Below are 69,474 nucleotides of genomic sequence, written 5' to 3' on the forward strand. Positions count from 1 at the left end.
AAAAATGTCTAGAAATGTCCCACAAGTTTTCATGGGGAAAAATACAAAACATGGGAGAAAAAACCTCCAGATATGGCTGAGCCCGGGGACCCACTCTAAAGCCCACACCCTGAGTGCTGAAAATGCCTAGAAATGTTCCACTCTTTGTGTTAGGTAAAAATACAATACATGGGACATTTGTAGGCACTTTACATTACAGCAAAATGCCTAGAAATGTCCCATACTAGGGTTTACGGAAGTACAATATTTGGGTCTCTGTCTGAGTAATTCTAAAGGAAACATTCCTTTGATCCTCTCCAAAGGAAACACTCCTATGCTTATCTCGAAAGTATCCTTGGATCCCGTTCTAACCCATGTTTCCTATGGTTATCTCCAAAGGAATCAAAGGAAACATATGTATATCAGTTTCCTGTGTTTAGATCTCTTTCTTAGTCACATTTCACTGAACCGGGCCACCAAGGAGAGACCAAGCACCAGCACCGGCCGTGCCCGGAGACCCACACTTAAGCCCCCGTCCTGAGTGTTATCACCCATGGGCCTGGGTTAAAGAGCCTCGCGCTCTTGGTTATCCATTACACACTTAGTCAGATTTCGCTGACCCGGGCCACCAAGGAGAGACCAAGCACCAGCACCGGCCGTGCCCGGAGACCCACACTTAAGCCCCCGTCCTGAGTGTTATCACCCATGGGCCTGGGTTAAAGAGCCTCGCGCTCTTGGTTCTCCATTCCACACTTAGTCAGATTTCGCTGTCCCGGGCCTCCAAGGAGAGACCAAGCACCAGCACCGGCCGTGCCCGAGGAACAACACTTAAGCCCCCGTCCTGAGTGCTGAAAATGCCTCACTCTTTGTGTTAGGGAAAGATACAATACTTGGGACACTTCTAGGCACTTTACATTATAGCAAAAATGCCTAGAAATGTCCCACAAGTTTTCATGGGGAAAAATACAAAACATGGGAGAAAAAACCTCCAGATATGGCTGAGCCCGGGGACCCACTCTAAAGCCCACACCATGAGTGCTGAAAATGCCTAGAGATGTTCCACTCTTTGTGTTAGGTAAAAATACAATACATGGGACATTTGTAGGCACTTTACATTGCAGCAAAATGCCTAGAAATGTCCCATACTAGAGTTTACGGAAGTACAATATTTTGGTCTCTGTCTGAGTAATTCTAAAGGAAACATTCCTATGATCCTCTCCAAAGGAAACACTCCTATGCTTATCTCGAAAGTATCCTTGGATCCCGTTCTAACCCATGTTTCCTATGGTTATCTCCAAAGGAATCAAAGGAAACATATGTATATCAGTTTCCTGTGTTTAGATCTCTTTCTTAGTCACATTTCACTGAACCGGACTTACACGGAGAGACCAAGCACCAGCACCGGCCGTGCCCGGAGACCCACACTTAAGCCCCCCCCCCGTCCTGAGTGTTATCACCCATGGGCCTGGGTTAAAGAGCCTCGAGCTCTTGGTTCTCCATTCCACACTTAGTCAGATTTCGCTGACCCGGGCCACCAAGGAGATACCAAGCACCAGCACTGGCCGTGCCCGGAGACCCACACTTAAGCCCCCGTCCTGAGTTTTATCACCCATGAGCCTGGGTTAAAGAGCCTCGCGCTCTTGGTTCTCCATTCCACACTTGGTCAGATTTCGCTGACCCTGGCCTCCAAGGAGAGACCAAGCACCAGCACCGGCCGTGCCCGAGGACCCACACTTAAGCCCCCGTCCTGAGTGCTGAAAATGCCTAGAAATGTCTCACTCTTTGTGTTAGGGAAAGATACAATACTTGGGACACTTCTAGGCACTTTACATTATAGCAAAAATGCCTAGAAATGTCCCACAAGTTTTCATGGGGAAAAATACAAAATATGGGAGAAAAAACCTCCAGATATTGCTGAGCCCGGGGACCCACTCTAAAGCCCACGCCCTGAGTGCTGAAAATGCCTAGAAATGTTCCACTCTTTGTGTTAGGTAAAAATACAATACATGGGACATTTGTAGGCACTTTACATTACAGCAAAATGCCTAGAAATGTCCCATACTAGGGTTTACGGAAGTACAATATTTGGGTCTCTGTCTGAGTAATTCTAAAGGAAACATTCCTATGATCCTCTCCAAAGGAAACACTCCTATGCTTATCTCGAAAGTATCCTTGGATCCCGTTCTAACCCATGTTTCCTGTGGGTGTCTCCAAAGGAATCAAAGGAAACATATGTATATCAGTTTCCTGTGTTTAGATCTCTTTCTTAGTCACATTTCACTGAACCGGGCCTACACGGAGAGACCAAGCACCAGCACCGGCCGTGCCCGGTGACCCACACTTAAGCCCCCCCCGTCCTGAGTATTATCACCCATGGGCCTGGGTTAAAGAGCCTCGAGCTCTTGGTTCTCCATTCCACAGTTAGTCAGATTTCGCTGACCCGGGCCACCAAGGACAGACCAAGCACCAGCACCGGCCGTGCCTGGAGACCCACACTTAAGCCCCCGTCCTGACTGTTATCACCCATGGGCCTGGGTTAAAGAGCCTCGCGCTCTTGGATCTCCATTCCACACTTATTTAGATTTCGCTGACCCGGGCCTCCAAGGAGAGACCAAGCACCAGCACCGGCCGTGCCCGAGGACCCACACTTAAGCCCCCGTCCTGAGTGTTATCACCCATGGGCCTGGGTTAACCCTCGTGTTGTCCCTGCTTACCCATGCTGTTGGGTCTGAGCGTTTGGATACCCTGCTTCAAACACACAGACGCACGCGCACAGCCCACCACACATCAGCACGCGCACGAAGGGCAATAGAAAAGCGAACAGCCCTTGCAGATGTATTTGTCACACCCGCTCCAAGTTGCGTGCCGGTGTGACGTAGGACCCCTGGGATGCCCGCGTTGGCGAGTCTCATCGACCTGGGTCTCTGAGACCCGAAGGCTCGCGCTGAGGGGCATGCGCGGCCGCTCGCGTTGAGGACCGTCTCTCCCATCGGCGTCCCCGTGACCCTGAGACTCGCGGAGCCGGGCCTGTCCGGTTTCCCGCGTCGTGTCCTCGAGCCTGTTCTTGCTCGGTGATGAGAAGGAGAAGAAGGAGAAGGAGAAGGAGAAGGAGAAGGAGAAGGAGAAGAAAAAGAGGACTCGTGCGCAGTAATAATAATAAAAAAGAAACACATTTTTATTATTTCTCTTATAGCTGCAAGACCCACGCAAAGACGTAGGGCCGGTGTGACATGAGGCCGGTCGCTTATCGGGCGGGGTCCCTGTGACCCTTAGACTCGCGACGCTGGACCGACCCGGCTGTCAGTGTCGCGTACTAAAGCCTGTTCTTGCTCGGTGATGAGAAGGATAAGAAGGAGAAGGAGAAGGAGAAGGAGAAGGAGAAGAAAAAGAAGACTCTTGCGCAGTAATAATAATAAAAAATAAACAAATTTTTATTATTTCTCTTATAGCAAGACACACGCAAAGACGTAGGGCCGGTGTGAAATGAGGCCGGTCGCTTATCGGGCGGGGTCCCTGTGACCCTTAGACTCGCGACACTGGACCGACCCGGCTGTCAGTGTCGCGTACTAAAGCCTGTTCTTGCTCGGTGATGAGAAGGATAAGAAGGAGAAGGAGAAGGAGAAGGAGAAGGAGAAGAAAAAGAAGACTCTTGCGCAGTAATAATAATAAAAAATAAACAAATTTTTATTATTTCTCTTATAGCAAGACACACGCAAAGACGTAGGGCCGGTGTGACGTGAGGCCCGGTCGCTTGCCGGTCGGGGTCCCCGTGCGTGACCCTTACACTCGCGACGTTGGACCGACCCGGCTCCCTCCGTTGCGTAATGGAACCTGTCCCTGCTTTCAAACGCACACGCACAGCCCACCACACATCAGCACGCGCAAGAAGGGCAATAGAAAAGGGAACAGCCCTTGCAGATGTATTTGTCACACCCGCGGCACTTTGTGTGAGTTTTACAGTCCTTGTTCCTGGGGCATATCTGACACCTCTTCCTCTTGCTCGCGGCGAGCGGGGCCGCCACGGAGGCCGTGGCGGCGGCCACAACGGCCGCGACGGCCATGGCTAGACAGGAGGCCGGACCCTGGGGTTGTTGCTGTTGCTGTTGCTGTCGTTGTTGCTGTCTTTGTTCTTGTCGCTGCAGGGTTAGGGCCGGAGGGGTGGCCGGACGCTCGGGCCGAGCGTCGTCTCGGTCGCTGTCATCGTCTCTCGGTTCGGCTGCGGCCGCGGCCACTTTCACGGCCTTCACGACCGCGGCGGACGCCTCGGTGCGTGGAACGCGCTCCCGCTGTGCGATGTAAGGCGCCACAAGAGCCTTTCCTAGCCGCTCGAGGAACACCCTGCGCTTGTTCCGCTTGCCCAGCATCCAGTCGGGGTTGACCTCTCGCCATATCACAAAGGCGTTGTAGGAAGAGACGTCGAGGATGTTGTGGAAGACGACCAGGGGCCAGCGCGCGGTCATCCTCCTGCAGCTGTACGTTCCGATCACCTTGTCCAGGTTGTCCACGCCTCCTTTGTTGCAGTTGTAGTCCAGGACGACGACCGGTTTGCCGTCCGCGCGGTCGCTGACGTCGGCCTCCGAGTGCCGCGTGCTCAGGAGCACCACGTTCCTGTTTTTCTTCCTCGGGACGTACGACACCAGAGTGGCGGCGGGCGTGAAGGCGAACACGGAGGAGAACGCCGCTCGTCCCTTGACCGCGAGCAGCCGGGGCGGGAGCTCGGGCTTGTTCTTCCAAACCGTGCCGACCACGGTGACGTTCCTCTCCAGGAGCTGCCGCGCGAGTTCGTAGGAGGTGAAGTAATTGTCGCACGTGACGTTGCGCCCGCTCAGTCCCTCCGTGAGGTCGAGCACGACCCGCAGCACCAGCTTCCTCTCCGGACGCCCACCGCTCGGCTTTCCGGTGTAGACTTGCATCTTCCAAGCGTAGCTGGATCTGGCGTCGCACGCCACCCACGACTTGATCCCGTATTTCGCCGGCTTGCTGGGCATGTACTGTCGGAAAGGACACCGGCCTGGCGCGAGTGAGTGCGTGTGAGGCGTGTCTCTCGCGTCTCGCGGTTGTCGAATCGCAGCAGTCTGGAGTACGTGTGAAAGACCTTCAGGGGCATCGTGGCGCGGCATATCGCTCGGCCGCTCTCGGCGTCCCACAGGCTGGAGGCTGCCTCGCCCCGGGACCTGTACACGCCCGCCAAGATCAGCAGCCCCACGTAGGCGCGCAGGTCGGTCGCGTCCATCCCTTTCCAGCCGTCGCCGTATTTCCGACGACCCTCCAGATTAGTCATCTCCAGGACGATGTTCTCTACCGTCGGCGTGACGAACAGGCCGAACGTCGAGACCTGGGACAACAGGGTCTGGTTAAAGCAGCAGCTTGATTAAAGTGAGTCTGATGTTTGAGTGCGAACATGTCAAAATGAGTAAATCATCACATGTGACTGCAGGGGGCGCTGTTCTTAAGTAACAGGTACATAGTGTTGCTTTAAAGAGATCTCTACTGAACTGTGTAGACTGCTGCAATGAGTTCAAACCAGGACTTTTCATATATGTATATAAATATCTTTATAGATATAAAGATATATATCTATGGAGAAAGTTCCTTTTATATCATGCTGTTAGTCTTCACACTGATGGTTTTATCTTCTTTGCACATTTGTATTTCCAGCCACTGGAGGGCGCTCTGTTGGTTTCCTCTCTGTTGATGTGTGAGGCAGCTCAATGTGCTTCAGTGGCTGTTTGCATCTGAGTGCAAGTGATGCATGTTTATTAACACTGGAGGATGTTGAAGTGGTTTCTCCTTCCTTTTGGAAGAAGCTCCATGTTTCTCCCACTCAGTTCTTAGATCATTCAACGTCTGTGTGTTGTCTTTTGTTTCTTTGTATTTTAATTACAGACAAATGTAAATTGAAAACTTGAAACCTGATTGCTAGAAATATTGTGGTGAAATAAACACAGTTACAGTGTTGAGCTCTTCTGGTTATTGCTCCACACACGTCTCTTAAACGTGTCGTCTCTGTCGTGGTTCTGTCGACTCACGAGATGAAGACATCGGACTTTGAGTGCAGGACGAGCTTCATCTGGAAAGAACTGAAAAGTGCAAACATCTGTTTAAGGATCTCCATCCTGAAGCTGTGTGATGCTGGGAGATACCAGAGCAAGAGGCTTTGGAGGAGCGGCTACGGTGGCCTTGAGAACTCAACTAACAGCAACTTAAGAAAACACATGCAAGTTGACAAAACACAAGCAAAGTAAGAAAACATCTTCATCAACTTCACGACACAACACAACACATTACAGAAACGCGCTGCAAATAGACAAACGCGCTATCTGTGCTCGAACTGAATGAAAATCCTCACACAGCGTCACAGCGCTCCTCCCCTTCACACACCGCTCTGCTCACTCACTCACAGAACAGCTCTCTGTCTCTCAGTCACTCAGGTTCGCGGGACTTTTCCGTTAACGTTTAGGGTTTCTTCAGCTTGAAGTTTGTTTTTATTTCAGTTTGTACTTACTTATTAACCAGTAGAGTTCTGTTAACGTGGGTTCGTTCAGACGTGGTGCTGGTAGAAAGCGACTCGCGTTGCGTCTCTGCCTGTCAGCTGGCTCTAACCAGTTTTATTTTACTTCACGCACTGAGTGTCTGACACTTTCTAGGTAGTAGTGGTATAAAAAATATTACAAATTAAGCTACACACACACACACACACACTCCCCCTCTCTCTCTCTCTCATGATCAGTGATACAGAATAATGAGTGATACAGAGAGTATTTCAGCTGACACTGAACCACCAGTCAGAGTTTGCTTAACCTTGCAGGACAGTGAGGGTGGCAGTAGCAACCACCTTTCCCCCACTGAGACCAATATTGCATCTGGTGATGGAGGTCCTCCTCCCCCAAAGACCAAGAGGACTTCTGCAGTATGGGACTCTTTCACTGTGTCTGAAAATGATCCCTCCAAAGCCATTTGCAAGCTTTGCAAGTCCAAGCTAAGCAGAGGTAGAGATGCAAAACACAACATCTCTACATAACCATCTGCTATATGCCCATCACATTAGAAAGCCCACTGTATCAGCCACCTCCTCCTCCTCTCCTCTTCCTTCTCGGGTCACTGGTGTTCAGCTGGGTGCTACTAAGGGCTCACATTCATCTTCCTCTTCACCAATACTCACTGCATTTGCAGTGAGTATTAAGCAGCCATTCTCAGCAAACCATCCCCGGTCAAAACAAATTACAGAGATGATTGGTAAAATGATCTGCACTGATCTTTAACCTTTCTCTGTGGTGGAGAGGAGAGGCTTCAAGACACTTGTTGTCTTTTTAGAGCCCAAGTATAAGATCCCATCGAGGCACTATTTCAGTCGAACTGTAGTGCCTGAGCTGTATGGGGCAATGAGAGGGGAGTTGGTCCAGTCACTTAAGGCAGCTGAAGGAGGTGTCATCAACCTCTCTACAGATCTCTGGACCAGCAATCACAACGCACATGCATATCTCTGTCTAACTGGGCACTGGTGTGAACGTGTAGGGGAAGCTTCAGTACAGAGGAAAGCAGGGCTGCTAAATGTTGGTGTGCTGGACATTGAGCACACATCAAACAACATTCTGTGCTGCCTTAAGGAAAAGATGAGAGAGTGGGAAGAGTCTGTTGGTCAGTCTGTCACAATACGGTTTGTTGTTTCAGATAATGCAGCCAACATGGTGAAAGCTTTGACTGAATATGGGCACATCCGTTGCATGTCCCATACGCTTCACTTGGTGGTGATCAAAGCACTGGAGAAGGACAGGGTTGTGACATCCCTTCTCTCCAAAGCCAGGATCATATCTGGCCATGTTCATCGCTCAAGCAAAGCCAGCAACAGACTGCATGAGCTGCAAACACAGTTGAACCTCCCCCAGCACACGCTCATAACAGATATAAAAACAAGGTGGAACTATACGTTCTACATGCTCCAGCGGCTGCTGGAACAGCGCAGGGCTGTGCAGATTATGACACAGGAGTCGAACATGGGTAGAGCTTGTGATGGCAATTTTACAAGATTCAATAAAGAGTGAATCAAACAAACAGTTTGTTTGTCTTTTATTACGAAGCTTCGGACACAAGTCAAACACAGAGCAAGGCTGTCTGCTTGAGAGTGCAAAGAGCCTCTCAGAACTCGCAGTTTAAGAAGCCCCTCCGAGTTCCGCAAAACAGTAGCAGGAACTTTCAAAAACACATGTACTGCACACATGGAACGGGCAGATCATCTGATCAACACAATAACGGTATATAAAAAACAGAGGTTCAACCTTTAAGAAACAGCATTGAAACAGGAACTTTGTCTAGACACAGTCTGGCACAGTATCCAACAATAGATTTTTAGAGAAAGTTTCAGAACACACACACATTCAATGACTCATCTGAAACTACTGGTGACAAACATTATTTCAAACAATGTTTTAATGTTAGCCTGGTCACTGATGCAGATGTATCAGATTACAAATTCTGATTAGGTAAATATGTACCTGTGTTGTGTTTACAGGCACTAAAGGAACAGTAGAATTTTCTATTACATTTCCTCCCTTTTGATCATACTTTAGTATTGATCAACACCCGAAAATTTGAGGTTACACACATTGATACATACTGTAGGCTTGAGGAGAAAACATCCGCGACATTACTCTAAAAGGTTTAAAATGCTCTTTCATAAACATCGAGGTAGAAAATTAGGCTATTTTATGAGTTTGATGATCCCTGAGCATCTGGGACAGCAGTATTGTTGTTGGTTAACATGAGTCGTGGCGAGGATGATGGTCTTGGTCAGCATGAGTAGTAGCATGTTGAGGCAGTTGGCGGTGGTTCTGAAACGGTTGGCCATGTTGGGAATCAGGGAGAGGTTACTAGCACTTCACCTGATTATTTGTTTTAGGGGCTGTCGTGTTGTTGTTGGGGGTCCGGTGTTGAGGAGATGACTGGAGGGACGTCGTCAGGTGCGGGAACTCTCCTGCAGTGGCTGGCATGTATCCAGGTGGGACGTTCTGCGACCTTTACTGCTGTGTGGGTTACCAGTTGGATCTGGAAGGGTCCTATCCAGCGTTTATCCGTCCACCGTTTCCGTCTGGTGTTCCGGACTAGGATGTGTGTCCCAGGGGTCAGGTCGTGCAGTGGTGTTGTCGCCGACAGGGGCAGCGCCGCCTGTACTCGTGCTCTGGTGGAGGACAAAACTCGTGACAGATTAATGCAGTAAGACACAAGGGCGCTATCATGCAGGCATGTTTGCAGGTCAGTAACGGCGTGGGGCTCCAACCCTGTTCTGGGTGGGACCCCGAAAAGAATCTCGTAGGGGGACAGGTTGTTCTTTGGTCGGGTTCGGAAACGCATTTGCATCAATACCAGTGGTAAACATTTTATCCAGTTTAGGCCGGTCTCTGCCATGCACTTAGTGAGTTTTGTTTTTAGAGTGCCATTCTCTCGCTCTACAGCGCCCCCTGATTGTGGGTGATAACTGCAATGTTTTCGTAAGTCAATGTCAAGTCTTTTGCTCAGTTCTGTGATTACTTCATTTGCAAAGTGAGAGCCGTTGTCTGAGGACAGACGTTCAGGCACGCCCCAGCGGGGAACAATTTCTGTCAACAGGGCTTTCGCGACGGCTTTCGCGACGGCATTCGCAGAGGCGTGTTTGGTGGGGAATGCTTCGACCCATTTGGAGAACATGTTCACCACTACCAGGCAATATTTCTTCCCCTCGCAGGGTGTTAGTTCAATGAAGTCCATCATGAGATGTTCGAAGGGACAAGAGGCTGGAGGTTGTGCAGCAGGATATGTCAGTGGTTTTGAGCGCCCTGGATTGTTTTGGAGGCAGATTAGACAACGTTCGCAAAATTTAGATGCGAATGAGCTGAAACCTTTAGTGAACCACTGTGACGTGACCTGTGTGCACATCCCCTCTTTTGACACATGGTCCAGCCCATGAGTCAATTTAGAATAAGTTGGAAAGAGAGCGCGGGGAAGACAAGGGAGACCTACAGTGGAGAAGTCGGAGGAGGGGCCATACCACACCCTGTTTAGGCAGGAGGCCCCAGAGACCCTCCAGAGACGGATATCAGCAGGGGTGTCTGGGGAAGAGAGGTCGGTGAGAGAGGCAACTGGGGAAGTGGGGGAAGAGAGTAGGGATAAAGAAGGAGCTTCACGGGCAGCCCGTTTGGCTGCGTGGTCAGCAAAGGCGTTGCCTTTGGAGATTGTGTCTGTCGGGGTCGTATGAGCGGCACATTTGCAGACAGAAATAGAGGAGGGAAGAAGGATGGCTTCTAGGAGAGAGGCCACAAGAGGACCGTGGGAGATTGGAGACCCATCGGATTTGAGAAAACCTCTGTGTCGCCATAGGCACCTAAAGTCATGGACGACGCCAAATGCATAGCGAGAGTCCGTATGGATGGTGACAGATCGTGAGGTGGCAAGACGGCAGGCCTCCGTAAGGGCGACGAGTTCAGCTGCCTGTGCGGAGAGGTGGCCAGGCAGGGAACCCATCTGGAGAACAGAATCATCAGAGACGACGGCAAAGCCGACAAGTGCTCGTCCAGAGTCGGGATCACGAGAGGCGGAACCATCGACATACAGGACGGTCAGAATTAGGTAAGGTAGTAGACAAGAGGTCTGGTCGTGGCGTTAAGACCTGTTGGAGGGCCGCCACACAAGAGTGGGGCTCACCATCGGAGGGAAGAGGGAAAAGGGTGGCTGGGTTAAGTGTAGAACAACGACGGATAGTAACATCTGGGAGTCCTAAAAGTGTGGTGTTGTATTTGGTCCAGCGGGCGGCTGACATGTGGGAGGTTCGCTGATCATGTAGGATGGAAGCAACACAATGTGGTACATGAACAGTAAGAGCTTGTGATGGCAATTTTACGTCGTCGTCAGGAATAAAGAGTGAATCAAACAAACAGTTTGTTTGTCTTTTATTACGAAGCTTCGGACACAAGTCAAACACAGAGCAAGGCTGTCTGCTTGAGAGTGCAAAGAGCCTCTCAGAACTCGCAGTTTAAGAAGCCCCTCCGAGTTCCGCAAAACAGTAGCAGGAACTTTCAAAAACACATGTACTGCACACATGGAACGGGCAGATCATCTGATCAACACAATAACGGTATATAAAAAACAGAGGTTCAACCTTTAAGAAACAGCATTGAAACAGGAACTTTGTCTAGACACAGTCTGGCACAGTATCCAACAATAGATTTTTAGAGAAAGTTTCAGAACACACACACATTCAATGACTTATCTGAAACTAGTAGTGACAAACATTATTTCAAACAATGTTTTAATGTTAGCCTGGTCACTGATGCAGATGTATCAGATTACAAATTATGATTAGGTAAATTTTTACCTGTGTTGTGTTTACAGGCACTACAGGAACAGTCATCTATCCAAATGAGTGGAGGTTAGCATCAGACATGCTCACTGTTCTTTGTCCTTTTGAGGAGGTCACAAGGGCACTCTCAAACACAGCGCCTCTATCTCTGAGGTCATCCCCCTCCTGCATGGCCTGTGCTCCATCATCAGGTCACTGCATGTGGGAGGTCTTGCAGCTGGTGAGGAATCTGAGGATGAATCTGATCAGTTCATGGCTGGTGATGATGATCAGGATGCCACAGTGGGGCTGGGCCAAGATGTTGCGGCTGAGTCCAAGGAAAAGTTAGGCACAGCAGCAAGGAGACTGGCAGCCAATCTGAGCAAAGAACTAGAATGGCGTTTCCAACCAATTTTTGCAAACTCCACATTTCTGCTTGCCAATCTCCTTGACCCCAGATATAAAGCCAGCTGTTTTCCAGACAATATTGATGTGGAGGCACTGAAGAGGACATTACTCCACAGGATGGAGCTCTGTAACCCTGTGGCTACACCTGCAAGAAACACAGAAGAGACACCTGACACCAGCAGCACTTCAGTCTTGTCTTTCCTGCAGAAAAAGAAATCGGCTATTCCAATGAGGACACATTTACCATCAGGTGATGTGGAGGCCTACCTGGCAGATGGGGACATCAGCCTTACCGATGACCCAGTGAAATACTGGTCAGGCAAGCTTCAATGCTGGCCCAATCTTACACGCTTTGCACTGCAGCATCTCAGTTGTCCACCTACAAGTGTCCAGTCTTAGCGTGTTTTTAGCACAGCTGGAAATGTGGTCAGTCCACAGCGTGCAAACTTAGACGCCAGCCATGTGGAACAACTTGTCTTCATTAAAGTCAATGCAGATCTGAAAAACAGCATCGGACTATTTGATCCGTAGAACACAGTCTCCCCGCCCCCCTCTCTCTCTCTGTCTCTCTCTTACTCACTCATACACACACTCACACACACACTCTCACACAAACACACACACACACACACCTGGTGTGGAAATAAATTAAAAAAAAATAAAAATAAAAAAATCATAAAAAAATGTCAATGTTAAAAAAGAAAGTTATGTTGAGTATGAAAACACTTGTTATTACATTTCACTTCATAATTGCAACAGCATGTGTTGTATTCATTGTTGCAAAACTTGTTCTGTAAATAGTTTGTTTGCTATTGTGATCAAAATCATTGATCTGAAGCTCAATGCTGATGCTGTCCTGTAATAGTTTTCTAATCAGCAATAAATATAACAATTTCGGATCAACCCATATCAATTGCATGCTTAAAATAACATACTGGTTAAAGCCCCGCCCGTTTCAAGACAACCCGGCCTACTTCCGGGTTAAATCCAGCCCACTTCCGGGTTAAATCACACCCACTTCCGGGTTAGGCCCCGCCCACTCCTAGTACGGATACGGATACAGATAATTTATATGGTTAACAGATACAGATACAGATACAGATAATGCTGTACTCGCTCATCCCTACTTGTTACGTCTTTTGTTTCCTCGAGATAGTCAAGTTTGATCGTCTTCTCGGCGCTCCTCCAGGGCCGTTACAGACTCCGGCGGGGCCGATCCGAGGACCTCACTAAACCATCCAATCGGTAGTAGCGACGGGCGGTGTGTACAAAGGGCGGGGCCTCGGCAGCCTGTGAAAGACTGTTTAGTGTTGCAGGGCTCATCTTCAGGCCAGGTAGATCATGCATAGGCTCAAATAACTTTGAGAACGTGCTGCTTTTGCGGCTGAACAAAGCCTATCGGTAGTGTTGTTGTACATACAGGATTTTGCCCAAAGGTCTCAAGGCCTCTTCCAATAAAGGTTATTGATAACATTCCACTGAAGTTTGACTTTTTGCACTATTACAATACTTATTGGCAACTACTTATCATGCCTTCCGCTCCATGAAATGCATGTTAATGCTCAGTTGTACAAATATGGTACTTTAATGTATTTACATAAAAAAATTTCCCTTACATTACTTTTACTTTTATACTTTAAGTAGTTTTGAAACCAGCACTTTTACACTTTTACTTAAGTAAAAAGCTTGAGTTGATACTTCAATGTTCTACAGAAGTATTTTTAAACCCTAGTATCCAGGGGTGGACTGGCCATCTGGCATACCGGGCATCGTCCCGGTGGGCCGTTGACCCAATGTGGGCCGGTCTGGTCCGCTCTGTTTTTTGTTTTGTTTTTTTTCTCTTCTTCCTCTCTAAATTCCCTCCAATTGGGCCGGCCAATTGGCTACAGAGGGCTAGCAGTGTGTTGCCAGCATCGACACATATTATTGGTCTATTGTTTGTCATTGTCAATCAATCAAGGGCTGACAGACTCAGAGAGCCCTGACAGTGCTGTCAATCACAACACAAACCAGGGTGGGGCGGGACCTCATGGCATTGGCGGGGGGAGTCGCGGGACGGGCTGCTGCTGAGACAGAAACTTAAAATGGATAATAAGAGTAAAAAGCGCCCGGGTGGCACTGAGAAGCATCGGGAAAAAAAGCTGAAGTCTCTGGAGGTGGAGGCTGCTAAATGTGCCAAACTGACTGACCTATTTGGTGCCGGGTTCACCAGCCCAGCAGCAGCAGGTGCGCCGGGAGACGAGCGAGGAGGACTCGACAATGATGAGAGAGTGGAGGCAGACGTGATAAGTAACGTTGGCCTGGGGCTGGCTAGGCTACATTTTTGAGACATGTCCAAAACAAAGTAGAAAACGTTTTTGATTTTGTTTTAAAATGCCGAATTGTGCTATTATGGGTTATTATTGTTCAGATGATTTAGCTAAGCTAGCTAAGAGCTGCTAACGTCGTTTACTGTTGCCATAGCTGAGCTGTAAATAGAGATGCAGAATCAAGCTGTATTGAAAACAGAATACAAGTAAACCTATAAGGAATAATTAGTTTAATTTGAAATATTTGCCATTGAATTTATTGTAATCTTTTAATTCATTTATTGTTTATTGAGGTGATAACTATTTAATAGGTATAATTTGTGTGTAAATGTTCCACTGATAAGGTGAGAAATATTTAATATTATTGTTATTATCACACAAGTTTTATTGTGCTTATGTGTTGATCCTTAATGGTGTGATCATGTACACTAAATGATCAATTATTCTCCATTACAGGTTGTTGTGATATATTTGAGGAGTCGTTCTCCCTCTGTTTTATATGTGGACATTTGGGACCACTGTTAGAATTTGGTAAGTTTATCATGTATTTTTTAATGTATAAATTCATACTTCATAATTATAATAATTTTCAAAAGGTTTTAAAAGAAACACACATCCAAAAAGTTCTCAACTCTAGGTGCAGGACAGAGGATAACATTTTCTTTATTTTTCAGACATTATAATGTATCCATGTCCTTCTCAGGTTGACCACTTGACATGTGAGAGCCTGAGGAGTTGTTCCCCCTCTGTCCATGTTCGAGGACTTGCTCTCTGTCTGCCCCCACTCTCTGCCTTCACTGTACCAAAGTTTGTCTGTTGAGTCTCCTCTAGTCTGGTGAGTTTATCATTTTTTATGTTTTATGAAATCATACTTAATTTGTGATGATTAGAGACATTATAATGTATCCATGTCCTTCTCAGGTCGACCACTTGACATGTGAGAGCCTGAGGAGTTGTTTTCCAGACAAAGGTAGAGCTGGCAGGGGCGTCACCCTGGGCCTGCCCTTTTGGGCTGGGCTTCAGCTGCAGATCTAAAGGCTGCTTTCAGGGGCATGGGGCCCTCAGCCTTTGTTTTTCTTTGCTTCTGCACCTTACAACATACATCACACCTTATTTTCACACATCCAAACACTGTTAACACCACTGACGCGTAACATATTTTACACATCCCACTACATAGTTAGAGCTATCTTGATTTGGAGTTAAATAAATTTACTTTTGGCTTGAGAGGTTTGTGTGTGGCCTCCCTTCTTGTTGCCATCTTTGAGCTAGGTGGTAACAGTAGTATGCATGAGAGAAGACGCCGTGAGATTTGTGGACTTCTATGTGGTGTCCGCTGATAATGTAGTGGGCTGGTCTGGACAGACAATGCCAGGGCTGAATTTTTGTCCCAGTCCACCCCTGCTAGTATCTATACTTCTACTTGAGTAATGAATCGGAATACTTTTGACACCTCTGCCAACAACACATGGTGAGGATTTCTCATTTTGCTGTTGTGTGTCTGCTGTGTATCCACACTGTTAAAAAACCTGTGTTTGGGAATGTGTCTTGTTGTGTTGATTTTATTTGCGAAGTGCACGCCGCACAAAAATGGAACCTCACTTTCTTGACACTAAGACATGTGTCTATTAACCACTGTGTTACAATTTGCTAAGGCATAGTCACTAATTGAGTTAAAGAGAAAAATTGGGATACCCTGGATCAAGGTAAATTTGAATAAATAAATAAATGTAAAGTGGTAAGGATCAATATGTCTGAATAAACATATGAGAGGACTAATAAAACGCATGTGCCTCGTAAAAACACAATGAGCCCTATTAAAGGGACATCTGACACCATGAGCTGCCCTTATAGCAGATGTAATAAAATGATGAGCATCATTAGGGGGGACTTAATTAATATAACCACACCTTTCATTCCCTCAACTAGTTCCATCTTTCCTGAGGGGGCACCAAAAAACAGGCACCTGAAAAATCATCATAGTTATAATAATTTTGTAGCCGAGCACTTGTTTATTCGCCGTTCATTTTACAACTTCACTCATCACAGAACCCACTTCCTATAAAACCCCCTTTCAAAATAAGAGTCACTACCAACAACATGCTTAGAACAGGAAATACAAATCAACCCTCAACAATAACTTCTTTAAATAAAATAGCTTACACTTATAATGCCGGTATTATTTCAGTATAGAAATATTATGCACCTTATAGGCATGTATATCACAAAACAGGCAGAACAAGAGATATATTTAATTGCTCAAAAAAAGTAAGATGGTGTGAATTTTCTGCTTCTAAATCTATGCTTTATTGAAGAAGATTGCTAACTTATATACTTCTGCTTTTAAGTTTGTATTTATTGATGACTATTTAATTTCTACGAAGATTTTGCAAATCCCAATATTTGTGTGTATGTTTTGGCTGTTATGTGTACTGTGTTTACAATTAGATTTTCCTTTATCGGCAGAAACAAACCTTTTTTTCTCGAGGGGGGGGGCATCATAAAGAAGTTATGCTTAGGGCACCAAAATGGCTAGCAGCGGCACTGGCTGTTTTGTGCAAACAGATGTTGAGTGTGTATAGCGCTGAAAGAGAAGTTTCCTACAAATGTACATCCTGACAACATTTTTATGGAACCACTGGGTCAGGAAGATAACCCGAGGGCCTATTTGTCGAGAGCTCATCAAGTGTGGCGAAATGTCACAGGAAATTACCCTGATTTGAATCTAATGGAGCAGTCAATTTTGCGAGCCAAAATACAGAAGGGGTTGCCCCTAACAGTGAGAAGCATACCGGCAGAGGTGGTTGGTCTGAGAAGCATGGGAAAAGGTGTTTATACAGATCATATAGCCCAACAACTGGTGGATAATAAGAAAATTAAGAAGCAAACTCTAGTTATACAGAATCAGGCTCCACTAGATCAATCATTACTACAATCACAGCTGAACCAGGTTCAGCTCCAATCATTCCAGCCATCATCGGTGGTTCCAGTCACCTCCTACCAAGAGTCAGCTTTTGATCAAGCGCAGACCTGGAGAGGAAGGTTTGATCCAAATATTTAACAACAATCAGAAGAATGTTATAATTGTGGACAGTTTGCCTGTGAGTTATACAGCTGGAAAGAATATGGAGGAGGAGAATACTGAAGAAACTTCAGTGAAAGAAAGAACGGAGGATGACATGATTTGCGATTCATCCAAGATTTCTAAGTTTTCAATGCCACAGTACAACAGTGTGCTTCGTCTGTTCCAAATCCTTAAAATCTTTTAGCAAGTTCTGAATGATAGCAAATTATGCTCTGTTGTTGATCTAACAGAGAGAATTACACTTCACATGCCCATGTCAGTGCTATTTATGACCAGACATTAAAAGAAGCTTAGGAATAGCACTCTACCCTGGCTTCATGCAGGCCCTGACTGGCCTCCCACACAGGCAGTTCACGAGAAAGGGGGGCTACCTCGGTTATTGCTTAATTATTTCATAGTTTCTTATTACATTAGTGATGTGTTTCCAGGGGGGAAATGGAAAATGTGACTTATAATTTAACATTTACTTATAGAATGTTAATCTGTATTTGATGTTTTGATTTGTATCTGTCCTGTATGCAAAGATACTGGTTTTCTTTCATTCTAGAACATATTGGGGGAAGATCACTGTGAGACTGGTGAATTGTTCAGGGACTCTGATGTGTTGAATGGATTCAGACACTTCAAACATGAACAATACAAATGGACTGAAGGACTCTGAACAACAATAAAATGTTCAGATTCAACACGTCATCGATACTACAACTGGGAGTCAATGCTGTTGAGAAACTACAGTGTTATATATTTTTATGTTTTCTCTTAAATATATTGCATGAGTAATATTAAGCATGAATTATATTCTCTGTGTGTCAATAACCCTGGAAAATGTTGTTTTCTGTTATTAGGTAAATATACTGGGACCTCAGATGCTTTTTATTTTTCTTGATGTTTAGGGATAGTGGTGCTAGGCAGGAAAAGGTCCATAGGCAGGTTCGACGGGACGACCAGCCTGACCTTGGACATTATTTTGTTTTTATTTACTGAGGGTTCGATATGTATATGCTTAAAGTCATTTCTTTACACAATTTGCTAAAATTCCTCATTTTAGTGGTATAGGAGTACTATGTATGGTCGCTGAGGCAGAGGGGCCGTGCAAGAATTTTCCTATCTAAATTGTTTGATGGATATTTAAGAAAAGATAGCTGCCTGACAGGTTTTTGACTCTCACTTCATACTCCTACACACAGATAACAGTTCAGAGGGGAAATTGTCATGTATTCAGCTAATAGATCTTTTGAACATTGTTATAAAACATAATGACAGGTTAATATTCTAAGGCGTCTCGAGTTTTATGTTCAGACCTTAAAAAAATATTTCCAGATGTGTTCTGTTAATTTCCTCCTCTGAACTATATTTGAACCACTTATGGATGAGGAAAAGAAGGGAGGTTCTTCAACAGGTCCTTAAGGTGGACACATTCCCAAATTTAGTCAGAGACTCTATGGGTGACATCATTTTACCTCTAGGTTTGTAGTTAACAACTCCCCTTTATTAAAAGTCCTTGTCTTGCACAAACAAGTCAGATTTTCACTATTTGGCTGTGTGATGTCTCTAGAACTCGTCCTGACCTGTGAAACTTCTGTGTAATAAATTCTGTTATACTGCAAGTTCTAATAACTTCGACAAGACACTGCTGCTTGAAAGACACGACACTAATGTAACTACAACTACTTGATGCTTGATGGGTCAGAACATTCTCAACACTAATTCCCATGAAGTTGAATATTGATGCTGATACTATGTGATGAGTTTTATCTTTTCTGTTCATTTCGTTTAGAAAAAGCTAAACAGATTTTCAAGAAGATACTGGAGAAAAGTTCTAGAGCTTCCTCATCTTCAGCACCACAAGGGACAAACATCTCGTCCAAGCCTCAGCCGGCCGTGCTCAGTGTGATCTGCTGTGGTCCAGACATCATGGACGCCATCAAGAGAGATCTGGAGGGCCACCTGCAGAAGCAGCAGATAGGGAGAGAGGTCAAGATGCATGACTTTGCCTCGCTCGATGACATGGAGCTGGAGGCCGTGCTAGCGAAGGTCAGAGGCTTCGGAATAAGTCTTGAATCAAGGAGACGTCAAAGTCGACAAAGTCGACAACACTTCAGAGAGCTCGAGATCAGGAGTCCCAACGAGAGCTGAGGCCAGAGATCAGTCAGCTGCGGCAGAAGAGATGTACGTGCTGCGAGGCCTGAAGGAGGATGTGCTGAGCACCACTGAGCTGATAAAGGACGCACTGTCCAAAGACCGCCAGGACGAGAAGGAGGCAATGACGGCTTATCATGTGCAGTGGTTGATTCAGGACGCAGAGGAAGTCTGGCAGGAGCTGAGCCTGCATGAAAACTTTCTGCAGGAGGACGCTCTCCTCAACAAGCGAGCGTCGGCAGAAGTGACGGCACGAGACGCCACAGTGCTGAGGGTGAACCTGTCGGCACTGGAGGCCACGAACTGGCAAACTGGGCAGAGGTTCAAAGTGAAAAGAAGCGAGACCGGGACAAATACGTCACATTTGTTAGATTTCGGATTTAAAATCGTAATGGGGATTAGTTGTGATGTGAAAAAAAGTGCAACGTGTAATTTAAATGATTAATGGTGTAAAAGAACAATTTTTAGAGTCATGTTTTCATGTCTACATCGGCAGATCATTTTTTTATTCCCTAATGTCGGCACTAGCCCCAGAAATCAGTCGGGCGTTAGTTGAAACAATCCTGATTTATCCACAACTTTTCCGGTAAGTACCATGCGGTGACAATAACTTTGTGTGATTTGTACTTTAGCCCTGGAGTTACCAACAAACTGGGAGTCGAAGAATGAAGACGTCTTTAAAAAGGTGGAGCTGAACCCGACCTCACACGAGTATCAGGTCGTCGCACAGGGTTTCCTCAAAAAAGCTTAATACACCATTCGAAAGGTGAGCACGTTAACATAGGCGCATTTGTCTCTTGTAGGTTTCTGGTGAACAGAAGAAATTATTTTGTTTGTTTTTCTGATCCAAGATCGAGCGCGTGCAAAACCTCTACCTCTGGCAGGCGTTCTCTGTGTGTAGGCAGCGGATCTTTTGCAAGAACAGCAGAGATGAAGAACAACTGGGTGAGAGGTCGCTCTATCACGGCACCTCCGCGGAGTCATGTGACTGTATCGAAAAGGACAGATTTGACAGGAACTACGCAGGAAAACATGGTGAGGGGGGGGGGGGTTGTGATGTTGTGTCATTAAGGGAAAAGTCACGAATGAATGAGCAAAACTTATGTGGCATCAAAATATTCTTTGGTGGTAATTAATACAGGTCCGACATTAACAAAGGCTGTAATTGCTAATCGATTTTCTTGTCAGCCTCTTGGCAGAAAAGCAAAAATGTTTACTATTGCTGTTGACATCCATCTTTTCTTATGTAATTCTACCACAGCTACCCTTTATGGAAAAGGAGTTTACTTTTGTAATACACTGTCGGCAAACCTGAGCTGAATGCCCCGCCTCCTAGTGGCACAGACCCCACGGACTGCTTCGACAGCTTGGTGGACAACCAGCAGAGTCCCACCATGTTTGTAGTCTTCCACGACGACCAGGCCTACCCAGAATACCTCATCACCTTCAGGTGAGGGCCGGCGTTGTCAGAGCAGTGAGTCTCGGTTCCGCTTCGCTTCAGACAGGATTATTGTGTTTGTGTTTCAGGAACGTAGAAGCAGTGTAGTGGTGACAGAGTATAACAACGACACTGCAACAGATTCTAAACAAAAAAACAAAACCGTGCTGTGCTACAGAGACAATCCATTACTTCAGATTTGTCTTGTTGTCTAATTTAGCTTTGCACAATAACTTTTGCATTTATATAATAATAATGTTTTACGAGTTAGTGTGTTTTCATCTGTTTTAAAGCAACACTTCTCTACCTGAAAGCAGCAGCTTGGTGAAAGTGAGTCTGATGTGTGAGTGTGAACCTGAGAAAGTTTCCTCCTTCACAACCAGCTGCAGCTGAAGAGTGAAGCTGAACTGAGATCAGTTAAAAACACTTAAAAAAATCGATTTTATCTCCAATATTCAGCAGGAAACTGGAAAAAAAAAAGTGTAAAATCTATTTGTAATAATGAAGATTCTGTAATCCAAGTAATTTCTGATATCATAAATGTAAACAGGATTGAAACAATACAATGAGTTTCTATGCTTTTAATTTACATAAGATTTGTATATGACACAATTACAGAAGAGTTAAAGTAAGTGTATGATCTTTATTGAGAATCTTAGCAGTACTTTCTTAACGATGTCAATAAACAAGGTAATAAAATCAATAAAAAGATTTGAATTGAGATTTGTATTTCTGTGGCACATTCTTGGGGGCATCAGAGAATGATGAATATCAAGTAAATGATAACAAATTTAATAAACATGCATTAGGCTATGGATATTAAAAGGAGTCATTTTCTTAATACATTTTCACCTATTTCTCACGGAATAAAGCATGAATCTAGATTTAGTTTCAAACCCTGGCAGAGTTTGTGGACTGATATCGATGAATGTTTGCAATTTGATGCACATCCAAATGAAAATCTAGTGCTTTTAATCATAGTCTCATGAGGGGACTGTTGCCATTAGTTCTGCTGAACCCTGGGCGAGAGAGAAGAGTTGAGGGAGCATGAGAGAAAGATCGCGAAGGGAGAGCAAGCAAACATGTAAATCAGTAGTAAGTATCAGTAGTATGTCAGCTTTTATAAATACCACAGATCAAATCTCCTTCCTGAGATCAGTGATAATATAGACTTCTTTGGAATTAGAATTAGAATTAACAGAAACATGTTGCGTGTGTTTTAAAATCTGATTGCATGTTTCCCGTCAGATAACGTTGTTTGCTATCATCAAAATGTCACAACATGAAATGATCATAATCTACAAAGTTATTTTACACTTAAGACATATTTGAGGCAATACTACATTTTCTTTTTTACTGTTTTAAATTCCCATCATTGCTATCCCCATTATTTCAGATATCATATAATTCAAAATGTCCAGTAACTATCAGGAGGACAGTTCTGTCTCGTGCAGGGACGTGTGCTGATTTCTATCACGGTGGCTCCACAGCAACAGAAACGTATTAAAGCCTCAGAGTGGGGGTGTGAGGTTCCTGTGAAGAAGGAAACTGACCCAGGAAACAGAAGTGCACGAACACCTCCCTCTCTCATGTTGATAAGAGATGTGCTCCACTGATCCTCCACCTGTCTTGAAGTGTGTTTGAGTGGAGCTGCTGGATGGGACCATGGGGCACTCTTTGCTCCGTATGCTGTCCTTATTCTGTGAGTATCACTAACTTTTATTCTATGAATGCAAAGTGTTTATTAGATGTTTGTCCAACCACAGCAATGGCTAGTGAAACTGAAATGTCTTTATCTATTTGCAGAGGTAACCAGACGCATGTATTCTGTTACATGCACTTCAAAAACTTTTATTTGAGACTAAATTGTGATTGTTGGAGAACCCTTAGAAAGTGGAAATTATATTTTCTTTAAATTTATTATTTGATGCCCGACACATGAAAAAAGTCAAATTTTATACCTAATTCATTGATTAATTTGCCAAAAGATAATCTGATATAAGAAAAGTTGATTTAGAAACAAATCAAACATTGTGATGTTCTCATGGGAATTATAGACTTTAAAGTTACAGGCTGTGAATATTGTCCTGATGATTATCAGAGAAACAATCATCTGATCCACATGAATTCAAATAAATGGATCAAACTCAGTAGATCACTGATATTTTAACTTCTTTTATTCATAGAGCTATTGATTCTCAAGACATTTCATACTATTGTACAATTTCTTTGATGGGTAGTTTTAATACTACTGCTCATACTCGCTTTTACAATATAACAGTACTTACTAACAGACTTATTACTAGAGTCTGTACTGTGTTTGATTATTTACCAGGTTTAATAATGTCTGATGAGATACCAATGTTTCATTCAGTGCTGAATACACTCCTCTCCTGTGGACACACTGAATGTGAGTTAGCTCTTTTCTTTATTGATCTCTATCTTTATTAATATGTATATTTCATCCCATTTTTATTTGTGTGTGTTGTTACTAAGATTAGTGAGTATATGAATGAACTGCAAACTTACAGAACAAAACTGGTTGGTATTTCCTCTAACTATGTTCTGTTTGTGCGGGGGGAGGGGGGGTAGATGCTGAGCTGACCTTTGAACCCAACTCAACCACTCTATATTCTGGGGAGAACGTTAATCTCACATGTGGCATGTGAGAAGAAAATGTCAGTGAGTGGTATTATGAGTTCAAGTGGAACGACAAACCACTGGTCCCCATCACTCCCAGTAACGTCCTCAGGATTCCAGAGCTAACGCCCGACAGGAACGGGGATTATCAGTGCATCGCTCACCACAACAGCTCAGAAGAGAACAAACGGAGCAACAGGGCCACTCTCTCTGTGTCAGGTGAGATATCCAGAGTCATTGTCCCCGCTGGGAGCTTCACCCACAGACATGTGGAGACACAGGACAAAGAGAGACACAAGTAAAGACCTTCACAATAACTGTGACAGTAGAAACATGAAGCTTATTTTCCACATGGTGTCGACAGCCGGACAAATACACGTTTCTTTTTAATACAATTTCTATATAATTATATAGATATTATAATATGTTATTTTAATGGATATATACTGAACATAAACAATTAAATAATGAATTGATCTCTCATTATTTATGAAAATATAGATTTTTGCTATTTTAATGGATTTATACTACATATACTGAATTATTTAATTTGATCATGAATTGATTCCTAATGTAAGTATTATTTTATCCATGTATATTATATAACTACATATACAGAATTATAAAATAATGATGAATTGATTCCTAATCAACATTGAAAATATATAGTTTTTCTTCTTTAATAAATATATACTGCTACAGATGTAAAGATTAATAATGAATTAATCTCCTAATTAATGATGAAGATATCATTTTTTGCTAATTTAATAGATGCTTCACTACATGAACTGAGTTTCATAAAGTAATAAGGAAGGATCCTAATTAAAGATGTGAATATTCTTTCCTGAGCAGCACACAGACCCAGAGCCACAGTGAGAGCATCCAGGACGTCCATACCAGTGGGCGGCTCTCTGACTCTGACCTGTTCTGTGGAGGAGTCTGCTGGTTGGAGCTACGACTGGTTCACACGTTCCCCAGACGCTGATGAAACCGCCATCGCAACAAATCCTGTGCACAACTCTCTGAGCATCTCACAGGGAGGCAGCTACTGGTGCAGGGGAAGAAGGACTCACTCAGATTTCTTCTCAGAGAAGAGTCACGTGCATCACATCGACAGAACCTGTGAGTAGCAGGCTTTCATGACTGGCTACGATGAAAACAGAACCAGTCAGCAGCAATAATAACCAGTTCTCTCTGTTGGTTTTATATTTATGTTTGAATGTTCAGTGTCCAACAGAAGCTTTGTCGTGCTGCAACACAACTGGACTCAGATATTCAGCGGTGAGACGATCTCTGTCAGGTGTGAGATCCAGGGAGGAGGACAACAAGCTCCCACCAACCAGTCACTGGTCCAAACACAGCTCCCACACACAGTGAATACAGGCTGGGCCCTGCCTCTGTTTTCCACAGTGGAGAGTACTGGTGTAAGGCCAGAGCTGACTGGTATTCCTCAACAGAGTGGAGTGAGGCCATCCAGCTGAGAGTAACACGTACGTCCAATCATCACGAGGACGTTACGTCTTCACCTCTTTCTATTGGTTGTTCTTGGCAGGATTACATAAAAACTACTAAACCAATTTCTGCCCAATCCCCAGAAAGCATCTGGGTGTGAACCTAAACTGGTCCATATGTAAACCAGCTAATGTGGCCCAACTACCTTGAAACCAACCTGGGTCTTTCTGGCACACATCAGGTGCTGTAGGCAAAGTGGGATCTGGATGTGGACCTCAAGTGGTCCATGAATGGTGAACATGGGTCAAACAGCACATAACACATGGGGGCCACCTTCGGCCCTTGTGGTTGACACACGGTATTGCTACGGCTCATCTGTGGCCCGGCTCTGGCAAACAGCAGTGAACTGCCCAGTGCCATCACTCCATGAGGTGTGTGGGCTGGATGCCAGTGTGACAGTGTGGGCCACATCTGGGCCTAAAGCATTGAGCTATGAGGGGATCAATGAACCTTTTACATGTTGAGATTCATCATTAGAACTTTTTGTCTTATATATTCTATGATCAGAACTTTGTCTTCTACTGAGGGAAACTCTGCTTCATACGCTTTAATCTTTTGTCTCATTTAATTTGTCTTTCATTTTCTCTCACGCACTTTGAAAGCCAATAAACCCAGGCCCAGGCTGACTGCCGATAACACAACCATCACAGGAAAGGGAAGCGTAGCACTGACCTGCTCTGTGGAGAACGCAGCTGAGTGGAGATACGACTGGTTCAGAAGAACCAGTCGTATCTGCAGCTCAGATCCTAAGATATAATGAAACAGATGATGAAATCAGCTTCTCAGAGGAAGGCATCTACAGCTGCAGAGGACGGAGAGGAGACACAACCTTCCTCACAGAGGACAGCAACCCAGTCACTATAGAGAACAGAGGTAAGAGTCCGTTTAGAAATCCAAAGACTAGTTACCTCCGCTGTGGCGGTTATATTCTGTCCCTGGACGTTTCATTCTTTATTTGTTTGTCAGCAGGATTACGCAAAAACCTCTGGATGGATTTCCACGAAACTTGGGACAGAACCCATGAAATTTAGATGGAATCCAAACATCCAGACTTTCTTTAACACAATGTAACTTTTACTGAGCAACAGCGCCCTCTGCAGCGACACGTGATATTTTTTAATAACTTCTGAGTGTTTTTAAATGATCTCAGTTCAGCTTCACTCTTCAGCTGCAGCTGGTTGTGAAAGCCTGTGACTCTTAGTCAGTTCTTCTTACAGGAGATGGAACCCACTCACCATAGTCACAGAGAACAGACGCTCAGGGAGAGATGGAGGAAACTTTCTCCTTATTAAGACAGAGAATCATTACATTCTACTTTCTTCTGCTCTCTGTTTCTATCAGTGATTAGTTTTCAACCAGGCGTCTGTGGCCCTGCAACCTGACTGGTCTCTGGTCTTCAGCGGTGAGATGATCACTGTCCGGTGTGAGGTCCCTGCAGATGTCCTGACTGAGTGGGAGTATGAATGGACCAAACCAAACTCAACTACAGTTCCAACACACAATGAATACAGGATTGTCAACGCGTCCTCGTCCGACAGTGGAAGCTACAGGTGTTTGGCTAAAGACAAGAAGAACTTGAATTCCACGACCGAGTGGAGCGATGACGTCACATTAATAGTTTCTGGTGAGAAAGACAGAGTTTTGAGAAACTGGCAAATGTCTCCTTCAATTTATGTTCATATGCGCTGATAAGAAATAGAATACAACAAAAAAGAAACCGGTTCAAAAGCTGAACATCTTACCGATGTTTATCTTGTTGTTGCGATCAGCCTATTGGCGAGTAAAATGACGTTCACCGATGTTTAGTTGTTATTCTCATCTGGGAGGAAACAAGTGCTGTTCAGATGCCAAGTCAAAATATCCTGGAGACAAACGATCTGGGACCAAGGTCCTGCCGATATTCGACCAATCGTGAGTCAGCCTCAGCTGTCATTCACGATGTTTCACCCTGTTTTTATAACGTCAAAAACTAATTCAGTTCAACTCAAAACTTGAACATACAGAACATCAGAGGTACAAGAACTTCCATTCCTCCTGAGATAATTTGACCTGTACTGCAGCCAGCCACCAGGGGGCGAACTCACTGTTGTGGAGCTGTGATGTCGTCCATCTTTATATACGGTCAATGCTCAGCACATTTAGACCAGATGGATGTGGTGTTAAAGAGCTAATGTGGCCCAACCATCCCAAAACACACCTGGGTTTTTATGGTAAACATGCGGTGCTCTAGGCAAAGTGTGATCTGGATGTGACCCTAAAGTGGTCCATGTGGTGAATATGGTCCAAATAGATCCAAACGAATCTGGGCCAAGTCTGGCAGCTTTGGTTAATGTACAGTACGGCTGTGGCTAACTTTTGGCTCTGGTGTGACAAACAGGTGGTATAATCTGGGTCAAACCATTCTGTACTTCTGCTTTTACTGCTGTTTTAGTTTGTACAACTGCAGAAGACTGAAGGAGATACATGTTCTACTCATTTCATTCAACTCACATGAAATAGTCTAAATGCCAAAGTGTTTTTAACATTAACAGAAAGACCAGCGGCTAACCTGAGTGCTGACCACAGAGCCTTTCCAGTAGGGGGCAGTGTGCTCCTGAGCTGCTCCGTGGGCCCAGCATAACCTGGATGGAAGTATTATTGGTACAGAGGTGAGAAAACCTCGGAGCCCCTGACGGATGAGGATTTCAAGTCACATGGACAAAGTGCTAGTCCCTCACGTGAAGGACTATACTGGTGCAGAGGAGGAAGAGGAGATCCAGTTTACTACACCCAGTACAGTAACTCAGTCAGGATTCATGGAATCGGTGAGTGAGGAGAAAATCCATTCTGCGTCCATAACTGTTTGTTGAGATTACGTAAAGGTTGATGCTGATACAAGCTGTTATTCTGTCTTTACTGGTGAATATGAACAGTCCACAACAGAGCTGCTGTGACTCTTCAACCCAACTGGCCGAACAGATACAGAGGGGAAGCCGTCACCCTGAGGTGTGAGATCCAGGAAGGAGACTCTGAGTGGGAGTATGAATGGACAGCAACCAGCTCACATGCACCTCCCAACACAAAGGAGTTCAGGATCAGTCTGGGGTCAGATCTGAGAGGCAGCTACTGGTGTCAGGGCCGACTGAAAGGTGCCCGGCAGAACTCAACAGGATGGAGTGCTCCCCTCACGTTGTCTAATGGTGAGTCAAGTCATATTTATTATTAACAATATACACAACTATTCAAAAGTTTGGAGTCACTTAGAAATGTCCTTGTTTTTCAAAGAAAAGCACTGTTTTTTTCAATGAAGATAACATTAAATTAATCAGAAATACACTCTATACATTGTTAATGTGGTAAATGACTATTCTAGTTGGAAACATCTGGTTTTTAATGATATATCTACATAGGTGTATAGAGGCCCATTTCCAGCAACTACCACTCCAGTGTTCTAATGGTACATTGTGTTTGCTAATCGCCTTAGAAGACTAATGGATGATTAGAAAACCTTTGAAAACCCTTGTGCAGTTATGTTAGCACAGCTGAAAACGGTTTATCTGGTGAGAGAAGCTATAAAACTGGCCTTCCTTTGAGCTAGTTGAGTATCTGGAGCATCACATTTGTGGGTTCCATTATTCTCTCAAAATGGCCAGAAAAAGAGAACTTTCATGTGAAACTCGCAAGTCTATTCTTGTTCTTGTGAAGGCAAATCCATGCGAGAAATTGCGAAGACACTGATAATTTCATACAACGGTGTGAACTACTCTCTTCAGACAACAGCACAAACGGGCTCTAACCAGAGTGGAAAGAGAAGTGGGAGGCCCCGGTGCACAACTCAGCAAGAAGACAAGTATATTAGAGTCTCTAGTTTGAGAAATAGACGCCTCACAGGTCCTCAACTGGCAGCTTCTTAAAATGGTACCCGCAAAACGCCAGTGTCAACGTCTACAGGTAAGAGGCAACTACAGGATGCTGGCCTTCTAGGCAGAGTGGCAAAGAAAAAGCCATATCTGAGACTGACCAATACAAATAAAAGATTGAAATGGTCAAGGAACACAGACATAGACAGAAGAAGATTGGCAAAAAGTGTTATGGACAGACGAATCAATGTTTCAGGTGTTTGGATCACACAGAAGAACAGGTGGGACGCAGAACAGGTGAAAAAATGCTGGAAGAGTCCTGACGCCATCTTTCAACCATGGTGGAGGTCATGTGATGGTCTGTGGCTGCTTTGGTGCTGGTAAAGTGGGAGATTTGTACAAGGTAAAAGGGATATTAAATATGGAAGGCTATCACTCCATTTTGCAATGGCATGCCATACCCTGTGGACAGCGCTTGATTGGATCCAATTTCCTCACAAAACAGGACAATTACATTACATGTCATTTAGCTGACGCTTTTGTCCAAAGCAACTTTCATTTTTAGTACACTCAGCATTTATGAGGGGCCATTTAGGGGTTCAGTATCTTCAGACACTTCGGCATGCAGATAGGGAAGAGTGGGGTTTGAACCGGCAAACTTCGTGTTGGAGAACGCACGCTCTACCACCTAGGCCACACCGCCCAAAGCACACCTCCAAATTATTAAAGAACTTTTTAGGGAAGAAGCAGGCAGCTGGTAAGCTGTCTGTAATGGAGTGGCCAGCGCAGTCACCAGATCTCAACCCCATTGAGCTGTTGTGGGAGGAGCTTGACCGTCTGGTACGCAAGAAGTGCCCATCAAGCCAATCCAACTTGTGGGAGGTGCTTCAGGAAGCTCGGGGTGAAATTTCTACAGATTACCTCAACAAATTAACAGCTAGAATGCCAAAGGTCTGCAATACTGTAATTGCTGCGAATGGAGCATTCTTTGACGAAAGCCAAGTTTGAAGAACAGAATTAGTATTTCAAATAAAAATCCTTATTTCTAACCTTGTCAATGTCTTGACTATATTTTCTATTCATTTTGCAACTCATTCAATAAATAAAAGAGTGAGTTTTCATGGAAAACACAAAATTGTCTTGGTGACCCCAAACTTTTGAATGGTAATGTATGTGTTTGAGTTTAAATATTACAACGTCTATATGTGTTCAATGCACATGTACAAAAGAGAAGCCAAATTATCCCGGATACCTCACACTTTTTTAAGGTCAATTAGAGCCAGAGTCTGTGAAATCATGATGGAGTTGTGGAGCTGGGGTATCGAGGTCCCACTCATACATGGGCTCGACCAATCACGATTCAGAGTCAGCTATCAATCATGATGCTTCACTGTTTTTATAGCATTAAATAACTAATTAAAACCAAACTGATCAGAAACATGAACACGTGAACAAACTCAAATGAAAGAAACCATGGTTGACATATACTGCAGGCAGCCACCAGGGGGCGGTTGTTATAGTTTGGCTTCACTTTTGGGGGCAGTCATGTCGATGGCTGAATGTGAAGCATCCAGAAATGCATTGGTTCCAAAATGAACATCTGTAGACAAACATGAAGACGTGTTGTTGTTGTGACAATGTTCCGTTTCAGCGGCTGCACCACGACCTGTCGTCACTGTGTCTCTGTCATGGCCGACTCCTGGAGCCTCAGTGACTCTCACCTGTGGGGGGGTTCCACATCCGACTGCAGGGTGGAGGTTCTACTGGTACAGAGTTGACCCGATTAGTTTGGATCCAGTCCCCAGATGTCAACAGTCAATTCGATATGGGTGGAGTGATCTGCACATTCCTAGGTTCAGTTATGAGCTGCTCCCAGGAAGCAACGGAGGGACTGAACAAAACTCCTCCGTCATCCAAGGCCTGACAGAGTCAGCAGGTTATGCATGTCGAGCTGGAAGAGGAGACCCCGTGTTTTACACTGAGTACAGTGATCCAGAATGGTTCTGGTCTGGAGGTGAGTTTGTTTCTTTCTCTTGAAGCAGATGTTGTTTCTTCAGTCGGTCAGTTACTTGGGGAACTTTACTTTGGCTGGTTTCTCCAGGTGATTCACTTTTAGAGGTCATAGGTCAAAGGTCAAGACAGATGCAGGGTAAGAGAGACAATGTGAAGCTTAAATTGATCAGAGAATCATTCCCCAAAATCTAATGTCACATGAAATTATTCTTTGTGTGCATCCTATAGGACTGACCTGAAGTTGATATTATTTATGATCATATGCTCAGACTGACATCATCATGATGTCACTGTGATGTCAACAAACAATGTCGTCCTTCTGATGTTTCCCCTGTAAAATGACAAAAGCCTAAAATGACACCTTTAATCTGGAAACATTACAAAGTTATTCTCGTAATATTATGACCTTATTCCCCAAAACAAGATGTGACTGAGATGGCTTCACGTTTTTAATGTTCGACAAATTTAAACCATACGTTTCTGTTACACACGTTTTCAGATTCCAATTCGTCAGTGTCGCTCACAGTGAGTCCGGACTCAGTGCAGCACTTCTTTCTTGACCAATTCCATCTGACCTGCGAGGGAAACTCTGATAAGTGGAGATTGTGGAGATTTTCTGAAGACGAAGTGGAATTGTTAGAGTGCAGCTCTCAGGAGACAATCACAAGCTTCACATGAAATATGGCAGATCTTCCTTCTGGAGTTTACTGGTGTGGATCTGGATCAGAGATCAGCAACGCTGTCAACATCATTAAAGGTTGTAGTTTTTCATTGAATCCATTCACACTGTGCATGTTTCCAACATCCCATAATGTGATTTAAAGGTACAGTAACTGAAAGTGGGGAGCACTGCCTCCCTTCACTGCTCCTGCAGTAGCTGCACCCCCAACATTTACCAAGGTGCATCACATCAAACATGATATCTTGATGAAATTCACCCTCTTTATTTACACAAACCACACGTTCAACAACCAGAATCAGCTGTGAGAGTGTGTCTGTCTGCGTTAAACAAGCAGACATCACGTAACTGTGTGGACGCCATAGCCCACAGCGCCACCCGGAGGCTGTTTTCCTCCTCTACTCAAGAGGGAGGTCTTTTGGTTGGAGAGCAGTACTTATTGATGTTACATTCAGATTTTGTGATGCTCTCACTCTAAACCCTGCGCTCACACTCAACTCTCCCCTGCTTGAGCTCAGATGTCCTGCTCTTGAAGCCAGGGCTATGTATTGAAACCAGATGTTTTTCCAGCGCACACACAACGTACAGCTCATGGACATAAGGAGCAGAATTTGACAAAAAGTGCATTGAATGACTTTGGCTCCACTTTAACATCTAATGTTTAGACTTATGCTGTTTATATACGAGCTGAATTATCAGGTTGTTCACATTGTTGAGTTTTTTTTAACTGTTTACAGTTGGAGGTCATGTTATCCTAAAGAGCCCTGCCCGTCCTGTGACTGAGGGACAGTCCGTTACTCTCCGCTGCTCATCGTTCATAAGAACAAACCTCGATTCCAACTTCTCTTTCTACAAAAATGATGAATTCCTCCAAAGTGATGTCAGAGGGAAACTGGAAATCTCAGCTGTGTCAAAGTCAGATGAAGGTTTCTACAAGTGTGAACATTCATGAGTCTTCTCAGTGGAGAGTTGGATGTCAGTAAAATGTGAGTGTGATCAATATGAGGTAGAAAAGGAGTCTCCAGGTTGAGAAGTAGATTCAAGACTTTTCCTCTCAGTATTTTCACTGAGACGGTTTCTAAACACCAGGTCCACTTGTTCAATACACTTATAAAACTGTTTCACATATTTTTACTGCTGGAAACGAGTACAAAACTTATTCGTACATTTTGTCACTTCAAAATGTCTGCTGAAGAGGTGTTGGTTCTATATTTCTCCAAGTCATGGATCTGCCGTCAGGTTAGAAGCAAACACTTGGTGGTAGTTAGTATCGGGTGTCCCTGCTGACTGTGTGTGGAAGCTGGGGGGAAGCTAGCTGCCTCCGTGTAGCTTCAAGCTGTTGCAGCTGTTGAATTAGCCACGCAGTTTGGAAACAAGACCGGGGAACCGCTGCGTTAAGACACAATAACATAAGCATTATGACCCGCTGGGTGTCACTTTATTTCAGCAAAAACTGTTGCGTCATCAACATCCTTTTTCTGTTAGTTGCCATCGTTCACTGTGTGTGAGGACCCGGGAGGACGTAAATAAACCAGCGTGGACTTCTTCTATATACCTCATGAGGTAGGCTTCTCTAAGCTCGACTTCCGTTGCGCCATCTACTGTTCTGGCGGTGAATTGTTTTCACAACAAAAAGGCTCGTAGAACTATAAATCAAAAAGGGTCCGTCCGCTCCGTCCGCTCCGTCAGTCCGCAACGGACTCGGAGAAGCATACAGAGGCCTTTAGTGTGGAGGGGGAGACAGCGTCTGGTCCAGCTGCCTTGCGGGGGTTCAGTCTCTTCAGAAGTTTGTTGACATCTCTCTCCTGAATGGAGAGAGGTGTGATGGGGGGGATGGGGTAGTCTGGGGCCATTTTTTGTGGGGGGGGTAGTGTCTTTGTCCAGGCTGGGAAGTGTGATAGCTGTGGAGGGGGCTGGGAGTGTGGGGTAGGGTTAGAACTGGGCCATTGTCTTTCGAATCTGCAGTAAATGTCATTCAGTTTGTTTGCAAGTTTCTGTTCTTCCACAGAGGGGGGGATTTTGTCTTGCAGCCGGTGATCACCCGAAGGCCTTTCCAGACTGAAGAGGAGTCGTTGGCTGCAAACTGTTGTTCCAGCTTCTTGAATACTGTCGTTTGGCCTCCTTAATCTCCTTGCCAAACAAGTATTTAATCAGTCTGAACCAATCCATATCCCCACTCTACAAGGCCACCTCCTTCTCCAAACGAAGCTGTTTGAGCTTTGCTGTGAACCAGGGCTTGTCGTTGTTGTAACACACCCAGGTGCATTTGGTGAGCCACGAGTCCTTTAAACGCACAACAGAAGAAAGGGAAATGTCAGAGTAATCCTCTCTCCCTGAAGTGCACCAGAGCCCCAGCGCGCTTTCCTCTCCGTCTCCACCTCAGTCTCGCTGCGTGGCCGAGGACCACAGCACCTTTGATGAGTAAATCCACTAAATCCACGGAAGAGGCGAGAAATTTGGGACATAAATCATATGGTGTTGTGTCCCTGATGTTAAGAAGCTCGTCCATCGTGACGAGCTTCACACACTGAGTGCGCACCAACACACTGAGGCGGCCGTTCGTGGCGCCATCATAATTGCGCAGGAATTCAGAGAGTGAGAGTTGCTCTGATTCATTTCATTTAAATCAAACTTATTTCAAACAATTTTGGTTGGAGAGCAGGAATCTGATTTCACATTCAGATTTTGTGATGCTCTCACTCTAAACCCTGCGCTCACACTCAACTCTCCCCTGCTTGAGCTCAGATGTCCTGCTCTTGAAGCCAGGGCTGTGTATTGAAACCAGATGTTTTTCCAGCGCACACACAACGTACAGCTCATGGACGTGAGGAGCAGAATTTGACAAAAAGTGCATTGAATGACTTTGGCTCCACTTTAACATGTAATATTTAGATTTATGCTGTTTATAGATGAGCTGAATTATCAGGTTGTTCACATTGTTGATGGTTTTTTAACTGTTTACAGATTCAGATCATGTTATCCTGGAGAGCCCTGCCCGTCCTGTGAATGAGGGACAGTCCGTTACTCTCTAATGCTCATGGTTCAGAACAAACCTCGATTCCAACATCTCTTTCTACAAAAATGACGAACTCCTCCAAAGTGATGTCAGCTGGAAACTGGAAATCTCAGCTGTGTCAAAGTCAGATGAAGGTTTCTACAAGTGTGAACATTCAGGAGTCTTCTCAGTGGAGAGTTGGATGTCAGTAAAATGTGAGTGTGATCAATATGAGGTAGAAAAGGAGTCTCCAGGTTGAGAAGTAGATTCAAAACTTTTCCTCTCAGTATTTTCACTGAGACAGTTTCTAAACACCAGGTCCACTTGTTCAATACACTTATAAAACTGTTTCACATATTTTTACGGCTGGAAACAAGTACAAAACTTATTCGTACATTTGTCACTTCAAAATGTCTGCTGAAGAGGTGTTGGTTCTATATTTCTCCAAGTCATGGATCTGCCTTTGCACGATAGTCATGGACTAGAGGTTGAAAAATAAAATCATGTAACGTGATCATTATTGTCTTTTTCACAGATCTGTGTTGTGACAGGTTGGTTCCTCTCTCTCTTGTTTCACCTTCAACAAAACAGCAATACTTTGCTTTTTCTGTTTCACTCAATTCTGATTGTTTGACTGTTCCAGGCTCAGCCAGTCTCTGAGAACCAATCAGAGCTCAGACCCAACTGTCTACCACGATGAAATCCAGCTGCAAGTGTACTCGTCTCTTCTCCACGGTCAGCCTTCCTTCTCCTACTGAATGCCTTCACAGCTATTTCTAAGTTGATGCTTTTCAGAAGAACCTAGTCACAAAGTTTTCAATTACATTTCATGTTGATTTGATTTTGTATTGACTCGTAGGTGACGACTGCATCTATGAATCAATCAGAGGAGACACGGAGGAAGGTAAAGTATAAAATGTGCCTCCTGCAGAGAAGTCCTGAATGAAAAACCTTCTGATTTCAGGTGGACGGGCAGATTAGGACAGAAATGTCCAACACGAAGTCATGACATCAATACACACGCGTGGTTTTCCAACATCTCATTTTAGTCACATGGTCCAAAGACAGATATTTGGACTTTTCAGTGGAGTCTGAAGCAGAGTTACAGGTGGAAATGTTCCTCAGACCCAGCTCCAGACCAATGCACCAGAATGTAGTCAGACCCGGATCAAACTGAACCAGGGATCGGTTTCGCTGCTTCCATATAATGTTTGAACAACAAGGACGTTCATTTGCATTGGAGCACGTGTGGAGCACCTGAAGCTGGTGATGCTGTTTGTGATAGAGATATTAGAGTGGCAACGAGATCAACTAAATGAATATAACAGTGGTTCTCCTTTTTGTCAAATTGTTTTCTGTCTGATCTTCACAGGAACCCGAGGTGATCCAGATAACGTCTGACTACGTTAATGAAAATCCAAATTCAGCTTCAGGTACAAATATTAACAACTGGCTGTTCAGCTACTGGCTCATGTGCATTTGAAATAAACCTCAACGGAAACTCCATCATATCATTATTAAATAGCTCTTGTACGATAAGTATGCAGTTTAATTGGTGTCTCAAATTTCAAATCCTTTGTGTAAAACTATGAACGGCCTTGATCATGTTGTCGGGTTGAAGTATCAAGTGTGTACTCTAGAAATTTGCAGTTATTGTCACTTTGTATCAGGACGAGTATGAATGGTGCATCCTCCAGAAAACAAGAACATGAAAATCAACATTCATCCTTAAACACCTTCACATGTGTTTTGTAACAGCTCATTGGAAAGAACGACTCGATCCGGATTGAATTTCAGTATAAATGAAAAATAAATGCTGTGATATTTGCTTTGTGTTTACGTTCAATATTTCAATTGGCTATTATGGGCCTTTTGAGATATGAAAAGGTTTATTTTACAGGATAAACAATGTGCATCATGATTATATTTTACATTGAATTTTTTTTGTCTTAATTCTAGGTCTATATAATCTGTCGTATTTGTGTTTTCTTTCAATTTATCTTTATTTCTTTATGAAATATTGTTTTAATGAGCTTTATTGCCAATTTTATATATAAGCAATCGTTTTTTGCTCCTTGATATCGCTAACGGCATTGGCCCCTAAAAAAAGCTTATGTATATTTTTGCCGCAGTCATGCAACAAAAGTTTGAATGCAACCTGTGATGTTTTCCATTCGTACGTATATTTATGTCTTTGTTATTATTCACCAATGACTCAATGGAGGACAATGTCAGAAAGGACATTGTCTGTCTGTGTGTTATGTTCCATATACTGTCTGTGGTTATGTGTGATTATTTCCATGGCTTGTAATTCTCTGTTTGATGAAAACACTCGTCTGCAGATAGTTTAGCTTTTGTTTGGAAACGTGATGAACTGTAACAGATTATAATTCAAACACATAATTGAATGTGTTCTTTCTTTTATCTTTATTAAACTTTTAAATCCCCTGTGGTGTCTGTCGATATGTCCTGTTTTATTTTGAAATCCCTCACCTTACGTGTCCTCAGTGTGACTTCCTGTCTGTGTGGGAGCTGGTTCTCTTCTGGTCCCACCAGTGTCTCCTCAGCCAGTTGCTCATGTCTGCAGTGGTCAGCTGGTCTTTGCCCAGTGAAGGTCTGCAGCTGATGGATGTTTCCTCCACATGACGTCTCTCTTCTGACCGATGACTCCGGCTTTCAAGTGAAGACAAGAAGGTTTGTGTTTTATTGTAGCAGGAAACTCTTCTGTTGAACATTTAAACCTATGTCTCAGTGGGAATACTTTTCTCCCACTTGCAGGTCTCATCATCAGCCACATGGTGGCGCTGCAGCTTTTGATTTTATCTATGAATTATCTGTTGCAATAATCTCATCAAACCCTGATGACAAAGAAATGTATTTGGGGCGTTTAACCAGAAACTTTATCATAAACAGCTATAAATGAAAATAAAACACAAATGCAGCCAAATATATAGAACATGAATGAGTTAATCATCACATGTGCCCGCAGGGGGCGCTGTTCTTCACCAACAGTTACAAAGTGTATATCTATATATACAGATATAAAGATATATATCTAGTGAGAAAGTCCCTTTTGCATCCAGCTGTTAGTTTTCACACTGATGGTTTTAGCTTCCCTGCACATTTGTATTTCAGCCACTGGAGGGCGCTCTGTTGGTTTCCTCTCTGTTGATGTGTGAGGCAGCTCACTCTGCTTCAGTGGCTGTTTGCATGTGAGTGCACGTGATGCATGTTTATTATCACTGGAGGATGATGAAGTGGTTTCTCCTTCCTTTTGGAAGAAGCTCCGTGTTTCTTCCGCTCAGTTCTTAGATCATGCAACGTCTGTGTGTTGTCTTTTGTTTCATTGTATTTTAATTACAGTCAAATGTAAATTGAAAACTTGAAACCTGATTGTTAGAAATATTGTGTTGAAATAAACACAGTGACAGTGTTGAGCTCTTCTGGTTATTGCTCCACACACGTCTCTTAAACGTGTCGTCTCTGTCGTGGTTCTGTCGACTCACGAGATTAAGACATCGGACTTTGAGTGCAGGACGAGCTTCATCTGGAAAGAACTGAAAAGTGGAAACATCTGGTTCAGGATCTCCAGCCTGAAGCTGTGTGATGCTGGGAGATACCAGAGCAAGAGGATTTGGAAGAACGGCCCTCGAGAGAGCACCACAATGGAGCTGTTTGTGTGTATGTATAGTATATTCAGCTGAGAGATCTTTTGAACATGAATACAAAATATAATGACATTTACCTCTTTGACGCCTTATGCTCAAACTTATATTCAGCTAATGGATCTTTCTAGCATAGTTATAAACCAAAATGACATATACATTTTCTAAGGCGTCTGGATTCAAATTCTCAGACTCTTACAAAAAAACTATTCCAGATGTTATTCGTTAGCTCTCACCCCCAGAGAATATTCTTTGACCTGTACAGTGAAGACGCTTTGCACTTCAAGACACTAAACATGTCCTTATTTAGGCAGAGGGCCCGGTAGTGTGGGGAGAGAGTTCTATGAACTCCTTTTAACAAATAATGGGAATTACATTCATACACTATACAACAGAGATCTAAATAGACTTTCAAAACAAAGGAGAGAGAGCTGTTTAACGTGATTAGGCAACTTTAACATTTGTTTAAATTTTAAAGGAGCTTTGACTATTGAACAAATCAGGGTTTAAATTGGAAAGTTTATGATTTTTGCTTGAATTGAATGGGAAGTTTTTTTTGGACCTCTCCTCGGCTCCCGTGAGAGAAAGCATCTGTTCAGAGAAGGGAGAGAGAGGAGGAATCTAAATCTTCTAAACTTTAGTACAGCGACATGAGGAGGGTGTTTCAAGGTCTCCTTTCTGTAATTTACACCCTTCTGTGAGACACAGGGGCAGAGTCACAAAGAGTTTAAAAACAATTCTTTAATGGGGTTCAGTTTTAGCCAAAAAGACAATTTGTTTATTTGTTTGTGGGAAAGGGAAACTGTGCAGACAGTATTAGGAAATAAAATTGCTTGTTTGATTCAGCTAGATTGGACATGTCTGTTCTAAAATAGTCTTTTACCACTTAAACTTTTTGTTTCATTTGGTTTTGACTAAATTCGACAATACTTAGTTAAGGGTTTACTTTGGAAACAAAGTGGGTTTAATTATAATTTTGATAAACGGAGAGAGGTAATTGTTTGACTAGAGAATGCAAATGGCCTGATATAAATAAGAATAACATGTCTCCTTTTCCTTACTGGGAGGGACACATGTGCGGTGCACAGACCGCACATGAAAATCAAACAGTTAAACTGCTTTACGAAAGAACTGTTGAGTTTTTAATACAGCCGTGAATAAATAATAAACTATTGAGAACTTTAAAGATATTATTAGAGTGAAAAAGTTAACGCATGGGATTAACCATGTTTAGAAAGGATGTTGGCTGAAATTTTACAGCACTGGTTAACAAAGGCGCATACCTGTGTCCACAACTGCAGCAGTTTGATATATCCTACAGTATTATAGTTGATGCATTTTGAATACATGTGACTTGATGTATTTTACTGTAGTGCATTCCCTTAAGTTGTCAATTAATGACAAAAGGGGGGATATTTTATGGAAAATTAACTATTTATGGTTTAAACCTATGTCGTAGCTGAAAAGTAGGTTTTATGATCTGTATCTACATACATATACAAACTGTGAAAAATAGGTTATGACTTGGACTGTTTAATGGTCAGAGCTGTGTATGACCTGAAAGCTGTCGGATTCTTTTTATTACTTATTTTCCCTCCAAAGAACTGAATAGATTATTAGATAGGGGGTATTACATTATTTTGATGTTTATATTACTAAGTTTCCTATTTGCTCCTTACGATAGCGTTTTGGAGATAGATTGAAGACTTATGTTAACTAATGCTTAAAATTAAGAATTTCAGAAAGACAAATAACACTTGAGAACCAATGAGAGGAGTTGCAAACACCAAGGGAAGAGCTGCAGAAAGAACGTTCTCAACTAGCTGTGGTCGTCCAAGGGCAGAATTTGGAGTATCCGCCATGGCGGACTACAGATATATGTCAAGCATATTTGAGAAGTTTCCTATTCTTCAAGATGTCATGCTATCGATAGTTTTGCCCCCCCTCAGTTTTGCTCGACTCCGGCCACTTTAATGCTGGTCTGAGGGAGATTCAGTCTGATCTGTTTAGGCCAATAAACTTCAGGGTGGTGATTCTAGTCAGGTTATTGTGTTTTACTTTTCACAGGAAAACCGCGTTAATCATTTAATAACAATGACGACATCAGAAAAAGGACATTTCCAAAGATCTGAGCTGTGATGTTTCTTTTTGTGACGTCAGTGTGACCTGCAGAGTTCAGCTGCTTCAGCTCCACATGTAAAAGGACAAGAACATCCTCAACCAGGTAAAGCTGTTTCTCTATTCATAAAGAAATGAGTCAAGGAATTAATTTCTGCTTCTTCTTGTGATTTCAGTCGCCTGCTTGACGTCCAGCAGTTAAACAAAACCTCCCAAAACCCAACTGCTCTGCCAGTCGCCACGATTCAACAGCAGCAACAGTCACCGTCCATCTGCCAACTTTGCCCAGAGCAAGTGTCCCACACCTGGCGACCAAATGCAAAACGCCATCCAGGCTATGCCCCCTTGACCCACAGACCTTATAGTAACAACAGCAACCCAGAACTTTCCTGTCTGTTGTCCCGTTCAGAGACAAATCCACATGGAGACTTCTCCAGGCTCGAGTGCAGACGTCCTGCAGCGTTGCCTCCATCGACCCTGTCCAATCACCATGCAGCTTACGTGAAGCTGTAAAAGATTCAGTACCAAGTTTATTAAACCAAACTTCTCTTTGTACGTAAAGTGAAGGTTTGTGAACCGTTTTTAAAAGTCTTCTGAAATAAGGTAAGAATATCGTTTGATGTTTTGAGCAAACATGATATTTCATAATATATAACCTCACTAATCATCAGAGGGGCTAGTGTTTAGGTGTTTGCCTGTTTCTAGCTTTTACTAAGCTAAGCTAAACTATGCTAAGCTTAGCTAAGCTTAGCTAGGTTAACTATGTCCGTCAGTCGAGCACTGGGGGGGGGACTATTTCTCATCTGGATTATGGAGAAAACACACAGATCATCATTGTTTCACCTTCGAGGTCGAGTTTCTGTCGTGATGGAGAATTTTAACGACTGGTGTAATGTGTCCAAGACTAAAGACACGATAATCCACTTCAGGAAGTAGCCTCCACCGATTCCCTCCATTTTTATTCATTGCCAAGCTGTTGGAGTTGTCAGTCAAATATCTGGGAACAACAATCGACAACAAACTCACATTTGAAGCCGACACTGATGCTGTTAGGTCCACCAGTGATAAACGGCTATCACCAGGGGAGAAGGTTTAATGTGGATTCTGCTCACAGATCCATAGAATCCAACCAAGATGAAAGACTTTGAGACGTAAGAACTCCTTCGTCCCTGCGACCATCGGCCTCATTAAAGCGTCAAGTGATCTACAGGACCTTATGTTCATGCGCGTTGTGTGTATAGAATTATAACTTTCCTTTATTCTCTGCTGGCTGTAACACAAACAGACTCTTGGGGATAATAAAGTTTATCTTGAGCTGCTGCTTCACTCTATTTCATGTAACGTCATTATCTCGTTTCCCTGACGTCCAGCAGGTTGTTGGTTTGATTCCCCTGATCTCTTACTTTTCCTCTATGTGTGAAATCATCCACTTTTATTCTGCACTTTCACTTTTTGCCATTTATTTAAAAAAGTCTTAAATCCATGATGCCATAAACACACACAGAACCACTAACACACTGGTGAATGGAGGGATTTTTCATGTGCACAGTATTTCACATGAAATGTGAAGCTGGCATCTGCAACAAGTTTTACACATTTCCATAGAAGCACATTTCTTTATTTCTTCACGACTTTTCATATTCATGATTTGTTTCAATGAGGTTTCTGGGGTTTATTTACTTGAATATGCTTTGTACTGGTGATAGTGTTTGTGTACAGTTTATGATTTGACCTGTTTATTGTACTTTTATGATTCATTCATATATCATTGTGTAGAGTGGAGCTCTGACTGTGTCGTCCCACGGAACTGACACACAACTGAACCAAATGCAATGAGACAATGTCCAGCTGACTCCAGTTTATTTACCCATTAAACAGGGAACCTTAGCCATCATCACAACAATTTACTTTTTACTTTTTACCAAACAGACACCACCAGAAATCCTGTTTTTATTTTCCACGTCATCTACTGATGTGAATTTTGACTTCTAGCTGCATATTTGAATGGTGTATATAAAGCTCTCCTGGAAGTAGTTTGCTGCTGTAGAAAGATACGATCAGGTGTTCGTGCATTGTCAAGTTCTGTGCGTTTTCGTGACCACATCTCTGCCCAAACTTGAAAAACTGCTTGATCAACCATAGAAGGGTGCAAAGGACAACTCAATTCTTCTTATTCTTCCACTTTTTATTTTCTTGATGTTTGATTCTTTCAGTGGACATCAGTAAATCAAGGAATCGAATAGAATGAATAGGTTGATAACCTTTGAAAACAGAAAAAGACATGCATTAGTCTCAAATAAATTAATAAACCAGTAAACATTTTCCTCTCAAAATGACCCCAGTTCCTTAGTTCTTAAACAAGTTCAGAATTAACAAACAATTCCAATTAACCTAGACTCTGAGTTACATAAAGTATCATCATAATTAATTAACCCCATCTAAAGTTTTCAACAAAGTTCAAATTAGCATGCTAAGGTTATTCAACTTATAACTGTAATTTAATAATAATAATAATTAACAACAGTCGTGGAGAAGCATGATCTTACTGCACCATCCACATCAAAGCTGTTCTTTCCTACCAGTTGCGTCTTTCAGATTGATCAGGAGCTGTGGTCATTCCTTCTTCCCAGGAGCAAGTGCTAAGACTAGTTGACTGCATCCAAACATTTTGTGCCATGCCTTCCCAGTGGGTGCGCAGGCAAATATGGTCCCCTTTAAGAGTTCCTGTTGGGCTTGGGTTCCACCACCATCTCTTGTGTGGTCGCCCTCTGCAGGTTTGGAGTGTAGAGTGCTTTGTATGTGCTCTTGAAATGAATTGGGGTCTGACACAACATGCATTGAGGAGGAAGTGGAGCTGAATTTCATAATTTGATTGTGACTCAGCGTCACCTCAACTTCTTCAAACCAGGTTCTGCTGTGACTAAGCAGGAGTCAGAATCTCATCACATGGTCTCCAGGCATCAAAAGGCTTTTTACATTTAACTACACTTCTATTTGTAGTTTGGTTAAAAGTGAATGTGATGAATTCAAACTACTTCTGCACATGGTTCTTGTGATGTTCTTCTTCACACTGTGATTGAAGGTGATCACCAGCATTTCACACATCATAGATACATGCTCTTTAAAAGTCTGAATTTTAAGCAGCAGTCTTCATGCAGAGTATCTGGAGTCAGAGGACGGATCCTGAGAAGACTCAATAAAGTGATATATTATCTTCTGATCTCCATGAAAGCCGTCGCTACCTCCACCAGGAGCTCATGTTCTCACCCATGTCCATTGTTGTGTTCGTTGGTTTATCAGCAGGATAACACAAAAACTACTGAACCAATATCCACAAAACTTGGCAGAAGGATGGAACCAAGAACCCAATGAGTTTGGTGCTGAAACAGAAAAATGGGACAGAAAGTTTTTCACTTTGTTTAAAATGAACATGTTGGACTTTTCCACCCGTTTCCCAGTGAAAGATTCCATTTAGAGAACTGGTATATTAGTGTTTGCAGATTGATTGAACTGGACTGTCGGGGCTCGGCGGAGGCACTCAGAGAGAAATTCTACATCTTGTGTCATTCTAGTGTTTATGAATTAAGTCAAACACAAATGTCAGATTATTTGATTGCCTGTAAATCACTGATAATATTGACGTCTTTGGAATTAGAATTAGAATTAAAGGACACATGTTGCATGTGTTTTGACATCTGATTGCATGTTTCCTGTCAGATAACAATGTTTCCTATCATCAAAATGTCACAACATGAAATGATCATAATCTACAAAGATATTTTACACTGAAGACATATTTGAGGAAATACTACATTTTCTTTTTTACTGCATTAAATTTTCATCATTGCTATCCCCATTAGATAGATAGATAGATGGATACTTTATTAATCCCGTGGGAAATTTAGGTCATCCAGTAGCTTATATACTTATACACTTAACCGATACATACATAAAAAACATATACATAATGCAGATACTGGTACATGAATGGATCTGACCCTATGGTACAGAATGCAATGATGAGATTGTGTCAGTGTCTAGAATGAAAGTGTTCTTGTGCTGCTGGAGTGGATAGTACAAACAGATATATATATATATAAATATAAAAACAACCAAATATATATAAATATATAAGAATATTTAAGTGGTAAAAGTTCAAAGTCTGTGCATGGGGCTAGTATAGCCAGTAAAGGGATGAACAGTGGGTTGGTATATGATGAGATGAGAAGAGTATTTAAGATATCATATCAATCATATATCATATATATCATATAATTCAAAATGTCCAGTAACTATCAGGACGACAGTTCAGTCTGACAACTCACGTTCGATCATGTAATATATTTATTACAACAGATTTAGTGTTTGGCGTCTAGGCTCCAACTTAATCACTCCCCCATATGATTACACAGGAATGATGGGAGTGATGAGCAAATACTTGTAACCCCCCGTTGGAGCCTACAGGTGGATGCTGGGGAGGTGGAGGGGCTGAAGCAACAGGTAGCAATACCGCAGCAGCAGTGCGAGCAAGAGGGGTTGATGGGAAATGTCTCTCTGGTTAAATAGACCACCTGATAAGGTGGGTGTGTATTATAGATGGTTGTGGAGATTGACGTATGTCACATGATGTATGTCACATGATGTATGTAACATGATTGGCGCAGTGCAGCTTGAGTTGCCTGCCAGAACTAGCTCGCAGGCGTCGCCATATTTCTGTCTGGTGCAGGGACGTGTGCTGATTTCTATCACGGTGGCTCCACAGCAACAGAAACGTATTAAAGTACAAGCAGCCTCAGAGTGGGGGTGTGAGGTTCCTGTGGAAAAGGAAACTGACCAAGGAAACAGAATTGCACGAACACCTCCCTCTCTCATGTTGATAAGAGATGTGTTCCACTGATCCTCCACCTGTCTTGAAGTGTGTTTCAGTGGAGCTGCTGGATGGGATCATGGGGCACTCTTTGCTCTGTGTGCTGTCCTTATTCTGTGAGTATCAGGAACTTTTATTCTATGAATGCAGTGTTTATTAGATGTTTGTCCAACCACAGCAACGGACGCTGAAACTGAAATATCTTTATCTATTTGCAGAGGTAACCAGCCGCATGTATTCTGTTACGTCCACTTTAATAACTTTTATTTGAGACTAAATTGTGATTGTTGGAGAACCGTTAGAAAGAGGAAATTCAATTTTCTTTAAATGTATTATTTGATGCCCGATAGAAGTAAAAATAAAAATGTTACACCTGATTTATTGATTTATTTGCCAAAAGATAATTTGATTTAAGAAAAGTTGATTTAGAAACAAATCAAACATTGTGATGTTCTCATGGGAATTATAGCCTTTAAAGTTACAGGCTGTGAATATTGTCCTGATGATTATCAGAGAAACAATCATCTGATCCACATGAATTCAAATAAATGGATCAAACTCAGTAGATCACTGATATTTTAACTTCTTTCATTCATTGAGTAATTGATTCTCAAGACATTTCATACTTTTGTACAATTTCTTTGATGGGTAGTTTTAATACTACTGCTCATACTCTCTTCTACAATATAACAGTACTTACTAACAGACTAGAGTCTGTACTGTGTTTGATTATTTACCAGATTTAATAATGTCTGATGAGATACCAATGTTTCTTTCAGTGCTGAATACACTCCTCTCCTGTGGAAACACTGAATGTGAGTCAGCTCGTTTCTTTATTAATATCTATCTTTATTAATATTAATATTTCATCCCATTTTTCTTTGTGTATGTTGTCACTAAGATTAGTGAGTATATGAATGAACTGCGATTTATAGAACAAAACTCTGGTTGGTATTTCCTCTAACTATGTTCTGTTTGTGCGGGGGGGGGGGGGGGGGGGGGTAGATGCTGAGCTGACCTTTGAACCCAACTCAACCACTCTATATTCTGGGGAGCACGATAATCTCACGTGTCACATGAGAGAAGCAAATGTCAGTGAGTGGTATTATGAATTCAAGTGGAACGACAAACCACTGGTTCCCATCACTCCCACTAACGTCCTCAGGATTCCAGAGCTAACGCCCGACAGGAACGGGGATTATCAGTGCATCGCTCACCACAACAGCTCAGAAGAGAACAAGCAGAGCAACAGGGCCACTCTCTCTGTGTCAGGTGAGATATCAAGAGTCATTGTCCCCGCTGGGAGCTTTACCCACAGACATGTGGAGACACAGGACAAAGAGAAACACCAGAAAAGTCCTTCACAATAACTGGGACAGTAGAAACATGAAGCTTATTTTCCACATAGTGTCGACAGCCGGAAAAATCCAGGTTTCTTCTTCTGAATGCGTCGTTCAGTCTCCACAGTCACCAGCTTATAAAATAATGATGATTGATTGATTTCTAATTATTTTTAAAGAGAGTATTCTCAAAACAAAAGTTGTTATTTTAATGGATATATACTCCATACTGAAAAAACTTTTTTATAATGAATTGATATCTATTTAATTCTGAAAATATTGTTTTTTGCTATTTTAATGGATTTATACTACATATACTGAATTATTTAATTTGATCATGAATTGATTCCTAATGGAAGTATTATTTTATCCATGTATACTATATAACTACATATACAGAATTATAAAATAATGATGAATTGATTCCTAATCAACATTGAAAATATATATTTTTTTAATCTTCTTTAATAAATGTATACTGTAGTACAAATGTTAAGATTAATAATGAATTGTGTCCTAATTAATGATGAAGATATCATCTTTTTGTGAAGGTCTCGCTAGCGCGGACGCTAGCTCTTCAACCAGCTTAAACACTCTCAGAAACTCCACGGTGGTTATTCTTGCGAACTTTATTGAGTTGGTAAAACTGTAAAAACAATACAGACATAACAGGTTACAATGCGGCTCAAAGAGCTACTTCAGTAACAAAGCACGGCGGCTTGTATATATATTAACAGACACGGCGCTACCCGCTAGCTTAGCATAGCCTCTCGGCAGAACTGCCGTTGTAAACATAAACTGTGTGGTAACTTAACCCTATGGTTGTAAGGACACAATTTGTAGACAACTATACTTACAGATGATGCGTTAGCCCGCAGAAGAATGACACAACTTATATAAAGAGCTGACGTCTATAAATTTTCACAGATAAACTAACTGAGTTTCATAAAGTAATAAGGAAGGATCCTAATTAAAGATGTAAATATTCTTTCCCGAGCAGCACACAGACCCAGAGCCACAGTGAGAGCATCCAGGACGTCCATACCAGTGGGCGGCTCTCTGACTCTGACCTGTTCTGTGGAGGAGTCTGCTGGTTGGAGCTACGACTGGTTCACACGTTCCCCAGACGCTGATGAAACCGCCATCGCAACAAATCCTGTTCAAAACTCTCTGAGCATCTCACAGGGAGGCAGCTACTGGTGCAAGGGAAGAAGGACTCACTCAGATTTCTTCTCAGAGAAGAGTCACGTGCATCACATCGACAGAACCTGTGAGTAGCAGGCTTTCATGACTGGCTACGATGAAAACAGAACCAGTCAGCAGCAATAATAACCAGTTCTCTCTGTTGGTTTTATATTTGTGTTTGAATGTTCAGTGTCCAACAGAAGCTTTGTCGTGCTGCAACACAACTGGACTCAGATATTCAGCGGTGAAACGATCTCTGTCAGGTGTGAGATCAAGGGAGGAGGAGACACCCAGTGGGTATATGAATGGAGGACAACAAGCTCCCACCAACCAGTCACTGGTCCAAACACAGCTCCCACACACAGTGAATACAGGCTGGGCCCTGCCTCTGTTTTCCACAGTGGAGAGTACTGGTGTAAGGCCAGAGCTGACTGGTATTCCTCAACAGAGTGGAGTGAGGCCTTCAAGCTGAGAGTAACACGTACGTCCAATCATATTTCACAACCTCCACGAGGACGTTACGTCTTCTTTCTATTGGTTGTTCTAAGCAGGATGACGTAAAAACTACTAAACCAATTTCCGCCCAATCCCCAGAAAGCATCTGGGTGTGGACCTGAACTGGTCCACATGTAAACCAGCTAATGTGGCCCAAATACCTTAAACCCAACCTGGGTCTTTCTGGCACACATCAGGTGCTGTAGGCAAAGTGTGATCTGGATGTGGACCTCAAGTGGTCCATGAATGGTGAACATGGCTCAAACAGCACATAACACATGGGGGCCACCTTCGGCCCTTGTGGTTGACACACGGTATTGCTACGGCTCATCTGTGGCCCGGCTCTGGCTAACAGCAGTGGACTGCCCAAGTGCCATCACTACACGAGGTGTGTGGGCTGGATGCCAGTGTGACAGTGTGGGCCACATCTGGGCCAGAAGCAATGAGCTATGTGGGGATCAATGAACCTTTTACATGTTGAGATTCATCATTAGACCTTTTTGTCTTATATATTCTACGATCAGAACTTTGACCTCTACTGAGTGAAACTCTGCTTCATATGCTTTAATCTTATTTCCCCATTTAATTTGTCTTTCATTTTCTCTCACGCACTTTGAAAGCCGATAAACCCAGGCCCAGGCTGACTGCCGATAACACAACCATCAAAGGAAAGGGAAGCGTAGCACTGACCTGCTCTGTGGAGAACGCGTCTGAGTGGAGATACGACTGGTTCAGAAGAACCTCAGCCTCCTCTGCAGCTCAGATCCTAAGATATAATGAAACAGATGATGAAATCAGCATCTCAGAGGAAGGCATCTACAGCTGCAGAGGAAGGAGAGGAGACACAACCTTCCTCACAGAGGACAGCAACCCAGTCACTATAGAGAAAAGAGGTAAGAGTTTGTTTAGAAATCCAAAGACTTGTGACTCTCAGTCAGTTCTTCTCACAGGAGATGGAACCCACTCACCAGAGTCACAGAGAACAGACACTCAGGGAGAGAAGGAGGAAACTTTCTCCTTATTAAGACAGAGAATCATTACATTAACTTGGAAGCTGCTGTTTTAAGGTTAAAACGTGTTTTTCTTTAAGATTGTGTTATTCTTTTTTGATTCTTTCCCCTGATGAAAAGATGATAGGACTGGTATCTGTACAGTTTGGTGGAGGGAGGAGCTGTACTGAGCCATTCTACTTTCTTCTGCTCTCTGTTTCTATTTGTGATTAGTTTCCCACAAGGCGTCTGTGGCCCTGCAACCTGACTGGTCTCTGGTCTTCAGCGGTGAGATGATCACTGTACGGTGTGAGGTCCCTGCAGATGTCCTGACTGAGTGGGAGTATGAATGGACCAAACCCAACTCAACTACGGTTCCAACACACAATGAATACAGGATTGTCAACGCGTCCTCGTCCGACAGTGGAAGCTACAGGTGTTTGACTAAAGACAAGAAGAACTTGAATTCCACGGCCGAGTGGAGCGATGACGTCACATTAACAGTTTCTGGTGAGAAAGACAGAGTTTTGAGAAACTGGCAAATGTCTCCTTCAATTTATGTTCTCATGCGCTGATAAGAAATAGAACACAACAAAAAAGTAACGAGGGATGCACCGATTCAAAAGCTGAACATCTTACCGATATTTATCTCGTTGTTGCGATCAGCCTATTGGCGAGTAAGATGACGTTCACCGATGTTTAGATGTTATTCTTATCTGGGAGGAAACAAGTGCTGTTCAGAATCCAGCAATTACAAGTCAACCATGGTTGACATGTACTGCAGGCAGCCACCGGGGGGGGGGGGGGGGGGGTATTTTTTGGCTTCACTCTTGGGGGCAGTCATGTCGATGGCTGAATGTGAAGCATCCAGAAACTGCATTGGTTCCAAAATGATCATCTGTAGACAAACATGAAGACGTGTTTTTGTTACGACGATGTTCCGTTTCAGCGGCTGCACCACGACCTGTCCTCACTGTGTCACCATCATGGCCGACTCCTGGAGCCCCAGGGACTCTCACCTGTGGGGGGGTTCCACATCCGACTGCAGGGTGGAGGTTCTACTGGTACAGAGCTGACCCCATTAGTTTGTATCAAGCCCCCAGATGTCCAATGTCAACTCATTATGAGTGGAGTGATATGCAAATTCTTGACAAGTTCAGTTATGAGCTGCTCCCAGGAAGCAACGGAGGGACTGAACAAAACTCCTCCATCATCCAAGGCCTGACGGAGTCAGCAGGTTATGCATGTCGAGCTGGAAGAGGAGACCCCGTGTTTTACACTGAGTACAGTGAGACAGAGTGGGTGTGGCATGTAGGTGAGTTTGTTTCTTTCTCTTGAAGCAGATGTCCCTTCAGTCGGTCAGTTACTTGGGGAACTTTACTTTGGCTGGTTCCTCCAGGTGATTCACTTTTAGAGGTCAAAGGTCAAGACAGATACAGGGTTAGAGAGACAATCTGAAGTTTATATTGATCAGAGAATCATTCCCCTAAATCTAATGTCACATGAAATTATTTTGTGTGCATCCTATAGGACTGAGCTGAAGTTGATATTATTTATGATCATATGATCGGACTGACATCATCATGATGTCACTGTGATGTCAACAAACGAGGTCGTCCTTCTGATGTTACCCCTGTAAAATGCCGCAAAGCCTAAAATGACACCTTTAATCTGGAAACATTTCAAATGTATTCTCGTAATATTATGACCTTATTCCCAAAAACAAGATGTGACTGAGATGGAGTCTCTGCTGATGGCTTCACGTTTTTAATGCTCAACATATTTAAACCATTAGTTTCTGTTTCTCACTTCATGTCACGTTTTTCAGATTCCTATTCGTCAGTGTCTCTCACAGTGAGTCCGGACAGAGTGCAGTACAACTATCGTGATGAGATCTATATGACCTGCGAGGGGAGATCTGATGAGTGGAGATTGTGGATGTTTTCTGAAGACAAAGTACGATTGTTAGAGTGCGACTCTCAAGAGACAATGACAAGCTTCATATGGAAAATGAAAAATGTTTCTTCTTCTGGAGTTGTCTGTTGTGGATCTGGATCAGAGCTCAGCAACGCAGTCAACATCTCTACATGTTGTAGTTTTTCATTGAATCACACTGTGCATGTTTCCAACATCCCATAATGTGATTTAAAGGTAGAGTAACTGAAAGTGGGGAGCACTGCCTCCCTTCACTGCTCCTGCAGTAGCTGCACCCCCCACATGTACCAAGGTGCATCACATCAAACATGATCTCTGGATGAAATTCACCCTCTTTATTTACACAAACCACACGTTCAACGACCAGAATCAGCTGTGAGAGTGTGTCCGTCTGCGTTAAACAAGCAGACATCACGTGACTGTGTGGACGCCACAGCCCACAGCGCCACCCGGAGGCTGTTTCCCTCTCTCTACTCAAGAGGGAGGTCGTTTGGTTGGAGAGCAGGACTTATTGATGTCACATTCAGATTTTGTGATGCTCTCACTCTAAACCCTGCGCTCACACTCAACTCCCTGCTTGAGCTCAGATGTCCTGCTCTTGAAGCCAGGGCTGTGTATTGAAACCAGATGTTTTTCCAGAGCACACACAACGTACAGCTCATGGACGTGAGGACCAGAATGTGACAAAAAGTGCAGTGAATGACTTTGGCTCCACTTTAACATCTAATATTTAGACTCATGCTGTTTATATACGATCTGAATTGTTAGGTTGCTCACAGTGGTTTTTTAACTGTTTACAGTTCAAGGTGATGTTATCCTGGACAGCCCTGTCTATTCTGTGACTGAGGTACAGAGCGTTACACTCAGCTGCTCATGGTTCAGAAGAAGAAAACTCGATTCCAACATCTCTTTCTACAAAAATGGTGAACTCCTCCAAAGTGATGTCAGAAAGAAACTGGAAATCTCATCTGTGTCAAAGTCAGATGAAGGTTTCTACAAGTGTGAACATTCAGGAGTCTTCTCACCGGAGAGTTGGATGTCAGTGTGATCAATATGAGGTAAAAAAGGAGTCTCCAGGTTGAGAAGTAGATTAAAAACGTTTCTACTCAGTATTTTCACTGAGACGGTTTCTAAACATCAGGTCCACTTGGTCAATACACTTATAAAACTTTCCCCCATATTTTACAGCTGGAAACTTATTTTACACATATTCAAAGTAGTTCTACATCTAAAGACCTTTTTTGCTCATGTTAAAATATATTTTCTTTTCAAGTCAAAATGTCTGAAGGGTTGGTTCTATATATTTCTCCACGTCATGGATCTTTCTTTGCTCCTCACTGCTCCTCATCTGATCAGTGACTCCTGCAGCACCTCCCTCTACGTCTCCTGTGCGGCTGGTTGTTGGGCTGGTTGGTGGCTTCACACTGATTCTCCTCCTCTCACTGCTGCTGTTGTGTTGGTGCAGGAATTCAAAGAGTGAGAGCTGCTCTGGTTCATTTCATTTAAATCAAACTTATTCCAAACTATTGTCACGATAGTCATGGAGCAGAGGTTGAAAGATAAAATCATGTAACGTGATCATTATTGTCTTTTCCACAGATCTGTGATGTGACAGGTTGGTTCCACCCTCTCTTGTTTCATTTTCAACAAAACATCAAAACTAGAAGAAGACTCTTGCTAAGTAATAATAAAAAAGAATAACTTTTTATTTGTTTATTTCTTATAGTGTGCATGTTGGGAGTGAGTGTGGTGAGTGAGCTGGAGAAAGTTTGCTGCAGGTGGAGGTTCCGGCCTCCACAAGCTTACACGCCGACACAGCATCAAACTGTGTCCAGTTGTGGACTGCTCGGTGGAGGAGGTCAGGTTGGCTGTGGGTGAAGTTGTTGGGTATGACAGTGTGAAGTCTGCCTCACGTATGAACAGTGCTGTGGTGGTGTTTATAGATAGCATAGAAAAAGCTAACCAGCTACTTGAGAGGGGAGTGGTGATTCAGGGCTCCTTCACACCTGTGTTGTCCCTGGCTTATCCGGTCAAGAAGGTTCTCATATCTAATGTGCCCCCGTTTCTGAAAAATGAGTCATCACAGTGTGTGTGTATGTCCTGTTTGCACACACAAGTAAAAATTGTCTGTAAAGACGAAAAATGAATCAAACTATAAACTGTACCTGGAGAGTCTGGTCGTTGAGTCTGGTCGTTAAATTATTTTCCATTCAAACAGATTTCCTTTAGGTGATCGGGAAAGGCTGACCAGATGGTTGCAGAACACGACGAGAAAGGACTGGATCCCAACTACTTCCTCACGATTGTGCAGTAAACACTTTGAGCAAGATCAGTTCTGTATAAACAAGAAGATAGACGGTTATAATTACAGTTACATATTTTAGTGATTGTGAGAACAACCAAAGACTGATATAAGCTAGACATTCAGGTACAATTGAAATTCGTATTACTGTTCGGTCATATAAAATTAAAATAAACTAGAATGAGAAGGATTAAATATGAGGTTAAAAGTTACACAGAGAAATTAGTAAAAAACCTCAAATAGGACTCAAGTGACGGCAACAGCCATTAGAGAAGACATGCATTTTAAAGAACTGAAAGTTGTCGCAGAAATTATGTCACATATATCACACAAAAGTTAGACATGTCTTATTATGTACATTAGTCATGTTCGAATTTGTTCATTTAATACTGAGATTTCATACCATAGTCCTCAACCAAAGCAGACAACCTCACACCTCTCCTGACAACTGGTAAACGTCTGTGAGTCTTTGTGATCTGCCATGTCTTAACTGTACGTATTTGTCTCTTACTGTAGTTTGAAAGGTGTTATCAAAAACCTGGCTGCAAAATGGTGAATATGTAGGTTTAAATGAAGCGACGCCCCCAACTTATAGTAATACTCATATTCCTCGAAGCATAGGCAGAGTTGGAGGGGTTGCAGCAATCTTTAAATCTATCAACCCTCGACCTGAAGGTGGATAACTCTTTTGAAAATCTCATCATCAGCTTCATAGATCTCATCTCATCTCATCTCATTTTCGTCCGCTTATCCGGGGTTGGGTCGCGGGGGGAGCAGCTCAAGCAGGGGGCCCCAGACTTCCCTTTCCCGGGCCACATTGACCAACTCTGACGGGGGGATCCCGAGGCGTTCCCAGGCCAGTGTTGAGATATAATCTCTCCACCTAGTCCTGGGTCTTCCCCGAGGTCTCCTCCCCACTGGACGTGCCTGAAACACCTCCCAAGGAAGGCACCCAGTGGGCATCCTTACCAGATGCCCGAACCACCTCAGCTGACTCCTTTCTAAGTAAAGGAGCAGCGGCTCTAATCCGAGTTCCTCACGGATGGCTGAGCTTCTCACCCTATCCCTAAGGGAGACGCCAGCCACCCTTCTGAGAAAACTCATCTCGGCCGCTTGTACCCGCGATCTCGTCCTTTCGGTCATCACCCAGCCCTCATGACCATAGGTGAGGATAGGAATGAAGATCGACCGGTAGATCGAGAGCTTTGCCTTGCGGCTCAGCTCTCTTTTCGTTACAACGGTGCGGTAAAGCGAACGCAATACCGCCCCCGCTGCTCCGATTCTCCGGCCAATCTCATGCTCCATAGTACCCTCATTCGCGAACAAGACCAGAGGTACTTGAACTCCTTCACTTGGGCTAAGGACTCATTTCCTACCCGGAGTAAGCAATCCATCGGTTTCCTGCTAAGAGTCATGGCCTCAGATTTAGCGGTGCTGATCCTCATCCCAGCCGCTTCACACTCGGCCGCCAGCCGATCCAGTGAGTGCTGAAGGTCACAGGCCGATGATCCAATGAGGACCACGTCATCTGCAAAAAGCAGTGACGAGATCCTCAGACCACCGAACTGCAACCCCTCCCCACCACGACTACGCCTCGATATCCTGTCCATGTATATCACAAACAGGATTGGTGACAAGGCGCAGCCCTGGCGGAGACCAGCTCCCACTGAGAACGAAACTGACTGGCTGCCGAGGACGCGAACACAGCTCTCGCTTTGGGAGTACAGGGATTGGATGGCCCTGAGGATAGACCCCCTTACCCCATACTCCCGCAGCACCTCCCACAGTTTCTCCCGGGGGACCCGGTCATACGCCTTCTCCAGATCCACAAAACACATGTAGACCGGATGGGCATACTCCCAGGCCCCCTCCAGGATCCTTGCGAGAGTGAAGAGCTGGTCCGTATTTCCACGTCCGGGGCGAAAACCGCATTGTTCCTCTTCAATCTGAGGTTCGACGATCAGCCGAACCCTCCTTTCCAGCACCTTGGAGTAGACTTTACCAGGGAGGCTGAGAAGTGTGATACCCCGGTAATTGGCACACACTCTCTTGTCCCCCTTTTTGAACAGGGGAACCACCACCCCGGTTTGCCACTCCTTTGGCACTGTACCCGACTCCCACGCGATGTTGAATAGGCGTGTCAACCATGACAGCCCCTCAACACCCAGAGCCTTTAACATTTCTGGCTGGATCTCATCGATCCCTGGGGCTTTGCCACTGCGGAGATGTTTGACTACCTCAGTGACCTCCACCAGGGAAATTGACGACGAAACACCATCAACCTCGAGCTCTGCCTCCAACATAGAGGGCGTGTTATTCGGATTCAGGAGTTCCTCAAAGTGTTCCTTCCAACGTCCGACGACCTCCTCAGTTGAGGTCAACAGAGTCCCATCCTTACTGTACACAGCTTGGATGGTTCCCCGTTTCCCCCTCCTGAGGTGCCGGATAGTCTTCCAGAAACACTTTGGTGCCGACCGAAAGTCCTTCTCCATGGCCTCTCCGAACTTCTCCCACACCCGCTGCTTAGCCTCCGACACGGCAGCAGCTGCAGCCCTTCGGGCCTGTCGGTACCCTGCAACCGAGTCAGGAGTCCTCCAGGATATCATATCCCGGAAGGCCTCCTTCTTCAATCGGACGGCTTCCCTGACCACCGGTGTCCACCACGGTGTCCGAGGGTTACCGCCCCTTGAGGAGCCTAAGACCCTGAGGCCACAGCTAGCCGCCGCAGCTTCAGCAATGGAGGCTTTGAACACCGCCCACTCCGGCTCAATGCCCCCAACCTCCACAGGAATGCCAGAAAAACTCCGCCGGAGGTGTGAGTTGAAGATACCTAGGACGGGGGCCTCCTCCAGACGTTCCCAGTTCACCCGCACTACTCGTTTGGGCTTACCAGGTCTATCCGGAAATTTCCCCCATTCCCTGATCCAACTCACAACCAGATGGTGGTCGGTTGACAGTTCCGCCCCTCTCTTTACCCGAGTGTCCAAAACATGCGGCCTCAGATCAGATGACACGATCACAAAATCGATCATTGATCTTCGGCCTAGGGTACTCTGGTACCAGGTACACTTATGAGCACCCTTATGTTCGAACATGGTGTTTGTTATGGATAATCCATGACTAGCACAGAAGTCCAATAACAAACGACCGCTCGGGTTCAGATCAGGGAGGCCGTTCCTCCCCACCACGCCTCTCCAGGTGTCTCCATCGTTGCCCACGTGGCCGTTGAAGTCACTCCATTCAGGGTCTCCAAGAAGGCCGAGTACTCTGAGCTGCTTTTTGGTGCATACGCACAAACAACAGTCAGAGTTTTCCCCCCTACAACCCTTAGGCGCAGGGAGGCGACCCTCTCGTCTACCGGGGTAAACTCCAACACCGCGGCGCTCAGCCGGGGATTTATGAGTATCCCCACACCTGCCCGGCGCCTCACGCCCTTGGCAACTCCGGAGAAGAATAGAGTCCAACCCTTATCCAGGAGTACGGTACCAGAGCTGAGACTGTGCGTGGAGGTAAGCCCCACCAGATCTAACTGATAGCGCTCCACCTCCCTCACAAGCTCCGGTTCCTTTCCCCACAGCGAGGTGACGTTCCACGTCCCCAGAGCCAGCTTCTGCCGCCCGGGTCTGGTCCGTCGAGACCCCTGACCTTCGCTGCCACCCATGTGGCTGCGCACCCGACCCCAACGGGTCTTCCCACAGGTGGTGGGCCCATGAGATGAAGAGAGGGGGGGTGCCACGTAGTTTGTTCGGGCTGTGCCCGACCGGGCTCCGTGGCAAACCCGGCCACCAGGCGCTCGCCATCGAGCCCTCCGTCTGGGCCTAGCTCCAGACGGGGGCCCCGGGCTTCCTCCGGGCCGGGTCACATCTCCTCTTTTTTCGATATTCATTGAGGATTTTTGAACCATTCTTAGTCTGGCCCCTCACCTGAGACCACTCTGCCATGAGAGACCCTACCAGGAGCACAAGGCTCCAGACAACACAGCCCTCAGGTTCACAGGGACACGCAAACCTCTCCACCACGATAAGGTGACGGTTCCAGGAGAAGCTTCATAGATCCAAACCTGAAATCAGTAATGTCAGATGTCAGTGAGCTTTTGTCTCTGTGAGCTCTGTCTAGCTGCCCTTCAAACTCGGCAACATGCTGGGAGAGGCCGCACACCTCAGCCAGTCTCTCCTTCAAGTCTTGCACCTTTTTTTTTCAGCTGTTGCTTCTTTCGATCTAGCTTCCTGGACAGCTGCTCACACTGCTCCACCACCTTAACATTGACTTGTTCCTGATCCATAAGATTGTGATGAGTGTCTTCCACTTTGATTGGTCAGTGAGCTCTTGTCTCTTACAGCTCTGTCTAGCTGCCCTTCTAACTTGGCAACATGCTGGGAGAGACCGCACACCTCAGCGCGGCCTTCCTCTTTGGCCTCAGCTTAGCACTTCATTGGACAAACCAATGTCTTATATGAGAGAGCCAAGTTTGATAGCGGATATCAACAGCCAGGTGAATCAGCAGAAAACCATCACTGATGGTAACAAGCTTGCGGAGCATTGTCAGTATGGCAGATTGTCAATAAAATGGACCATTCTGTTTTGGACAGGAAACTTTATAGTAAATGTCAGTGCACAGCCTACAGCACAGAGTACACTATTTTGTGCTTATCGTCTTTATGAAAATAGTTGTTTTAAAAAAAAAGTCTTATTTTCTCTGCACCACGGTTTGTGAAGTATTCCACCAGGGTCAGGGAGTAGTTGTTAGGAAAGGAGAAGATCTTGACTCTCCGGACACAGCACTGGTAAAGAGCAAGCTAGATCAGAAGCATAAGTTACCATGGCTACAGAGCAGGAATGAATGTAAGCCAGAATCGTGAAACGGATCTTTCGCTTAAATAAACCGGATTAATCCGAGTAAACCAGGATTGTTTGAGGATCACACTGAGGAGCGTTTAGCCTCTTTGATGGAATAACTAAGCAGGACTGTGGAACTAGTGAGTGTGGAGTGTTTGATCTCTATGACCCTGGTGCCTTTTCCTCGACCAACCACCAGCAATCTGAAGACAGACAGAGGTAAATGGAAGGGTGTGTTGTGTCAAGTGAGTAGTGAATAGTAATGCTCAGGTAGAATCTGCATGTTATCATGCATCCAGTGATGTTTGGGTTAAAATTCTTTACATGGTGTCTTTAATTCACAACCTCCTCGTTGTGACTTCCACTTATGTTGAAGCTGTTGAAGGTCATAGCTAACGCTAATTTATTTTTCAAGAAAACAAAGTCCTGCAGGCTGGACCTTGAACAGACGTTTATACAAAGATTTAATAAAGTGCACATGGAAGCTTCAAGTGTGACTCAAGTCTCCTCTAAAGTAAATGTCTCCCTGCCGTCCTGTCTTTCCTCGTCTCCCCACTCTTCGTCTGCACATCTGGAGGTGTCATTTGTAACACCCATCCCTTCAGGGCTACACACACGACCACACACACATCAGCATGGACACACATTACCTCTGGTGTCATTACTATAATGTTATTTTTATGCGAATGCAACCCTGAAATTAGACAGGGGGAGACGGATATGAAAAACAAGAAAACCCCCCCAAAAAAAAACTCAAAGCCAAAGGGACACCCGATGCCCAAGGAGTAGAGAGCAATCTTTCATTTATTCAATTAGCTAACGAGGCAAGGGATCCAGACACCGACGGAGGATTGATGATGGGGAAGAACTTCTCTCAGCAGGCAACGCTTACTAAGGACTTTTACTCCTGTCTCTCTTTGCTTCCCTCCATCTTTCCCTTTATTCAGGAAGAAGGTTCACCAGGGGATACTTAAGGGACCTTGAGGATGACCTTGAGCAGCTGTTCTCTGTCAGAGGAAAAAAAAGATGAACAAAAGATGGAGTTAAAAAGGAAGAAAAACAGAAGCATATTTAAGTTTTGCTGATATGCTTTTCTTTTTAGTTCATCATATTAAGATTAAGAAAATATCCACTGAAAAGAGAAACAATTGCAAATTTAACTCCTGACATCCCAGGGTGTCTATTTATTTAATTGATTTCTCCCTTTCCTGAAAAATGAGGGGTAAAACGGTAAAAGAGAGATCTGTTGATCAAAGCATTGCACTACCTATGTTTCATATTCCAATTGTTCAATTTAAGTTTTTTGAACTGTAATTTTTTCTTCTCACAGTCCAGTACATTACAGGGTACAGTGCCCGTACACTGTCAGGTTCAGTCTTGTGTGTTCAATAAAACCGGAAAAGTGCCATACAGATACAGCCCATTTTTCCAAACTCTTTATTTGCTTCTGCAATATTTTAACATGACGCTATGTGTGTGATGTTTTCATCTAGGCTCTAGCTACAAATTAAGCATACGGACAAGAAGGCGTAAAGGCATCGTGGCTGACAAATGTCAAAAGCAGCTTTATTTAGCCACAATCCAGTGCTTTGGGGGTGTAGTGTTGACCCCTGGCCTGAGGTCATGCCCTGACATTCAGCCTGACATTTCAGAAGGATGTCAGCTTTCATCGCTAGTAAAGGACAGTGTTGCTGTCCTGTCAGCAGGAAATGAACTCTGACCCCGAGGGGACACCAGGATGGAGACGGGACTTAAAGAAGGGAAGTGTGTGTGATTCTATGGGTACGTTCAAAAAGTCCCAAAATGTCCTAACCCCTATTCTTTGACCCAGATGGAATACATCACAAGGTCAAGGAAAGGTTTGAAGGAGAAGCCATGAGGCGTTAGGAAAAGAGAACCACAGTGCCGAGACAATCTGTCTAAACTTACAGTCAGTGTTTTTTTAAACCAACTTTATTTATAACAGAAGACATACACAAACTGTATTTAGTACAGTTATAATAAAGTTTGATTTCCAATGTCAGAAAAGGAGAGCAGGAGGCCCCAAATTCAGTTAAAAAAACTGAAAGTCCTAGTGTAGGCAAATCACAAGGTAAGGAACTTAATGCAAAAACAGGATTCCAAGAAAAGCTCCTTTCCTTTTCCTTTACAGAATACAGAACAGTTCTTCTTATGGAGGCAACAGGTCATATCAATCATGCTAAATGGACTGCTTAAACGCACCCTATGTGTGAGTCAAACTATTGTTTATGAGTATAAACAATAGCCTATCTTGAGACAAAACAAAACTTGCATAAACACATAGACACACTACCACACACACACACACACACACACACACACACACACACACACACACACACACACACACACACACACACACACACACACACACACACACACACACACACACACACACACACACACACACGACCTTGAGTTGTGTCAGGACCAGAAAGTCCCTGACAACCCATCTGTGCTATAGCCTATAAAACGGGTCTATGCAAATTCACAGAGGAGTAGAGAATAAACCAGTAGGAAAAAAAAAACTAGAATGATCAAAAAGTAACCACAGTATTGGTTATAGTCAGAAAAAGAGAGTGGAAAAAATAAAGAGAAGAATTAGAAAAGCTCACAGCCTTGACTGTCAATCTCAAAGTCTGACTCAAATCTTCTATATTTTACATGAGACTCTTTATTTAATACAAATAGCCGTGTTTTTATGTTTCTCTTGCACGCTCAGTCTAAAACTCATGACCGAAGACTATTGCTGCTTTCTATAGTCTATTTTTTATGATTGCTGATATTTTTTTATGCATCTTGACGTAAAAGTCTGTTGGCTAACCATAATTTAATTTTGTAATTGTGTTTTCATTCCGAACAAACAACTGATGCTATTATATTTCTGCTGATAATAGTTTTCCCCCCTGTGGCTCCTCGTTTTTAATTTCCCTTTCTTATCATTTCCTACTGATCTCTCTCTCACTTGAACGCCATCTCTCCCTTTACCTTTTCCTCTTCATCATCTCTCTAATTTGTCTTATATGCCTCTCACCTTCCTCCATCACGCTTAAGCGTCTGTCTCCTATTAGGTCTCCCTCCTTTCTCCCATACCTTGCTCTTTTCCTTTTCTCTTGTTCTCTCCTATCCACCATCTCCTCCCTCCCTCCTCCTCTGCGATCCTGCTGTGTTTCTTCTTTATTTGCCACGGGAGCTGCTGGGGAGCTGCTAGAGTTCTCCAGCGGGCCCTGACACTTTAGGCTCTGATGGATAGGTGTGCCAGCCGATGAGTGTGATAAACGGTAAGTTGATGGATAGATCTGTCGGGGTGGTGGAGACATCACAAAGCAGTTTCTCTGCTGCTGCAGCTCCTCCCCAGGCAGCGGGAGGGCCTGCAGGCGGCCATTTTGTGCCAAGCCACAGGCCCCTAATGGAGGAGCCGGGGCCTAATGAGGCCAGATGATTAGACAGCATTGAGGGAGGTGAGGGAGGGGATGGGGCAAGTAACCTGAGTGTGATTTTACTGATGTAGCACTACTGGTGGTAAAACCTAATACAGCAAAATAATCTTAAATCTAATCACACTTGATTGCTGAAAAAGAAAACCATGATGTTTCACATGTAATGCAGGCAGTCATCAGGGCCCTAATGCCTACACCCCACGAGTGTAACACTAACCGCATTAACTTTAAATGCTGCCACAAGCTGTATATTACTGATGAAAACTTTTTGGATACAAGTTTGACTATACTGTAGGTGACAAGGTAGACTTGTTCCAAGGCCGTGAAAGGTAAGTAAGATTTTTGTCATACATTTTTTACTCAGTATTTTTTGCTCTCTTTTTAAGTAAGTGTAGTACATCAACAGAAATACAGAACTCTTTATAAACTTTAAGCTTTGTGCAAAGGTTCCTCTGTTTGTCTTCCAGAAAGGTGCAGCTGAATCAATGAAATTTTGCCCATATTCACAAATCCCAATTACTCTCAGAGGGCTTAACAAGGTGTGACATCCTCTGTTCCTAACCCTTAAACAAGAGTATGGAAAAACTAACAAAAAATACCTATTAACAGGGGAAAAAACTCAGGACGGACAGAAGTGCTAAGATTCTGCATGTAGCTGAGAACATCAACAAAATTACAATATTTACGACAGTGAATAGGGCGGCTGTGGCTGAGGGGTAGAGTGGTCGATCCCCAGTCTGACCCATCTGCATGCCCAAGTGTCCTTGGGCAAGTGGCTGAACCCTGAATGGCCCCCCATAGAATAACAAAGTGCTGCGATTAGATGCACTGTATGAATTTGTGTGTGAATGGGTGAATGTAAAACTGTACTGTAAAGCGCTTTGGGTGGTCATCAAGACTAGAAAAGCTCTATATAAATAAAAAAACATTTACCATTTACCATGATTATAAGAAACAGTTTTTAGCTTTATGGAGAGGTGTGTTAATGTTTAAAGTATTTATATGTATGAAAATGTCAAGCAGTCCTGTTGTAATCTCAATCCATGATCAGGTGCCACCACGATCAGGATCCACAATCCACCATACATCAAATGCTTTCAAGATGAATGAATGACTTCATAGGGAAAAATAATGAGAGGTGCACAGACACCTCTGACACCATCATCTGCCGACTCCTCCTTGTGAAACTTTATTAACTTTTCTTGTGATATAATTACCATCATTCATGATATGAGAGTTGTTTGCCTTGTTTGTTGCTGTTTTATTTTTATTTTTTATGAATGGGATGATTTAAGTTATCATCTTTTTTTCTGCACGACTTAAGACATTTTTCCTTCTTGACGCAGTGTGGTTGGCAGGTTTTTATATCAATGTAAATTGTCTCTATTTTTCTCCTACTTTCCTATTGGTGGTTTTTCATCTCCTTTTCTAATCTGCCTACAAGGACGTGTATCCGTTTTTGCGCAGCACTATTGAAAAAACGTCACAAATAATGACAATGACGAGTTATTTGCTTATATTATTTAATAAATAACAAAGAATCAAGGCTTCATGCTCAGCCCTGAGGTACAAAACATACCTTCACAGTCATTATAGCTTAGTTAAGATAGGATAAGATAAGATAAGATATTTTCACTATTTGGGAATAAAGCAGTTTGACACGGTGAAATTATTGTTTCGAGGTGAATTCATTTCCAAAACACATCCTTGCATTGCATTTTAACTGGTGTTTATTCCTGCAGTTTCAGGAATTAACAACAAACAACAAAACAATCACCACCTTCAAAATCCAGATCACTAATTGCTAATTTGGCTAAAAGAAAAAAAGCCACTCTCTACTTATTGTAATTAAAAAAAAATTGGCACAAAAACAACCTTTCACATTGATCTCGTCACACACTCTCCTTCTTGGTGACTCCCTGCCCCCTGCCTACGTGCACATCTCTCTGATTATGTAGCTCCAAAAATTTGAGGTAGATATCAAGTCTTTCCAAGTCAAAATGTATTGCTGTGCAATTCAAAGGGTCAGATTTTAACCAGCCTCTATTGACCTGAGTGATGTTTCCCTTTTATCTGCCACCTTGCTTAAGTTAAAGCTTGGTGGGTGGGCCTGGTAAAGTTAGCAAGAGCAGGCCCCACTCTGACAATACATTCCAACCCCTCTCATCGTCCCCCTCCAAGCTACACCCCCTAAAAACACGAACACACACTCACAAGCCGCTTGCTCACATCTGGATATCGTCTCAGTTTCAGCGGTGTATGTCTCTGCGGTCATGTGCAGTGAGAGCTCGGGCAGCACGTGTACACGCAGCGCAGGTAGGTTAGTGATAGACGAGGTACACCACAATATTAAATTATTCGTTCACCAATCACAACCATTCCCTTTTTTTTTTTCATTCTTTTTTACCCAGACGACTTGAGTGATGCTTATCAGGACATGAAGAGGATATCAACAGATAAGAAGTGTTTCAGTACCATTTACCAATCCCACCTTTAAGCTTTGGCCAGCTATTTAGTTGCAGTTAGGAAAAAACACTGAACGTTTAAGAAAAAAAAGGTAAGCTCTGTCGAAATTACAGTCTCATTTTGTTTGTTAGCTACAATTGATATCAATAAAAAAATCTCTCTCTCCATTCCTGTCTATTTAAAAAATTCCTGATAATTTAGGTTATTGCCACATCTTTCCAAGTCTACCCTTTTCATAATAATGGATCACGTTGCCATAACACAACATGACTCATTCTGTCTGATTTGATTTCCCCCCAAAACTTAAAGACTTAAAATAAAAATAAATTCCTTGTTAATAATGAATCACATTTGAAATTATGCAAGAGACATTCAGTGCGGTTCTAATCAGCCGTGCTATCACTTAAACATTTGAGATCCTTCCTGTGGTCCACATCCCCCTCTCCAGTTGGCTGTAGTTACACTGAATGTCCAGAAGAGATCGCTCTTGTCCTGCATTTGGGCTGCATCTCTGGCAATTTACGTGGCGACAGAATGAGGCAGGCCACTATGTGTTTGGGCCTCTTCATTTGTCAATTGTAGAGTTCTAAGAGAGAGCGACTACTAAGAACTACATAAATGTCCCCTTATGCAGGTGGAGTCAGTTGTTAAATGTAGAACCTGAGTCCCAGAGCACAATGTCTGATCCAGCTCCACCAGCCAAAAGAAAACCATCAAAATAAGACTTGAATTCCTCTAATCATCATTGTAAATGAAGTGAAAGCAGCCAATTCAAAGAAGACAATTTTTATGATGATCAGTAAGCAGTTAATGAGGAGATATAAATACATCTTCTATAGCACACATTCTGAAACCATCAAATCTGATATGAACAAGAATCTTGATATCCAAATGCAAGTGAAACGATGGAGCTGATTCTCATATAAATGTCTACTCAGGTAAACGTTAGAATAATTTAAGGCTCACTAAATCTGGCTGCTTTGTTTTGATGTAGAGACAACCAATTCTTAATAAACCTCCACGGCTCTGTGGGCACAGGTGTCACTCTACACGGTTTATACATCACCGGTGAACGCCACCTATAAAAAGTCACTTCCAAAGACGCTGCTAATAGCACTCCCACCTCTATGGGTCACTTATGAGATTGAATGTTAATATGTCACAGCAGTTCTCACATGTGACAGTCATAATAAACATGTCCACCACAGGAAGTTTAATGTGATGATGGCTTGGCTGCTGTTAAAGCAAGCGAGGGTCAGCCATGCTAGATATAGAATCCATCTTCCCAACCATCCATTTTAGTAAATAAGCTAACCATAACAGTTACATAGATAATGAAAAGAGGGTGACCTCTTTTATTTGAGTGAAGAAAAATCCTCTCTTACTGCACTATGTTTGACATTTTTCCATGAGCCCTGAACACTTGCAGCATGTCTGATGTGGAGCTGTTACATGGGTTTCTGATATGATCACTGTTTTTCCTTGGAAAAAATAAGACATATGTACTAAACTAAATGCCAGGACATGCCACGGAATGTAGCAGAGGATCCTCCAATCCTGCGATAAAACAAATGAATGGATTGAGTGAACAGAAATGCTAAAATGCTTTTACTTTGAAACAGGTACAGGAAGTGTTGAAAATATTTATATTTGTCTCTTTTGCGAGAGATGGCTGTGACGCACGGTTCACATAGACAGTGTGGCTGCTCTTGTCTGATAGCATGGGTGCCTAAATGAAAAGTAAGACATTAGGCGTACATGCACCACTTAAGCATTCGTACGGCACTGAGAGCACAAAGTGGGGAAGATCAGGTAAAGATGAGCACTAAAATAAATGCTAGTTATGGTGTGGTACCATCATGAATACTAATATCATGTTTTGAAACTATTACATTCTGGTAACCATCTCTGGCTGGAGACGTCAAGAAACTCCAAATTCTTATTTTCTAATTTCCACAATTCTGTACAAATAAAACCAATGAGATACCATGTGGTATGTAGCTTAAGTAGACATTGGGTGTGTCAAAGGTAACCTCCAACCTGGTTGCCAGGCAACATCACATTAGTTCAAACAATGTGATGAAGATCCACAAGAAGCAAAAAATATTGCACATGATCGCGTCTGCCACTGCTCACGCCTGCGTGAAAACATGTAAAAACACAACCTATGACATATCTCAAAAACTCCTGTGACTTTGTGCTGAGCAGCAATATGTAAATCCTACAGCCAAGACACATACAAATGAGGACTTTCAGCAGCAGCAGCAAAGCTCTTCTCCCACACAGACGTTCTCAAAAAGTGAACACTGAACTTTGTCCCGCCACTGTCGCTTTTTTTTGTTATACGTTTTTTGCAAGTCGCTCCGGACAGCAAGTTTAGTTCACCCAAAAATGTGCCAATAGTATTTGCACTTGCCACTTAATATCTTAATACTGGCCCACAGTCTTTAGGGGTAGACAACAACATGATGACCATTTTGAGTCAACTCAGACGTCTGTGGGCCATTAGTCTTTTTTGTAAACTCTCACAACAGTTGATCAGTGTAGGCCAGAGTGTGCCACCATTATAAAATGTCATGGGATGGTTTGCAAATATTAACGTATCACTATTAACACAAATATTTTCATGACAGAGCTTCTTTTTCTGTCATCACATGTAGGCTATATCCACTGTTCTGAAGACACTCCACCTAATCAACCTTCATCCAAGATTGTATATCTATAGAGAGATAGATAGATAGATAAATAGATAGAGTGTCCTCTTATTTTCCCTTGCTGTCATATTTCTCCTCCTTTTCACAATTTTCTTCCTTTACCAGACCCTTCCCCCATATGAGCACTTGACTGAGAAGACATGTACAGAGAGAGAGAAATACTGTCACACACAGACACACACACACACATGCACAGTGTGTATGTGTGTGTGTTGCGACGAGGTAACTTTTTGTGGCGGCTAGCTGTGAAGAGACCCACCTAATTAAAAAGCCCATGAATATTCATGAGACACTCATGCAGCTACAGCTAATTACATATTCAGAGAGGTTCGGTCGGCGGGGCTGGTGTGAGTGGTCTGATTCAACTCCGACACACTGACAACTCAATAAAACACCAGCTGCAATGTTTCAATCCAAATCAATCCCACAGACTTAAAAGATATATATTTTAATGAGTTTATAAAAGTGTACCATGCTAGCAAAGCATTTAGTGTGTAGACATTTTTTATTACCTGAATACCCTGATTCCAATTACTCCTTTTACGAGGTTTGTTCTTTTTCTTTGTTCTTTATCATTTATTATTTCAATTTTTGCTGTAAAAAGAATGCTGACTCATATGTGATAAACTGCTACAAGCTTCGCACAAGAGGAATACGATGGGTTTCTGGTATAAACACCCAAACTGAAGCTGGACATCCTAGACCATTATAAACATGAGAGTGAAAAAGTGAAAGAAAAGATTATCCACACATCCTCATGAAATATATGGATCCAGCAGCTTGGAGAAACAGGGAATGTAGTGTGTAACTGGCAAATGCCTAAAATCCACACTATCATGGAAGCTTTTTTTCCTCTGGAGTTTGCTGTTCAAGATAATTAGACCTGAATTTGATGTTTTATTGTCAATGCATAGTCTGTTATCCGTGATGCAGCCAACACAGTTAACACGTGCAAGTCGTCTTAACAGACAGTAACATCGTTTATACAGGAAAAGCACCATCATTCCTGTCATTTCCAAAAATCTCTTTGATAAAGCATCACATCAGATAATATTACTTGAAACTTTCAGTAAACTTGAACTTGACAATAAAGATTCTGAGAGATTTACTTCCCCCATTGCGATGATTTATGCTCTCACTCTTTGAATTGTACTGTACTGTGGGGGGGAACGAGAAACATCATTGTTGTTATGCAGAATTCTAGAAAAAAGCCATGAATAAAGCTATTGAGCTTTTTTAAGGAAAATTATAGACCCATTGATGACGTAATGCAATTCTAAAGTACAATTTCTTTCTTTTCTTTCATGTCCACAGAATTTTTCAATTTCAAATGAATATGATCAAAATGCGAACCAAAAGCCACAAAGTCACATTGGACTCAAAGCTGAGTTTCAGATTCAGCAGCATGAAGAACATTTTCACACAGTTCAGAGGATCAGTTTTAAATGGAGAATCACATAGAGAAAACAAAGACAGAATTTGAAATGAGAAGAGAGGCCGAGAATAAAAAAAAGAGGGAGTGAAACATGAACGATGGAGGAGTGATGGGAATTACTGTGCTCATTCTGATGGGTCTAATAATCACCACTTTGCCCTGCCTAATGTGGAGCCCCTCTAGCAACAGAACATGTTTTATTCACTCTTTTTGTCCCTGTCCACACTCACGGATAGCTAGCAATTAGCACAGGATAGCACTGGTACCACTGCAGGAACAGTTTAACAAGCCAAGAGCTAAATATTAGGTATAAGAGATCTTAGATAAATGGACCCTTGACCTACATGCACAAAGTAAAAAAGCTCCCCAGCACCCAGAGGCAGCCACTACACAACGCATCAAGCTCCACTAACTGATTGGAGTCAAATGCAAGTATAATTAAGCAGGCAATGGTAATGAAACATTAAGGGCACCTTTGGCGCTATTGACTATTTAATATATTGCAATTGATATATTTAACCAATAACTGATCCGAAATTTGAGGTAAATTAAGAATCTTATAAAATACCCTGAGCTGTCACTGAAGGTTTTTCAAACCCTTAATGCAAACAAAATCCCACTCACCTGACTCATAAGCGGACTTAAATCCAGATATATATTAAGTAGAGTGTATTTATCTTTTCTAATTATTTTCTGATCAATTATATTTTTACCAATTTTACCCATGTTAACTTAAACCTCACCTTAACGTACACTCATTGTGCAACATAATGCTATTAATGTGAATATTGATTATATTCATATATATTCAGCTTAATCTGGAATTTAATCTGATTGTACAATTAAAGGTAAACCTTTTTTGCATTAAGCTTGTTCTAGATATTTTTTCAGGTGAATCAATTTCGAAATCATATTTATCTCGTAACTCATTCAGATTAATCAAATTTGATTAAGTCAAACAATATGTCTCTGGTGTGTTTGTGTGTGTGGGTGTGTTTTTGTGTGTGTTTCACTCTATGAGGAAGGGCATACTAACTGTTGAGATATGAAAGAGTCTCTTCTGGTGACATCTGAAGTGTTCAGGTGTGAATGCATCCATTATATTGGAGATCTGATCACTCGGAAAACAGCGGAAGGTGAATGGTCTGGGTTGTCACATTTCTTTCACTGTGCACGGTGTGAATGTGTCCTGTGCCGCCTAATCAGCTGACGTCTTCCTAATGGATAAAAATAATTTTTACACTTCTCAGGGTTGCACATACATTGGGTTATTTGTGGTTGGATTTTCTCCCACCACCACAATAAACATTGATTTCCTTTCT

The 69,474-nt window shown here is 43.3% G+C and overlaps 1 protein-coding gene, 2 long non-coding RNA genes and 1 pseudogene across 3 annotated transcripts; 3 read left to right on the top strand and 1 right to left on the bottom strand.

The window, feature by feature from the left end:
• Positions 1–22,242: 22,242 nt before the first annotated feature.
• LOC128453803 (basement membrane-specific heparan sulfate proteoglycan core protein-like) lies at positions 22,243–35,102 on the top strand (annotated as a pseudogene).
• A 5,013-nt stretch (positions 35,103–40,115) lies between these two features.
• LOC128453559 (uncharacterized) lies at positions 40,116–41,446 on the top strand. The gene is made up of 2 exons (XR_008341520.1): positions 40,116–40,233; positions 40,304–41,446. It is a non-coding gene; the product is annotated as an uncharacterized LOC128453559 (long non-coding RNA).
• Positions 41,447–42,291: 845 nt separating this feature from the next.
• LOC128453558 (uncharacterized) lies at positions 42,292–42,959 on the bottom strand. Its single transcript, XR_008341519.1, has 2 exons — positions 42,707–42,959; positions 42,292–42,388 (listed from the first exon to the last, which is right to left on the bottom strand). It is a non-coding gene; the product is annotated as an uncharacterized LOC128453558 (long non-coding RNA).
• A 3,111-nt stretch (positions 42,960–46,070) lies between these two features.
• LOC128453804 (basement membrane-specific heparan sulfate proteoglycan core protein) lies at positions 46,071–52,124 on the top strand. Its single transcript, XM_053436894.1, has 9 exons — positions 46,071–46,266; positions 47,335–47,604; positions 47,710–48,000; positions 48,635–48,907; positions 49,238–49,527; positions 49,953–50,067; positions 50,181–50,318; positions 50,859–50,959; positions 51,738–52,124. The coding sequence occupies exons 1-9, from the start codon at positions 46,071–46,073 to the stop codon at positions 51,984–51,986; spliced, it is 1,923 nt and encodes a 640-aa protein (XP_053292869.1). The 3' UTR covers positions 51,987–52,124.
• Positions 52,125–69,474: the final 17,350 nt, after the last annotated feature.

Source organism: Pleuronectes platessa, chromosome 12, assembly GCF_947347685.1.
Source record: "Pleuronectes platessa chromosome 12, fPlePla1.1, whole genome shotgun sequence".
Taxonomy (NCBI): domain Eukaryota; kingdom Metazoa; phylum Chordata; class Actinopteri; order Pleuronectiformes; family Pleuronectidae; genus Pleuronectes; species Pleuronectes platessa.

Excerpts from the sequence above, each read along its gene's own strand:
- LOC128453804 (XM_053436894.1), top strand. The coding sequence starts at position 46,071 with ATGAGAGAAGCAAATGTCAGTGAGTGGTATTATGAATTCAAGTGGAAC. Across the intron at positions 47,605-47,709 it reads GCATCACATCGACAGAACCT|TGTCCAACAGAAGCTTTGTC; the intron begins GTGAGTAGCAGG and ends TTGAATGTTCAG. Across the intron at positions 48,908-49,237 it reads AGTCACTATAGAGAAAAGAG|TTTCCCACAAGGCGTCTGTG; the intron begins GTAAGAGTTTGT and ends ATTTGTGATTAG.